At 36.0% G+C, this 72,089-nt stretch overlaps 1 protein-coding gene across 8 annotated transcripts; it reads right to left on the minus strand.

Annotated features, from left to right (window-relative positions):
* Positions 1 to 11,240: 11,240 nt before the first annotated feature.
* Positions 11,241 to 44,913, minus strand: LOC148846303 (uncharacterized). Of its 8 annotated transcripts, none has more exons than XM_088955242.1 (6): positions 44,616 to 44,913; positions 44,207 to 44,264; positions 32,793 to 33,045; positions 22,029 to 22,131; positions 17,820 to 18,009; positions 11,241 to 11,689 (listed from the first exon to the last, which is right to left on the minus strand). In XM_088955242.1, exons 3-6 carry the CDS (start codon positions 32,877 to 32,879, stop codon positions 11,635 to 11,637), a joined length of 435 nt encoding a protein of 144 aa, XP_088811368.1. In that variant the 5' UTR covers positions 32,880 to 33,045; positions 44,207 to 44,264; positions 44,616 to 44,913; the 3' UTR covers positions 11,241 to 11,634. The 8 variants fall into 8 exon arrangements, with proteins under 8 accessions (XP_088811368.1, XP_088811369.1, XP_088811370.1 ...); XM_088955243.1 differs by having other exon boundaries at positions 32,793 to 33,071; positions 44,616 to 44,817; XM_088955244.1 differs by having other exon boundaries at positions 32,793 to 33,232; positions 44,616 to 44,816.
* Positions 44,914 to 72,089: the final 27,176 nt, after the last annotated feature.

A 72,089-nucleotide genomic window follows, 5' to 3' on the forward strand; every position in this document is an offset into this window, starting at 1 on the left:
ACGAGAGTCTATTGAAAAGTAAATCAGAAGGGTATAATGAATGGGTACAAGAGAATGTCCAAATTATGACATCACTTTGGAATAGTATGAAGAATCACATTATTGGGACCATGCCAAGCAATTGTACTATGGACAAGACAATGTCACAAGAATTTACTAGTTGTACCAAGATTATTTTTCTCTTCAACATGTTAGACAGTTTTGTATGCCCTTAACTTCAATCAAAATGATGTACATTATGAGTTTATTTTAAATGAATAAAAGTACATATTTGACTCATTTTCCCTTGGTATGTTTCTGTGTAATACCCTTAAACTGGACACTTAATGAGACTCGTGTTAGTTTAGAATGTTCACAGCCAGTGGGTCGGTCTGGGGAGACATATCCTGATAAGGCTGACACTGATGTGCCACCAAGTCGGTTGGGTTGTTAGACAGTTTTGTATGCCCTTAGCTTCAATCAGAATGATGTACATTATGAGGTTATTGTAAATCAACAAAAGTACATATTTGATTCATGTTCTCTTGGTATGTTTTCGTGTAATACTCTTAAACAGGACACTTAATGAGACTCGTGTTCGTTTAGAATGTTCACAGCCAGTGGGTCGATCTGGGGAGACCTATCCTGATAAGGCTGACACTGATGTGCCACCAAGTCGGTTGGGGTGGCCTGTCTCAGCTGCCAGGGTGAGACCCTAGGCACATGCAGTGTAGGATCAATTGAACCTTTGAACCGGACCAGATTTCCAGTATTGCCTTGGACCTTGGAGATAAATGGGCAAAACTGGAATGTTACACCTGACCACTAGACTCGATTATGATGCTACACTAGGTGTCGGATTGGGCTGTCTTTGATGTACCAATCAGTGAGATACTTAGTGGGGGTCAAAACCTATGTATGTTGGGACAGTCTGAGAATTCATCTGAGTGGGTGATCATAGTGAGAGGATCAACCCCTTTGTCGGACAAAGGTAATGATCAGGGATGCACTCTCACTGATGGAAACCAAGACTGCCGACAACCGATTTCAATCGTTGAGATTTGTTTTGCGAAATATATTTTATATGAGATATAAAAGTATATATTATGGTTTCTAAAATGTTTGCAAAAAGGATTTAATTCCCGGTATCCATATAAGCAGAGTGCAACACTGTTCCTTGCAGCCGGGGGTGAGGTCCTCTCTTGTCGGGCAGTGTATGGTCATTATGAGCTGAGAGGTTGAGTGTAAGACCATTGAGGGCAATACCTGATGGGCTAGTCTTGCATCTGCCCACAGTCCCTAGGTGTTACAAGGTGGCTTGGCCCAGGGACCACTTAGGGTAAGTGTTGGGCCCATAGAGCCCATTTGATGGGTTTTAGGGGGTGCACTGTGCATAGCAGTGTATTCGGCCAGGCCTTGTAACAAAGGATGGGTCGAACCCATGTGGTTGATGTGTAGATCAATGTTTGGATCCCACGCCATACAAGGAATACCAACTGGGCAGCAGTTTGGAAGGCAAAGTGAGCACACAACATTAATGGGCCTGAAGCCCATTTCGAACTGGGCAGATTTGATCAGTTTAAATGAGGGGTGGAGCTGAGATTAAATCTGTTGATAGGATTGGACCTTGACCCTATCCACTCAGAGAGTCCAAGATCTGAATAAGATTTAGATATAGGAGCCTCCTAATAGGATTAGGAGAGGACTGATCTAATCTACAGATAGGCTAAGGGTTCATTCTTATCACCTAAAGGGAGGCCTGATGCTAATGTGATTTGGATAAGCAACTCCTAATTGAATTAGGAGCTGATCCTTTAGGGTTAAAAGAAAAAGAAGGGGCGACAGCTTTTAGAGAACAGAACAACACATCAAGATCTCTAGTCTTTAGAGCTGAAATCATAAAAGAAAGATTTCTGCAATCTCTGTAAATTCTTTCTTGTCGCTTCCTTCCTGCCACCGCCAGACCTCCAGTTCGATCTCCAACTTTGTAGGAGAGACCAAGATTCGATCTTGATATCAGCCCTTTGTGAAAGGACTGGTTGGAAGTAATGTTCACGTGCCATCCAGCTATTCTTGCGAAGGATCAGGTTCTTGGAGAACGTTGTTGATTCTGCTCCATCCTGCATTGTGCCATTTTCAGTGGGAGCAGTCTTTGGATCCTTCTTTGGGCGTGAACACCTAGATTGAGAGATAATATTTCTCTATATCAGGTATACCTCTCACCCATTCCTTTTGGTTCAGATCTGGATTAGTTTATGGTTCAAGATTGATCATTGAAAATATGATTTTCTAAATAGGGAATGCGATTCCCGGTTGAAGGGAGAGAAAATTTTTGAAATTCGCCCCCTTTATTCCGTAATTTTTGGGTGTCCATATGATGGATCTCTCATCCTTTCAATGGTATCAGGGCGGGGTTCAAATCTTGAACCATTTTGTTTCAAATCTGAACTTGCGCAAATGGGCAGAGGGCGTTCTACCCGATTTGTGCAGATAAAGTTTTTTGGGAAATTGTCCCAAAATTTATGGGCGAATATTCTGAAATTAATTTTACATAAATCTGATTAATGTTTAGAATTGTTCTTTATGATTTTCTTGATTTATGGGTTATTCGTACAAGAGGAGATCGAATTCTTGATTTGCGCAGGGAACCTGCGATTTTGTAGTTTATGGATTATTTTATTACATTTGGTCTGTAAAATAATTTTTTTTTTGTTTTTTTGGACTGAATGTATAGGTATTCGATCTGATGTAATTATTAATAGAAATTAGGATTTCTATTTATTTTATTTTGGATCGAAGAAGGCGGCGTAGAGAAGGAGATTCCGCAGAGAAGGAGATTTCGCAGATGGGAGAATTGCAATCTGCGATTTGTAGTTTATGAAATTGCAGACTGTGATCTAAGCTCTGTTTTGCAGGAAGGATTGTGCGAACAACCCTGTTAAACTGATTCTTGATTGTTTTTTTATCAGTATTTAATTTCATATTATTTTCTTGAATTAAAGATTTAATTAAAGATCACACCCTAGACCCATTCGAACCAAGACTGGTTCAAAATTGTTTGGGCCAAATTTAGGGTTCGATCAATGTTGAAAGTCAGCCCTAATTTTCCCACTAATGGGCCTGAGGCTTGATAATTAATTAAATGGTTAATTCGACCCAACCTGTAAAGGCCCAGTTTTAAATAGTCAAAACTGCTAAAAGCCCACTTAACACATAAATCTATATGGGCCGAATCAATCAACCCTAATTCAGCCCATATACCTAGATAATATTAATGGTTACTATTATAGATTCAAAATGGGCTTCAAATGGGCTTTCCAGATAATTAACTGATTTGATCAATTTATCCTTGCATGTGATGTATGGATGTGTGATGTGTTGCGTACATGGGCCATAAGTGTTTGGCCCATGCTGAATCGACAGTGACTCTTGCGCACCCCATGGATGAATGCACATCATTGCCATGGTGTCTCTTTTGGTCATTGGATGACCTCCCTCAATGGTGGGCCCCACACCTCATGGAGATGTTACATGCGAGACCCTAGCCGATTTGGGCCCATCGAAATCTGGTTTTATAAAAGTCAGTGGGAGCCACTTTGGTTTGACCTAGATCAAACTAGGGCATAATTTATTGTTCCCTCCAGCTAATATGAGTGCATGTGATAGGGAGATTCATATGATGAACTCTCTAAAGGCCTTTCATCATTAGCATGAGGATGGGTCCTTCAGTAATGAGAAAACACACCAAAAAATGGGCTATCCATTTGTTGTTGGGCTTGTCTGAGTGTTTCATAAGATGATAGGGGCTTCATAGACCGATGTGGGTAGGGCTTCATCAGAAAATGGGAACTCTCTCATGGTACCTTGTCATTCACAAATATGATGGGTAAGCACTCACTGGACAAAAAGGTTTACCTGAAAACGGCTCTGAACCTTATCTGACAGAGGCCAAAGGGAAAACTCATATGATGAGTGGATATGATCATTCACACAAGGCGATGGGGTTATGTAGCTGAAATAGTTGGCTCCATGCACCCTATGTGATTTCCCACATTTCTAGAGACAACTCGCATTCTCTATCACTAAGAAAGGAGGGAAATTTCAGAGATGAATAAATGGAAATGGAACGTAAATTAAAATCCATATCTATGTAATGAACATGAATTAAATTAGGTTGTGGACTGATGTTTGCTCTTTTATCAGAAAATGGCAAACAGACAATTTGCAAAGTTGCTTGATGACAACAAGTTGAAGGGCCCAAACTATGCCGACTGGTACAGGAACCTTATGTTGGTCTTAACCTCTGAGAAATTGGACAAGGTAGCCAAGAATCCTGCCCCAGATCGTCTTGGAGATAGGGCTTCTGAGGCCCGCAGAAGAGAATACCAAGAATGGGAGGGGAAAAACTCCCTTGCCCGCTGCTATATCATTGTCTCATTGGACAACCCAATTCAGAGGCAGTTCGATCAGATCGAATTTGCTAAGGACGTTTTGGACAGTCTCAAGACAATGTACAAAGAGCAGAATCATTCTACTCGACAGAAGGTCTTGAAACAGTTCATGACCACGCAGATGTCCAAGGGCCAACAAGTTCACGACCATTGTCTTCGGATGATGGGTTATATCAATGAACAGGAGGCTCTTGGGTCCGGGCTGGATCTGGTAATACAGGTCAATGCTATTCTCAACTCTCTACCTCCATCCTTTAATCCATTTATCATGAATTACAACATGAACAAGCTGAACGTCAGCTTGTAGGGACTCAACAATATGTTGCAGAGGGGCAAAGAATTGATTAAAAATGATGAGCCCATTGCCATGCTTGTTGAAACTGACAAATCGGGCAAGAAAAGGAAGGCAAAGAGAAAGCCCCAGAAGAAGGCTGCCAAACCCAAGAAACAAAAGATAGACAAAGCATCGGATGCCTATCACCTCTACAAGAAAAAAGAAGGGACGGCAACCTTTAGACAATAGAACAACACATCAAGATCTCTAGTCTTCAGAGCTGAAATCACAGAATAAAGATTTCTGCAATCTCTGCGAATTCTTTCTTGCCACCTCCTTCCTGTCGCCACCAGACGTCTAGTTCGATCTCCAACTTTGTAGGAGAGATCAAGATTCGATCTTGATATCAACCCTTTGTGAAAGGACTGATTGGAAGCAGTGCTCACATGCCATCCAAATATTCTTGCGAAGGATCAGGTTCTTGGAGAACGTTGTTGATTCTGCTCCATCCTACACTGCGCCATCTCTAGTGGGAGTAGTCTTTGGATCCTTCCTTGGGTGTGAACCCCTAGATTGAGAGATAATATTTCTCTGTATTAGGTATACCTCTCTCCCATTTCTTTTGGTTCAGATCTCATTTAGTTTATGGTTCAAGATTGATCCTTGAAAATATGATTTTCTAAATAGGGAATGTGATTCCCAGTTGAAGGGAGAGAAATTTTTTTGAAATTCACCCCCTTTATTCCGCAATTTTTGGGCGTCCATATAATGGATCTCTCATCCATTCAGGGGTGGTATGTCTCAGCTGCTAGGGTGAGACCCTAGGCACATGTAGTGTAGGATCAATTGAATCTTTGAACCAGACCAGATTTCCAGTATTGCCCTGGACCTTGGAAATTAATGGGCAAAACTGGAAAGTTACACCCATCCCCTAGACTCGATTATGATACTGCACTAGGTGTCGGATTGGGCTGTCTTTGATGTACCAATCAGTGAGATCCTTAGCGGCAGTCAAAACCTGGGTATGTTGGGATAGTTTGAGAATTCATCTAAGTGGGTGATCATAGTGATAGGATCAGCCCCTTTGTCGGACAAAGGTAATGATCGGGGATGCATTCTCTCTGATGGAAACCAAGACTACCAGCAACCAATTTCAATCGTTGATATTTGTTTTGCAAAATATATTTTATATGAGATATAAAAGTGTATATATATATATATATATATATATATATATATATATATATATATATTATGGTTTCTAAAATGTTTGCAAAAGGTTTTAATTCCCGGGGTCCATATAAGTAGAGAGTGCAACACTATACCTTGCAGCCGAGGGAGATGTCCTCTCTTGTCGGGCAGTGTTTGATCATTATGGGCTGAGAGGTTGAGTGTAAGACCATTGAGGGCAATACCTGATGTGCTAATCGTGCATCTGCCCACAGTCCCTAGGTGTTACAAGGTGGCTTGGCCCAGAGACCATTTAGGGTAAGTGTTGGGTCCATAGAGCCCATGTGATGGGTTTCAGGGGGTGCACCGTCCATAGCAGTGTATTCGGCCATGCCTTGTAACAAAGGCTTAGCCGAACCCATGTGGTTGTTGTGTAGATCAATGTTTGGGTCCCACGCTATACAAGGAATCCCAACTGGGCAATAGTTTGGAAGGCTAAGTAAACACACAACATTAATGGGCCTGAAGCCCATTTCGAACTGGGCTGATATGATCAGTTTAAATGAGAGGTGGATCTGAGATTAAATCAGTTGATAGAATTGGGCATTGACCCTATCCACTCAGAGAGTCCAAGATCTAAATAAGATTTAGATATAGGAGCCTCCTAATAGGATTAGGAGAGGACTGATCTAATCTACAGATAAGATAAGTGTTCATCCTTATCACCTAAAGGGAGGCCTGATCCAAATGTGATTTGGATCAGCAACTCCTAATTGGATTAGGAGCTGATCCTTTAGAGTTACAAGAAAAAGAAGGGGTGGCAGACTTTAGACAATAGAACAACACATCAAGATATCTAGTCTTCAGAGCTGAAATCACAGAGAAAGATTTCTGCAATCTCTGCGAAATACTTTCATGCCGCTTCCTTCCTTCCGCTGCCCGACCTCCAGTTCGATCTCCAACTTTGAAGGAGAAATCAAGATTCGATCTTGATATCACACGTGCCATCCAGCTATTCTTATGAAGGATCAGGTTCTTGGAGAACGCTGTTAATTCTGCTCCATCCTGCATTGCGCCATATTCAGTGGGAGCATTCTTTGGATCTATCCTTGGGCATGAACACCTCCATTGAGAGATAATATTTCTCTGTATCAGGTATACCTCTCTCCTACTCCTTTTGGTTCAGATCTGGTTCAGTTCATGGTTCAAGATTGATCATTGAAAATATGATTTTCTAAATAGGGAATGCGATTCCCAATTGAAGGGAGAGAAAAATTTTTAAATTCACCCTCTTATTCCACAAGTTTTTAGACACGACCAAGGAGATTTGGGACCATGCCAAGCAATTGTACTATGGACAAGACAATGTCATAAGAATTTACTAGTTGTACCAAGACTATTTTTCTCTTCAACAAAGGGATAAAAGTGTTGAAGAATATTATGCTTCTCTAAAAAGTTCAAGCAATGATCTCAATGTGTATCAACCCCTATCCACTGATTTGAAGACTCAACAAGAACAACGAGAACATTTAGATGTAGCAAGATTTTTATCTGGGTTGATGTCTGAATTTGAACCAATGTGTGCCCAAATCTTAGGGAGTAGTGATCTTCCATCATTGTTTGAAGTTTTCTTTCACATAAGGAGAGCCTCAATTTCACATAGTGATCATCCCCAACCTTCAAAAAAATCAGTCATGGTGGTTTTCAAAGGAGGTTTGACTAGTAGACATATGCGTGGTAGAGGTAGAGGAAATGTGAGGCGTTTTAGTAGATTGGAAGCTCAAACATTGTTTGATATATTAATAGTAAGTTATTCCATGATATTTATATGTTTTAGATCCTTGCCTTTGGTGACCAGTCCAAGACGGTTCAAACTTCATTAACAAAATGGTCTATTAGAACCATTGGCTTAGCACTATTAAAAGCAGTGTTTGACTACGACCTTAGATCTTGGCAATAATGGCCAACTTCTTTAGACAACAGTTTGAACCGCGCAGCTTTGGTCCTATATGACTGTTGTCTTATGTTTTGCCCAACATCACTTGTTACACAAGGCGGTAGTCTGAACTGTCGGCTTAGGTTTTATAAGGGTTTCCTAAATGTATTTAAGTATATTCATATTCTTTCAGTATGTTTATGTGTATCCAAAATATATCCGTAATTGTATCCATATCTAAGCTTCTCGGTATGATACATGATACTAATATTAATCTTGTTGGATAGTTAATTTGATAACATATCCTATAACAAAAGTATTACGCTGAATGTGGCATTTTTTGACCCCTCAAATTTAATCTACAAGCATGGTTTTAAAAAATGACCTAGAAACGAAACTGTTCTGGCCATCGATTTTTGGGTCGATAGTTTGATCATCCAGTTCAAATGGATGGCGCATTTTGACAACAAAAATAAAAAATAAAAAATAAAAAAATGGCCAAAATCTGTTGAACAGATCAATGGTTCAACCACCTGGGTCAACGAGTCATTGACCAATTCAACGGTTTTTGACCAGGGACCAGGTTTGGGGTAAATGAAACCGATTGCCTGGACAATTCCCAAGTCGAGTGGTTTGACCGTCCAGGTTAACGGCAGTTCGAAAACCATATCCACAAGTTGTATGGTGTTTCTTTTTTTTTTGTTAAAATGCAAAAAGTCATTTCAACTTATGGAGGGTATCACCCACTAGATGAGAACGAATCCAAGGGTGTTGAGAATGCAAGTACATGGGTGTTTGGCACCGTAGGCTTCATTTTACAAGTGTTTGGTTTCACCTTTTTTATCTTATTTTGAAAAACTTGATAGAGATCCAGGCTGATTGGACATTTAAAACATTTTGGCTTATTATTATAATATACACATAATAACAATATATGACATCTCAAAAAAAATGTCTGCTTTTTCAAATTTTAATGTGCCACATCATCTTAGTGTTTCAAGAAGGCGACCATTAACCATTCAAGGAACACCTCCTTTTGAAAAATGGATCGCTAAACACAGTTAATTAGCGTTTCTGTTTTTGTTTTTTTTTTATTTTTCTGAGTGGGGCAAGCTTGTAAAACAGAATGCTTGTAAACGCTCGGTGCCAAACGCCTACTGCATGGGTCACCGAGTTCACTGACCCCTTTGTGTGATTAAAATGGACCTGAGACAAGAATTCACAGCCCCCCATAAGGAGCACCCCACAAAGTCCCACAGCTCATCTCAGCCGTGTATTGAAAATATCTCCTGATAATAAATACAAAAAATGATAAAACATCACCAAAAGATTTCCTAATACACGGTTTGAATGTGCTGTGGGACGTTGATGGGCGACCCCTTACGGGGGGCTGATGTGAACTACTGAGTCAAGGTGTTGGAAGCTTGTTCAATGTTAGCCACGATATTGACCCCTTTGTCCTGAACGCACTCTATTGAGCCAGACTCAATTTCCACTATGATCCTATTATCCTGACAGGGCGCAACTTCAGTCCCCTTTCTGATAGCGATGGCTATAAACTCTGCTATTTTGACCGAATTACACCACCGTACGTGGATTTGGTTCTACGAACTAATAACTGGGCTCCAAAGCTATCTCGAAGAAGACAAACCAACCTCACTATATGCCTGGACACTGGCATCAGATTCACTAATTCACTTAAATCCATCAAAGCAGCATGATGGGCGGGCCTCAGAATTGTATCCAATGTTTTAAAAAATAAAACTGAATGGTCAGTGTTTTGACCATTCAGTCCACATAGAGAGTTCATTATAGTCTAAAAAATAAAAAATAAAAAGTATTTAAAATTTGTTGTTTAGGTCGAATGAATTGATGATTTGCCCTCCTGAGTTAATGGGTCATTGACCAAATCAATGGTTTTTGATAGAAGACAGAATCAGATGTGAAACAAAATCAGTTGTTTAAACGGTTTCCAGGCCAAAATGTCTGACCGTCTAGGTCAATGATGGTTTAGAAACCATGCTTATACGTGGGAGACTTCTTAAGAGGGGGAATTATTCGCAAAATAGAGATCCATACTTCAGCGAACAACAAAGCCAGTCATTCTTAGACTAAAGCCTGCATGACTTTTTTATCCCAAGCAATGTTCAAAGTATTGACACATACAGCCCGTATCAGCTGATACGTATCGTTCTAGGACCCCTCCAATATGTCCCTACAATGGGTGTATCAGGGGTCTAACCGGTTCAGAAATAGTATCAATATCGCCTGATACGCCCGGATGTATCGATATTTTGAACCTTGATCCCAAGATTTTATCTGCTCACCAAACAAAGGTAATTTACATCCCAAGATGTATCAATATTTTTTTGATAGGGCTGCGACTGGGGTAGGCTTGGGTTGAACATTTCTGATAAATAGTTCTGCTTGAACCATTTTGTTTTCAACGGATCTCACCCAGGGTCCTAATAGACTGAGGCTTAAATAACCCATAATTTATTTTGAATGTTACATTCTTTAAACCCCACATAATTCTCTGCTTAAATCTTTCTTGAGTCGAGGCGAGCTAAGATTTTCTGTGGAACAAATTTTGAACATTAAAATTTCAATAGTTCAATCTTCAATCTTCTACGCATAGTGATAAAATTGCAAAATGCAGAGTGACGTTGGATATTTTCCATACAAGGATACCGGAAATGGTCTCAACAATAAACCAAAAAGGAAAAAAAGAAAAATAAAAGTATTGGTTCTCAACAAAAATGACAATGAGCTTCATTGGATAGTTCAATATTAAGCTTCTCCAAACTCTTTCACAATCACAAATAATGAAAATATTAAGAAAAACAATTAGAGAACTCAGACCTAAAATTAAGGTCACGTTTGGTGTACATTTTTGCACAAATGACCTAAAGATAGAGAGAATCCTGTCACAAATTAGATGACTCTATAAATTGCAGAAAACTTTCCTAATTAATGTCCGAATAGCATAATCTTTGTCATGTTACATTGGTAATTGAATAACTTAACGACTAAGCTAATGACACCAAAATAAAGTGTAGTTCTCCTTGAATTTAGACCGCAAGTTAAGTGGTGATCCTGGGACAGCTTTCCATTTATTATGAATTGAGCCCCAAATAGCTCACAAAAACTTTGAATATTGACTCCTTTACATCCTGCATCAATGTGCTATCCAGTAGCTTTGTACTAAGGAAAGGAAAAACACAAGAAAGTAAGTTTATGGATAGGAAACGATAGAATCAGGATATTTTTCCCCTTATAGTGCTATTATTCATAAAGGAAAAAGAGCCTCTTTGTATCATTTCCTGTATATGCGCTACTTCATATATTAGGGTATCTGATAAATAAAGTAGAACACTAATTGAACAAAATAACAGTGTTCCATGTATCTCTGCATAGAAATTCAACTATGTAGCTAGTCAACAAAATTTAAATTTATAATTTATGATGATGTACATAAACATATATACGCCAAAATTCAATAATATGTCAAGAAATTATGAAGTTCTCATCTCTGTGTACATGTAATAATAATCTAAGAACAATACAACAAAGAAAACACCTAAGATGGTTAAAAGAGGTACATAAACAAGGAAGGAGAGGATATAATTAGAGATCCCAACTGGTTTCAATGACTAGAGGCTTCTCTATCTAGATCATGATGATGTTTCTGCTCCAAAAAATAAAGAACCAATGTAGGTCCAGTGCACATAAAAAGATGCTAACACACCAATCTGTCTTAAATAAAGGGATAACCATCCGGGCTTGCTACTCTGCTCTCTGTGAGTACTAAAGGATCAGATAGCTTATGAACTCTTAGTTTTCTTTCTTTTCTGACTACAAGCTTCCTCTTTATGTGATCTGCACACAAAATGGCCTAGCATTACTTCAACTTGTCTCAAACACTTTGAAACGGTAAAATGTTCTTTGAATGCAAAGACTACCAAAGATGATATACAAAAACCAGTTCTTGACTAAAAAGTATTACATTGTTAGTATAGAGTGCCTTTACCAGAAGATTTATATAAATAAGTGATAATGTAAATTACACGACCCTCCTAGGATTTGACAGTTAACTCCACTATATTTTTTCGACACATATCATGCTATACTTTCACAAATGATCACATGATCCCCTTCAGTACCCTTCTGCCAATGAATGATATATATGTGCCATGTGCACATCATGTGTCAGAGTTCATCATTATTTGTGTGTTGGGCATGTGAAAAGGGGTATTTATTTATTTTTTTTCATTTTATGTTGTGTAGTTATAGTCCTATTTCCTGCTTAATGTTGCTGTCCCATACTTATTAGGGGCAAAATAGCCTTTTGGTTTGTAGAGTTGGCCAGCTGGGGGAGGGGGGGCTGTTTCAATTCTGTCTACCCTTCTTTTTATTCCTTCTCCCTTTCTGTTTTCTCAATTGTGGGAGTGGGAAACAACCACTTCACAAAGTTGTCAAGGTGACACCTAGGCGACAAGGCACCCTTAGAGCTTCGTCCCACTTGATCGCCAAGTAGTTTTGCATATTGTGTTATAAAATACTTTTATCTTCTTTATTTTTTGAGGTTATAATTATAAAATAGATATTACTAAACTAAAATGTTCATTTCTTGTGCATATATCCTTGATTCTTTTTTTTTTTTTCTTATTTTTTGGGTTTAATCAACAGAAACATTCTGCTTTGAGCCCTCAAAGACTTCAAAACCTGAACCAAGAAGGAAGAACTTGAAATTTTGTCTAATCAACACATTTTCTTCTTCTTCTTCCACCTTTTCTTTTCTTCTTTTATTATAACAAGAGTAGGAGTTCGACCCCTATATTTTTTTTTGAATTTTCTTTTCTTTCTTCTTTTTCTTCTCATGAATATGTTGATTTCTATACTTTAACATGAAATTTATACTTTTCTTATGAAGATTATGGATAATTATTAAGAAAATATGATTATGAAACTTAGGGAACTATCTTAGTATGTATGTTTTTTACTTAAATCTATTGCCTAGGTGCCCCCTTGTCACCTCGCCTTGATACCTTGAAAACCATGCCTGTTCATTCTTGGATTTCTGCCATTGGTACCAGTGTACCACCTTTAAATAATAGTAGAAGTAACAAAGGAAGGAGGAGGAGGAGGTGTAGGAGCAGGAGTGGAAATGATAATGGAAGGAGAAGATGACCCACCAAGAGGAACTTCACATGTTGATTTTCTATACTTTAACATGAAGTTTATACTTTTCTTATGAAGATTATGGATAATTATCAAGGAAATATGGTTATGGAACCTAGGGAACTATCTTAGGATATATGTTTTTACTTAAATCTATTGCCATGTGCCCCCTGGTTGCCTAGCCTTGCCTTGATGCCTTGAAAATTATGCCTATTCATTCCTGGATTTCTACCATTGGCACCAGTGTACCACCTCTGAATAATAGTAGGAGTAACAAAGGAAGGAGGAGGAGGAGCAGGAGTGGAAATGGTAATAGGAGGAGAAGATGACCCACTAAGAGGAACTTCACATGTAGACAATCGGGACTGAAAGGGGGAGATCAACAACTCAACAGACTGCTCCACAGCAAAGAAATAATATAGAAAGGAATAGACTTGGTGAAAGTGACATCCATGGAGGAAAACAAGTGCCAGTAACGAAATCAAAACAACAATACCTCTTATGTGTGGAGGCATACCGCATCCCAGGGAATATGCATCTGTGTGCCTTCAAATCAGATTTGTGTCATTGAGAATTGGGAATATGGACATAACAAGTACAATGAAAGACACAGAGATGAAAGGAGAAAAGATGTGTTGAGGAACAGAAGGCTGAGAGGAGATTTCAAACCCAAGACTTTTTAATGAGATGAGATACATAGCTGTAATAATATCATCCATCCAAAATTTTATAAGGACATAAAAGCAAAAAATAAATTTTTTGCCACTTTGACAACATGGCAGTTTTTCTATTCAGCCACTCCATTTTGTTGAGAAGTACAAACATAGGAACCTTGGTGAATAACCCCAAAATTTGCAAGATAAGAAAAAAAGACCCTTCTCAAAATATTCCTTAACATTATCTAATCAAAATATTTTGATACAAGTATCAAATTGGGCGAGAACAAATCCATGAACCTGTTTCACAATCTTGGGGACTTCATCACAAAAGCGCATCAAATATATCCCAAGTGTATAGTGAAAAATCAACAAATAAAATGTAATATCAATAGCCACCCATAGAAGGTAGGTAAAACCTCCACACATCAAAGTGGACAATGTAAAAAGAAAAAGTAGATCTTTTATTGATCAATGGATAAGTGTTTCTACAATGCTTTGAGAACTCACAAGACTCACAATGAAGACTTGACACACTTATTCCTTTAAACAATTTAGGAATAAATAATTCAATGAAGAAAAAGACAAATGACCTAAACGAAAATAACATAACATAATGTGATTAATGGATTCTGAAGTAGACCCAAAACAATTTTCAAAGGTAGTCCTTGGCTTTGTTTAGGAGTATTCAGAAGGTAGATCCCATTTGATGGCCGCTCCCAATCACCTTCCATGATTATAGATCTTGAAAAATACAATAGGAAGGGAAAAAGATTATGTGACAACTTAGATATTTAATCATGCTACTAACAAACAAAAAGTTAATGTTTAGTTTAGGGACATGAAGAGCAAAGATGAGAATAAGGCAATTTGAGGTTTTGATGTCTCCCTTGCTAGAAATAGGGGAAAGATAGCCATTAACTAGGGTAATCTTACCCCGGCCAAAAGATAACTAGTAAGTAGTAAAAAGGTTAAAGACACTAGTCATATGATCAAAAACACCAAAATTAATAATCCAAGGAATCCTATGGTTACCTGAGACAATTACATGGTTGGTAGAGGCGCGAATATTTGAGTGTGCAAAAGTAGGGGAAGTTGATGTGCCTAAAGAGCTAATTGTTACAATTGTGTTTTAATCAACCTTCCATAATTTTCGATTTTGCCTTCATTGCTAGCTATAGTTTTCTCATCATTGGACCTCTTCTCACTATCTAGAGCTATGGCTGCATTAGCATTCCCACCCTTCCCATTCCCAATCTTACCATTATCTTGATTTCTAAATCAGGCTAGAAAAAGATGCATGTTTAACTTCCAACAAGTATCTTCAGTGTATTATGGCTTCTTACAATATTTAAACACAATCTCCTTTTTCTCCTCAACTGCCTTAGGTTTCATTCCAACATTAGAAAAGTGATCAATAGGTGTTGTCCCCTAATCTGTACCTTCCTCCTACTCTCTTCACTACTAACCATAGCATATGCATGCAGCAAAGTTAAATCATCCTTCGCTAGAATATTTTGCCAGTAATATCATACTCAAGGTTGAGTTGTATCAAGAACTCAAAAGCCCTATTTCTCTCCACTGGTTTCCTATATGTTTTAGAATCTTTTGTTCTTTCCCAAACCATTGTTATCCATTAGTAGGGTTGCTTTGATACCAAGAAGAAAAAAACAAGCAGGAGTTTATTCAAGAGAAATTACAGCAAGAAATAAAGAAAATAAAAGCATAAGGAAAGATGGGAAATCTCAAGTGTTTACATAAATGACCAAGATGCCCTTAATAGGGCGGCTGTACAAAAGAATGCAATAAAAGTGTTAACAGACCCACAAGTGAGAGGCCCATTAACATGAAAATAAATGATGTAACAGCTAAGTGACTAAGGCCAATCAGCCCAACATTCCTGCAAAACCTAAATCAGCATTAAACTCATGATACTAGACATTGATAAAGTCATTTGGGGGCATGCATAAGGTTGTTCGGTACAAGACACATAAAACCTAAAATTTCTATTAAAAAGAAAATAACACCTAAATCTAGACCATCACAAGGGGTGCAATGGACCGGAATACCACAGGAGTTGGCTGAAGAGCTTGACAAACCTTTCTCCATGGAGGAAATAAAGAGCAGTGATGGGAATAAATGGGGATAAGGCCCTTTGGTTGGATGCTTTCACTATGGCATTTTATCATGAGTGTTGGTAGATCATCAAAGAATTGGTTCATAAGTGTAATGGTGTTGCCTCCACAAATGAATTTGGGCTTACAAGTCTTTTACTACAAGTTTGTACAACATAGTGGCTAAGGTGTTGTCAATAAAGCTTAAAAAGTAATGTGGAGAATCACAAAAGCAGCTATCCTTTGGTCAATTTGGGAAGAAAGGAATAATAAAATTTTTCAAGGGATTGAAAGATCCAAGGAGCAGGTAATTGATTGCATAGCTATTAAGGTCAAACATTAGTTGAAATTGATTGAGTTATTCAAAGACTATTCAGTTGAGGACATTTTTAGAGGATGGTCTATAGTGACAAATTCTTCAATCATAAAGAATGTGATTCAATAACAATGGATCCCTTTAGAACAACAAATGGTGAAGTTGGGCTGAAAACTTAAGGGCAAGAGACCATTGAAGGGCTGAAATACCTAATGGGATTAATCTCACATGAGTTTATCATACTTGGGCCTCATAGGGTCGTGGAAACCAAGGATTACTTAGACACAAGTAATGGGCTCAAACTGAGCCCAATGTGTTTGGCTTAGGGGTCCATTGCCTTTGTGCAGTGTGTTCGGCCTATCTCTTTCTAGAGATGGGTTGAACCTATGTTGGCTAGTGTGAGACCTATGTGGTGCCCACACCATACAATGCTCACGCCTATGTGGCCTTGCAGCGCCTAAGTTAATGAGCTATTAAAGAAAATGGGCCTACTAGGCCCATTACTAATATAATTAGAAAAGTAATCACATGACAACTTAAGTTATCATGTGGTATGGATTTGGGCATAGAGCACCCATTCTCTTAAGAAGATAATGCGTATCTAATTAAGGATGAGTCTTGATCCAAATCTGATTTGGATCAGCTCCTAATAAGATTAGAAGAGGGCTCTACATAAGGGTGAGAGAGGAGGGACAATTCAGTCGATTCCCTCCACCTTCTTGTTCTCTTCTCTTCTCCCTTTGCAGCCAACAAACCCTAGCTTGAACCAACAGTGGCAGAGGCTGAAATTCATCAGTCCTCTGTTTATTTTTAGGAAAAACATGAAATACAATCAAGCTCACACTGCTACAACAAGTCCAAGCCAGATTGGAGATCAATTTTGCAACAAAGGCATTGCTGAATCGGCTTCACTCTTGACACTGCCATCTTCAATTGGAAGCCGATTTGGGTTTGACATTGGGCATGAACTACCACTCTGGGAGCTACATACTGTGGTCTCCATATCAGGTATGATTAATAATAATTTGAGTTTCAAATCTGGTCCAATTCAACGCAAGATCAATTCAAAAATTCCATATGTCAAAATACCGAGAAACCGGTTCTCGGGTTGGGTTGGATTTTTTTTTTTTATTTAGCCAGCAACTGTAACAGGTTTTGCCATATTTGAACAGATTTCCATCCCTCCAAACAGGAGACACATGAACAACTTCCATGGGAGTTCAGGCTATTGGTGAGCGAAATCCCTAGGTGCTACATTGAACATCTCATTTAAATGAGGCTCTAAAAGTGCATAATATGATGGCATATTCATTGGCAAGGGCTGGGGTAGGGAATGAGTCTCTTAATTGGGGTTGGCCAGGGCCGGTGTATCTTGTAAAAGTTGCTTATTGCTTATCTTTGTTATACTGAGGCTTTGTTGTGAAAAACTTTCATGTACTTAGGCCTGCTGCCATTTGTTGTGTGCAGCATGGTGTTTTATCTCTTCAATGAAATGCATAGAATTATTTTTCCAAAAAAAATAAGAATAAAGATAGATAACCCCAAAAAATAATCGAAAAGAGCCTAGTTTTAAGTGACGAAAACCAATAAAACCATCCCACAATCAAGGCTTGAAAAAAAGACATTACTAAACACCACCAAACAGTATAAAATGCATGAATACACGACCTCAGCAATGTAAGGGAGTGAGAGAGAGAAAGAGAAAAATCTTAGTGATCCAACTAAATACAGCTTGTACTTGCCTTTCTTTTGTTCTTTTCCTTGAAATGGCATTAACCAATCCTACTATTTCTTCTCTACTCATACAGCTGGGGCTGCCCTTGAGATCCCTTGATAAATTGCAATCATCTAAAAATGTTGGAGAGTCATTCATGGCTGAAACAACTGTTGATTTCTGAAATTCTCCTTTGAGATATTCCATTAAAATGAACCCTAAGCAAATGCCCAGAGAAAACAAAGGTAAATACTAGCTACTGCAATGCATAAAATCTAAATCCTACTCAAGCAACAACAAAGTTAGAATATTCAGCAGTACAAAAGTAGTTTTCTTTTTTAAAGCAACTAACAGCACCAATAATTAACTCAAATCAGAATTAATGTAGAAATATAGTCACCAATTTTTTTTTTTTTGGGGGGGGTGGGGGGGGGGTGGGGGGGGCTGAGAAGGGCAATTATCATCTCTCTATAGATTCTTCAACTATCCAAAAGTGAAGATACTTAGCAGTGCAGTACAAGGGAGATTTTTCTTTAAACAACTAATAGCACCAATAAATAACTAAATCTGAATTCATGTAGAAAATAATCACCAAATGTTTTCATAAAATAAGTATAAATCCATGTGGACTGAGAAGGGCAATAGTCATCTCTCTCTATAGATTCTTCAACTACCCATAAGATATTTAGGAGTACATGGGAGATTTTTCTTTAAAAAACCTTGACACCAATAAATAACTAAATCTGAATTCATGTAGAAAATAATCACTAGTTTTTTGGTAAAACATTTAAGTGTCAATCCATATCGACAGAGAATGGTATAGTCATATTTACCTTTGGATTCTTCAACTACCCAATAGTACACATGCACACATAATATGAATAAGGATGTAAGAAGGGATCTGTGTACAATATGGTAGAGCCTTACTGATTATTTTATATTACTCTAATGGAAGATATAATAGATGGCATAAATTCGAAGCCAACAGCAATGAACCTATCATTTTAAATGCTTGTTTAGACATCTGCTAAGCCAGTTATACAATAAGTAAGGCATCACCTAGGAGCCTACATACTGGCAGGAAAAACCAAAAAGGATAAAACCAATTTGACCTAAGACCCAAGTTTGCTTTTCTGATCATTTCAGTTCAATCAAATTAAATGCATGGTTTTAAAAGCCAGACTGGAAAGGGAACTGTTTTGGCCACCTGTTCCTGGGTCAAGCAGTCCGACCATCTGGTCCAAACCTGAGTTAGACGGTTTTGGGGTCCAAATCCGAACCAGGACCCATGACCAGTTCCTGGGTCAACCGGTCCAACAATCCAGTCAGGTCCGGTTTTCAAAACCATGATTAAATGTACCTTTTCATGTTTAGCCACATGTTTGATTCGACATAGAAAATTAAGTCTGAAAAATCTTCAAGCATTCACAATCCAGAGACCAATCAATCCCTAGTGAAAGTCACATTGCTCCCCATTTTTTAGTAAGCACGCTAATGCAACTCTTGCACTCAAAGTTAGGTCTACTGGGAACCTCCAAAGCTTGTATGATTATCTCTCCTAGAGCTGGTCGAACAACACATCTTGAGGGCTCTAAATTGTTATATAGAGAGCCTGTGATGCCAATAAAGGGGTGTGAAATCCGTTAGGGTTTTCATCTCCTAATGATTAGGGTTTGAGAAAGAGGGACCCTACCTCTTTGCTCCTATATTGGAATCACCATTCCATTCTCTCTAACCAGTGGTTGGGATCAGAAAGACGTCCTTAAATTGCAGAGAGGCCCAACAATACATTTATAGTTATATCCTTAAGGTCATGGAAATGATCACTAGGGCCCTTTCATGCAGAGTGAAAAGTTAGTTGTCCTCCTACACAATACTGTTAGAATCAGATTAGGATACCACTAGGAATTGTTATGTCTAAACTAATCACCATCCTATGGGATTTATCCAAGAGTTCTAAATCTACTGAGACCTCTAAAAATCAATTTTCAAAACATTTTCCAAAATAATTATCTATACATATGAATAAGTAACCTTTTAAAACTCTTTAAAAGCAAAATACTGCAAATGCCCACCCGAGTGTACTGAGATCCTAGTCTAATTAGGATACTCTAGGACAACCCTAGGAACTTGTCCAAGTGCAATTAGTATTCTTCATCAGGAGTCCCAGTTCAACCAAAAGTGTTCCAATACTCATCCTGATATTACCCAAGGACTTATACAATAATCCTAGTGTAACTATCCACAAAGATCTTAGTCCAACTAGGATTCCTACTGTCTTGAACATAGCAGTTTGACACACTCCTCTTGCTTGAGGGTGCATCTTTCTTGTTGGACATAACTAGTCTTAGATCATTTCCAATCACCCAACATACAGAATATGTAAATCACATAAATGAACTCACCCAACTGAATAATCGGGCTTGCACAATCTAGAGTCCCCTAACCAAAGGACTCATCAAGCTCAACTTTGATGGTAGCTGTAGGGGAATTCAAAATTAACCTTGGTGTATCAAAACAAACCCATATCCAAAATTAACCCAGGTGTTTCAATGCAGGTTTGGCCCAAGTTGGACAGATCTGGTTTGACTTTAGCCTTAGGTCAATTGCATAGGGTTTAGCTTGGGTTAAGCTTAAATTCATCCAACCTACTAGACTTGCACCATAATGGTTCAATCATTTGGGTAAATGGGTTAAACAATGATGCCATAATTAAATAATAAAAATTAAAAAATAGATATAAATGCAAAAAAAAATATAAGTTATAGAAAATTGACATATTTAAGACATTATAAACTTATCATATCAAACAAAAATAAGTGTGACAAACAAGAATAATTTTTAGAATTAATTATGTAAATGGAATAAAAATTTTAAAGTTAACCAAAAATGAGATTTTTTTTCAAGTCAAATAGGCCAGCATATGATGTCATAATTATATAATAAAAACTCAAAAAATATATAGAAATAAACATAGGAAAAACAAAAAAATGTCTATAAAATTTGTGTACATCTGTAATATTATATATTTGTCATATTAAATAAAAATAATATGATAAAAAAGAAGTACTTTATTAACATGGAAAATGAAACGTAAAAACTAAACCCACTAACGCACCATGCTTTGATTACTTATCCTTTTTTAAATGGAATAAGGATATTGAAATTATTAATGTTATCTGAAATTGCCACATGCAACACACATGCATATTTACTAGTATTATATAATATATTAATATATATGATATATATATCTATTATTCAATATATAATGAAACTTGGTTCAGTTGTTTTGGCATTACATAATTTGGTTTCAGTTTATTCAGTTCGGGTTTTATCCAAACAAACCAAATGGCCACCCCTATCTGTTCCTGCTCATTTTACATAATAAAGAAGTAGCTGCAAGAATTCTGGAGTTGGAAGGAAATCAGTCCAGATGCCTAGACACTGGTACCCTTTGGTGTGCTTGTTGAAGAAGATTCAGGGGCTGAGATTGCTGCAGATTAATATTGTCTATATTCCATATTTCCATTACATGCATGGTGTTTGCATATGCTTATCATGTTCTGATTGTTGTAAATGCATTTTGTTGTTGTCCTCTTGGAAGAAGGAAAGGCTGGAATGGGTTTTCTTTGGTCATTGCTTAGTTGTTTTTCCATGGGAATGGTTTGTTGTTAGGTATTTTGAGTTTTTGGTGATGTCTCATCACCAGAGTGTATTTTCCTTCTTTTTCTTTTTAATGATTTTTAAGATAAAAACCCATCTAAATCATATGGTGTAATCAGGAGAAATTTTGCAACTTAGATGATAATGTGAACTACAATGTCCATTTCATAGCCCATTTTGTCCGGTTCAAATAGTAAGTCGAGTGATACTGTGATAGATGCAGATCCATACTTGGTTGATACATGTCTGGCTTGGGTAATACCCAGTATCTTCTGATATTGACACAGTATCATGAACAACAAGTGCAACCTAAATTCAAACAAGAATAAGATTATTTTCAGAGCTGTTCTACAAAATTCAATATCTAGATAATGACCAATTCACCAAAGAAAAAATGTCTAGAGGATATACCATGCAAAAATCAACAAATCATATCATGCAGGAAAAGGGAAAAAGAAACTAGATTATATTGGAGAAATGAACAAGTAAAAAATAGTTTTACATGAAAAAAAGCATTTTAGGTTAAAAAATCATATAAATCTGCGATTAAGACAGAGAAAATAGAATATACCAATAACCCGAAGCATCTTCAGATCAAATTTACTGGCTAGGGCATCATGACCAATAACTTCCGCACGCTGAATAACCAGCTTCTTTAAGCTAACCAGCATATCCTGCAATATGTTTACCTTATTTTTAATGGTTGAATATGTGAATAATCATAAACTGATGTGTGGTCATTGTACAAATTTTCCTTAAAAATAGAACAAATATTTCTATAGAAACATAAGTTGTTTATAATTTATATGGAGTCCTATTACAACTAGGATCTATAAGAGATTATCAGGTAATTAATATGCCATACTGAGAACTTTTCCAGTTGAGCTCAAAAGGAAAGAGTTAGAGTTCTTCAGTTGAATCTGAGGATCTTTTTTCTTTTTTTAATTTAATCCATGATTGTTGCTGAAGCTTGAAATCCCAAATAGGAAAGTTAAAAGGCCCATCCGAAGCAACAAAAGGCACCACATAGGAAGACCAAGCTGACAATATAGTAAATCTACTTGCACCATCTTCTGCAAAAGCCCATTGTAGAATTGGCAGAATAATGAATATAAGCAAATCGTCGTCATCATCATCTAAGACTTGTCTCAACTATATGGAGCTGGCAACATGAATCCTATTCTGCCATACCTACTGCTAAACTATGGGCCCCAAATCATTTCTCGTTACTTCAATCCATTTCCTTTTTGGTCTGCCCCTAGCTCTAGTTCCTTCAACTTGTAACAGATCATTTCTTCTTACTGGCACTGTAGTGGATGGGTATTCTCTATACATTCCCAAATCATCTGTCTACTTTTTCCTCACTTTATCACCTATTGGGGTTACTCCTGACCTTCAAATAGGTTAATTTTTTATCCTATCCCTTTTAGTTATCCACCCCATCCATCTCAAAATTTGCACATCTGCCACACTGATATTTTGGGCACTTTTTGACTACCCAACATTCTACTCCATACAACATTGCTAGCCTTCTAACTATTTTATAAAATTTTCCGTTAACCCTAAGTTATAGTCTCCTATTATGTGATCACCCCACAATTGGCCCATTATGTGATTGGAAGAAACTGAATTTTGATGAGAGTTGCTTGGGTAACCCGGGTCCCTCAGAGGCATGGGAGAAAGGGGGGAGGGGGGGGGGATAATTAGGGATGAGGAAGGAAACATCACAGCCTTATACTCAGGGCTTGTTGAACAAAGTGATGTGTCAAGAGCAGAACTGTTAGCTGCAGTATACAGGGTCGAGAAGGCAAAGGAGTTAGCATTCAATAACCTAGTCATTGAGGGTGATTCGAGAACTGTTGTAAAATGGCTGAAGGAAGGAGAGGAGGTGACATGGCACCTAAGGAATGACTTCAGGTGTTTTAAATGGTTAGCAAAGGACTTCACTATCAGAGTTAAGTGGGTGAGAAAAACTGCCAATAGCTTGGCAGATGGTCTAGCTAAGCAAGAGGTACACGAGACTCAATTGTATTGGGCTCAATTGTAATATCAGGGTGGGATCAGCTTTTCCATAGCTGTGCTTTTCTTCTTTTTCCGCAACCTCTTGTTGTACTCATACCTATTTTTTATTAATGAAATCATTTCTGTGTTGTTGATAAAAAAAAAGTTATAGTCTCCTATTATGTAAGACTCTAGATGCGCCCCTCAGTTTCGCCCATCCTATGACATGGTAGACTTGGAGAAGGCCTATGACATGGTGTACTGGATTTTTCTGTTAGAAGTATTGAAGTGCTATGGTTATGGGATTTCTTCCCAGCTACTGGGGAATTAAGACAAGGGGATCCCCAGCCCCCTTCCTTTTTACACTAATAGTGGATGTGTTCAGTAGACTCCTAAGAGTAGATATGATCGATCTCTTTAAAGGGTGGAGAGTAGGCAGGCTTAATACAGTGGTGACACATTAACAGTTTGCGGACAATACAATTATCTTCTATAAGGGTGGGGATCCATTAAAGGCAAGGCAGTTGAAAGAGGTGATTAAGTTGTTCAAACCAATTTCTAAGTTGAAAATTAATTTTGAGAAGAGTTGTGTGGCAAGGTTAAATTTGGAGCAGGAGGAGCTAGTTCAGTAGCGAAGTCTTTAGGTTGCCTGGTAATTAGTTGGCCTATGAAATACCTTGGGATGCCACTAGGAGACAATATGAAAGAAAGCAGGTTTTGGAACCCAGTTGTGGAAAGGTGGTCTAAGAGATTGGCTGCTTGGAAGAGAAATTATATTTTGATGGGAGGTAGAATGACACTGATAAAGTCCACATTAGCAAATTTGTCAGTCTATTATCTATCGGTGTTTAGAATGCCACAAAGGGAAGTGATAAAGCTAGAAAAGTTGATGAGAGATTTCTTGTGGAAGCCAGGGGTAGGTAGAAAGGATCATTTGATCAAATGGGATGTAGTGTACAAAAGTAAAGATCAAGGGGGTTTAGGCATAGGAAACTTAAACAAGAAGAATTTCTCTTTACTAGGTAAATGGCTTTGGAGGTGGACTCTGAAGAAGGGGAGACTGTGGCAAGAGGTGATTGATAGTATCCATGGTTTTGCAGGCAATGGTTGGGATGTTGGGGTATCTTCGAGGGCTACTTTGGCTTCTCCTTGGAAATCCATTTGTGGAGGGCTTCCTTAGTTCCTAAGCCAAATCAGGTATGATGTTTGCTCTGGAGATAAGGTTCTTTCTTGGGAGGACTTTTGGCTTGGTAATTCAACCATTAAAGATTTTGTATTCTCTTTCTTGGTTTAAAAAGACTTGTTTCCCTCTCCAAGTTGACTGGATTAATCTGGAATTTAAGTTTTAGAAGAAATTTAAGGGATCTTGAATCAGAAAGGGCAACCTCATTGTCAAAAGTTCTTGACTCTGTTTTCCTAGATTTTTCTAAGTCTGATGGTTGGATTTGGATTCCGCACCCCAAAGATGTCTTTTCAAGTGCCACCTAGGTTTTCTTGTGTTTAGACCCAAATTCTCCTCTTTCCCTTGCTGATGAAACATGGGCTAAACCTATTCCTCCCAAGGATGGCGATTTCTGGTGGAAAGTTGTCCATGGAAAAATAAACTTGGGTGTTTTGCAAATAAGAAGACCTTTTATGTGTTTGTCGCCTAATTAGTGTACCCTGTGTAAAACAAGTGGAGAAAACTTTTACCATCTTTTGATATCCTACCCTTTTGTTGCTAGTCTTTGGGAAAAGCTTTTTGAACTTCTTGGTCACAGGTGGAGATTCCCTATTCAGATTGGAAGTCTCCTTGAAACAATGACTTTCAGTTGACCAAAGAGAAGGGGTAAAATTTTGTGGAGATGTATCAGGGCTGCATTGGTTTGGATGTTGTGGGAGGAAAGAAATGGTAGATTGTTGAACGATAAAGAAAGAAGTACTGGAATGCATATTATATAGAGCTATAATGTGGGACAAGTCTCTAAAATTTCTAATTTCTCCTTTGATGATATGTGGAGAAATTTGGAAGCTGCAGCTAAAAGTCTACTACAGGCGTCAAACCTGTTGTGGATTGGAAACCACTGGGTGAAGGATTCATCAAACTGAATTTTGATAGCAGCAGTCTAGGGAACCCATGCTGGCTGGTATAGGGGGAATTTTTAGAAACGCTGAAGGTCATGTTGTTGTTTTTTCAGGTCCAGTTAGAGTAGGGCATTCAGTTTTTGTAGAATTCCAAGCTGTCTTACAAGGAATACAGGTTGCTAGAGAATTAAATTATGACAGACTGTCAGTTGAAGGTGACTCTAAACTGGTATTAGGGTGGTTGAAGGAACCTGAAACTGTAATTTGGAAATACAAAGAATATATGAAAAGATTTAAGTGGCTGGTCAGAGATATGACAATTTCAGTCCAATGGGAAAGGCGCTCAGCTAACAGGATGGCTGATTTTTTTTTGCAAAATGGGGGGTAACATAAGTCTGAATTATTTTGGGCTCAGTTGTAATCTGTTTTCTGGGTGGGGCTTGCATCTCACCCATCCACTGGATGTACTTTGTAATAATGTTATATTTATCTCTTCTCTAATAAATTTATATCATTCATCAAAAAAAATATCTTCAATCTCTTCCTTGTGGATTACCAAATGAAGGTAACAGAAGCAGTAACATTTAGCATCAACTCGACAAAGGCCTGTAACTTCACAGGTTTTGAAGCTCCCGGAACTGAACTGCTCTTCATCGAAGATGCTGGTATGGAGGTTCTGGAGATACACGATTCGGGGGTTGGTAACTCTACTGCAGAAAGTGGGAGGCCTACAGGTGATTCTCAGAGAGAAGAAAATAGATATAAATCAAGAGCAAAGACAGGATAGCAGCTTTGTGGAGATGGGTATCCAATGCAAACCGACCATGGAATCACTTGAGGAACAGCTCCCCCAAGCTGCGTAGGTGGACACCGTACCTGAACCCGAACCATCAGGGTTTGTCTTTGGAGTAATCAATGAAAACCAGGTTCAAGATCAGGGAGTTTCTTCCCCCCCCCCCCTCTACTCCCAATCCAGTTCTTTCTTCGCCCCCACTTTACTATCAAAACTTATTTGATATTGATCCTTGTAGTAATCTTCAGCCTTTGGATTTTGTAGTTCCATCTGTTGAAACTCCACCGGTGGCGGATAATGACCCATGTGAGGTAGCAAAAGAAGGTGAGGGAGGAGAAAAAGACAAAGAGGAGGAACAACTTGTGAAATTGATTTATGTGATGGAGTTGGAGAAGAATGTTGGGGTAAATGAAGTTGTTGCAGGCACTCAAGAGAAGGAAAAGGAGTTTGCGGGTTAGATGAGGGAGAAGATGGCTGTAGGGAGACACCCAAAGTAAAAGAAAAGGAACAAAAAGAAGCCAAAAGGAAGTTCGCCAAAGGGAGGGTCTATCTTAGAAAGGAGGCAGAAGATGACAAAAAAAGAAAGAGGAGAATGAATGAGGTGAAAAGGCTAGCTTGTGGTGTGTCCTATGAGAAGTCTGTAAATAGGAAAAGGGAGAAGAAACGATGAGAATAGGATTTGGAAATGAGATTGGGTCGAGAAAAAAAAAAGAGTGGAATAAAGGTTCTTTGTCGGAATGTAAGAGGTTTAGGAAGTGCAAAGAAAAGGAGAATCATCAGGAATGTAATAAGAAAAGAGAGACCGGTTAAAGTCATGACACAGGAGACAGAGCTTTCGAATTTGGACAGAAGGTGGATAAGAATTATCTGGAGTAGCAAGGGTCTAAGTTGGTCCTTTGCCCCGTCATGGGGTGCCTTGGGTGGGATCCTTACAATGTGGAAGAAGCAAGAAGTTGACTATCAGGAGGAATTGATAAGACAATACTAAGTATCAATAAAATCCAAGAGGATGAGTGATGGAAGGGAGTGGGTGTTGACCAATGTGTATGGGTTGAATTCATATAGAGAGAGGAATACATTCTAGGAAGAACTAGTTGCAGTCAAGGGCATTGCGAGGGTCCGTGGTGTTTGGGTGGAGATTTCAATGTAATAAGATATACAAATGAAACAAACAACCCCAATCAGCCCCTAACAACTAGAATTAGACAATGAGTCCCTAGAACTAAAAGAACCTACCTTGTTACAAGCCTCTTTCACCTAGTCAAATCTTCAAGAAAATCAAGTGTGCTCAAAGCTCGACAGATTCCTTTTCTCCATTGATTGGGAAGAGTTGTGGGGAACATTGGCAGTAAAAGCCCTGCCTAGAGTGACATCTGATTATTGCCCATTAAGCCTCTACCAAGAAAATCTTATTGGGGGCTCCACACTTTTTAGATTTGAAAATATGTGGCTAGAAGTGCCAAATTTTTTGCAAAAGGTAAAAAAATGGTGGTCAGAAGGTGGGATAAGGGTTAGAGATAAAGTGGTGAGGTTCTCCAAGAAACTAAAAAGATCGAAGGAAAAGGTCAAGGAGTGGAACAAAGAGGAATTTGGAAAACTTGAGATCATAAAGGAGGAATTAGCCAGGAAAATAAAGAAAGTTGACCAAAAGGAGGCTTGGAAATAGTGTAGGCTAGAGGATAAAGTAAAAAGATGGAACTTAAAAGTGCAATTGGAAGAGATCTTAAGAAAAGAAGAGATTTCTTGTAGGCAAAAATCTAGATGTAAATGGCTTCTGGAGGGGGATGGTAATACCAGATTTTTCCACTCCTTAGCACACGGAAGAAGACAGAAAAACCAAATTTCCAGTATAAAGGTGGAAGGAAGAGTAGTAAATGCAAAAGAGGAAATTGAAAGGTGTTTCATGGATCATTTTAAGTCAACCCTTGGATCCTCTGATGAAAACATTGCAAAATTGGGAGATTTACAGTGGGACAGAGTGCCAAAATCTGAAGTTAACCTCTTAGAAAGAGCTTTAACTATTGAGGAGATACATGAAGCAATATTCTTGATTGATAGATCTAAAGCTCTAGGGCCGGATGGATTTTCAATGGCTTTCTATCAGGATTGTTGGGAAATCTTGAAAGATGAATTAATGGATGCATTTGTAGAGTTCTATCAAGAAGGGAAGTTATCACCTGGAGCAAATGCAACTTCTATTGCTTTAGTACCAAAAAAGGAGGCCAAAACCCTTAAGGATTACAGATCGACAAGTCTTGTGGGTAGCTTGTATAAAATCATTGCTAAAGCCCTGGCTGGTAGGTTGAAGACTGTATTGCCCTATGCTATCTCTCAAAACCAAGGAACTTTTGTAGAAGGGAGACAATATGTGGATCAAATCTTAGTGGCAAATGAGTGTGTGGCAGCTAAGAGAAAACAAGGTGGCAAAGGTTTGATATGTAAAGCGGACCTAGAAAAAGCTTATGATATGGTGGATTGGTCCTTCCCGTTGAATTTAATGGAAAAGATGGGGTTAGGTGAAAGATGGAGGATGTGGATTAAAGAATGTATTAGCTCAGCACATTTTTCTATTCTGATGAATGGGGTAGCAAAGGACTTCTTCTAAGCTAAAAGAGGACTAAGACAGGGTCATCCCTTATCCCCATTCTTATTCACCTTTGTGGCTGAGGTTTTGAGTAGACAAATCACCAAGGCTGACCAAGAAAACCAGTTTAAAGGTTGGAGGATGGGTAGATCAGAAGTGGTGGTGTCTCATTTTCAATTTGTTGACGATATAATCATTTTCTGTGAAAGTTGTGATGAATCCAGTTTAAGGAATTTGAAAAGATTGGTGGGTGAATTTCAACAGGCCTCCAAACTGAAAGCCAATTGGGGAAAAAGCTATGTAGTTGGAATCAACATCGAAGGGGGGAAGGACATCTAAGCCATGGAAAATCTGCTAGACTGTGAAGTGAAAAATTGGCCTCTGGAATACTGACGTATGCCCTTGGGTGGGAATCCGAAAGTTGAAAGCTTCTAGATATCGGTGGTAGAGAGGTTCACAAAGAAGTTAGCAATGTTGAAGAGAAATTATATATCCTTGGGGGGGAAGAATCACCTTGATAAAATCAACCCTAGCAAATCTACCCACTTATTTCCTCTCTACTTTTAAGGTCCTGGTGAAAATAGTTAGGAAGTTGGAGAAGATTATGAGGGACTTTTTGTGGGAACCATGTAATGTAAAGAAAGATCATTTAGTGAAGTGGGAGCAAGTTTGTTACCCTAAGGAGTAGGGTGGGTTAGGTATAGGGAACCTATTAAAGAAAAACAAGGCCCTTCTAGGGAAATGGTTGTGGAGATTTCCTTGTGAAGAAGAGAAATTGTGGCATAGGGTCATTAAAAGCATTCATGGTGAAGCAGTTAATGGCTAGGATGCAAAACTAGCCTCCAATGCAGCTTCATTTTCTCCGTAAAAGGCAATCTTTAAGGTATATCCAACCTTTCTTCAATTTATCAAGTTTGATGTTGGTTGTGGCAACAAAGTTTTATTTTGGGAGAACCTTTGGGTTGGGGATGTGCCTCTTATGGTCAAATTCCTAGACCTCCACTCCTTGTCAAACCATAAAAAAAACCTATTGCTAGGTTTGGTGTGCTTTTAGATTCAGGGATCTCTTGGGATTTTGGTTTCAGAAGAGAGTTAAGGGAAAATGAGTGTGAGTCTCTATTGCTTTTGATTTCAACACTTGAGAGGATCTTCATGGACCAATCTATAGTTGATTGTAGAGTTTGCTCCCCAACTTCTGATGGTTTATTTTCCTGTGCATCTTCCTTTGGTTTGCTCACTCACATTGATCCTATGGGGGTGAACTTCCCAGAGAAAGAAATATCGTCTAAACCGATCCCTCCAAGAGTACAAGCTTTCTGTTGGGAAGTGTTCCTAGGGAAGGTAAACACTTGTGATGTGCTACAGAAAAGGAGGCAAAACAATTGCCTCTCTCCTCATGCTTGTGTGTGTCCTTTGTTTGGGATGTGGTGAAACCCTAACCCACTTTCTTTTGTCCTGCTCTTTTGCTTCTGGTATTTGGAATGTTGTTTGTTCTTTCTTCGGATGTAGATTGAGTCCCCCACAGGACGTGGTAAGTCTATTCAGCCCCTCTTTCTTGTGTCAACAGAAGAAAAGAGGAAAGTGCTTATGAAAGGCAGGAAGAGCAGCTACAATATGGACTATATGGGAAGAAAGAAACCTAAGAATTTTTTCTGGAAAAAGATGTACCCAAAGTACTTGTAAGTATGGAATGGAAGCCACTAGCACTGAACAAACTAAAACTGAACTTTGATTGGAGTTCTCTTGGCAACCCAAGAAGGGCAAGCATAGGGGTGTGTTTAGAAATCATTTGGGTGTGGTGGTGGCACTCTACTCAAGACCAATAGGTTTTGGTGACTCAATACAGGTTGAATCTCTAGCCCTACTTCAAGGTCTAAAGATGGCTGAGAACATAGGAACAACAGACTTAGAAATAGAAGGAGACTCCTTATTGGTCATTTCTTGGGCGAAAAACATCACATCAGTACCTTGGAAGCTCAAATTTATCTTCAGAGAAACTGACACACTTGCAAGGAAGTTCAACTCTCAGTTTGGTTGGGTCAAACGGGATGCAAATGGGATGGTGGATACCCTAACAAAACAAGGGGCAAATAGATCTTCATTGTAATGGACAGAATTGTAACTAATTGCTAGAGATTGCAGCTTAGATGAATGTCCCACTGCAATCTTTATCTATTGTAACTGAACTTCTCTATTATTAATGAAAAATTTTGCTGATTAAAAAAAACAACATTTAGATATCTCTTGTTCTTCAATCCTAAGTATGCCCTGATTTCTGTTCCTATTATTATTAAATTTATGCTGCAGCATAATTTATTTTTGTCCCACTTTTAAATTTTATTTTTTAAGGTATTTGTCCATGACTCTAATTATACAATTCATCCTTAGAAGAAATTAAATAAAAAAAATAGATGAAAAGTGAACAGAGATGGTAAAACAAGAAAAAGAGAAGTTTGGGAGCCCAAAAGAAACCCATCCAAACAATATGTAAGAGAGATACAAAGACAAAAATGTGTCCATTAGTACATGTATAACACATTAATCTAAACCGTTCTTCCTACACTCCCCCCTCGAGCTTAGAGTAAATGTTGAACCAGGTAACCCCTTTGTGAGAATGTTTATGGACGCATTTCTCCACCACGTTGTAATGGTGTGTGAGTAATGTTTATGGTCGTGTGACTATCACAGTATAATCACACCACAAGCTGCTCAAATGCAACTCCCGAAACGTTTAATAGAACCTTCAACCACAGTAGTTTTGACACTCCAGGAACCATTGACCTATATTCTGCTTCAACGCTTAACCTAGCCACAAATAAATTCATCTTGTTTCCCCAAGAACCAAGATTGCCTCTGACAAATGTGCAATAGCCAAAAGTAGAATGCTTGTCATCTAGGATCCTGCCCAATCTACATCACTAAATGCTTTCAATTTCAAATGACTTATTTTTTTATCAGTATAAGTAGATTTTATTAATATCAACTTGAAGATTACATCAATGTGGGATTACTAATTTTGAATGACCATGATTAGTAAATAAGATTCCTTTTCCTAGAGCTCCCTTGAGATACAATTAAGGATCCTCTCAACCACTTCAAGATGGGATACTCTAGGCTGATGCATATATTAGCTAATCACAATAATTACATATGAAATATTTGGTCATGTATGGTGTACATAAATAAGTGCCCAACCAGCCTTTGATATTGCTCCTTATCCTTCAATAATGCACTATTGTCTGCACTTATCCTGTTATTTTGATCAATAGGCATGAAAATTGGTTTGACCCCTGTTTTGCTAATATCCTTCAAAGGGTCTAACACATGCTTGCATTATGAGGTGAAGGTACCCTTCTTCAATTGACTAACTTCTATGCCCAAGAAATATTTGAGATGGCCAAGATCCTTAATTTCAAATTCCCTTGCCATGAACTTCTTGAACTTATCAATCTCAATCGGATTGTTGTCGGTGAGATTGGACAAAGACAAAATGTTACACTACTCTTCCATGCTTATCAAACCAGGCCTTAGGCAACTACACCGATCCATAAATCAATTTTCTTAGTCAACAAACTTTACCCTAATTACCTAAATAACAGAATCTTGGAGGCAGTAACATATATACTTCATCGTGTACATCCCCTTTCGAGTATTTGGTTTGGTTCTACTTGGCAACTCATGAGCAGACTCATGTTGGGGAAAGTTCAGGTTCGTCATTCTCTAGGCAAGATAAATTAATTCGATCCTACCACCCTCAAGTGCATATTTAGAAAACTATAGGCCCAATTATTACATATGTTTCCAAGATAGAAACAACAGAGCAAAATTACAACAAAGAAAATGAATAATGTATTAATTAATTCAAAAAAGCAAGAAATAGAATTTTCACTTACAAGTTCAGAACCGGATAGGGAAAAAAGCCAGCTGACATCTTCACGCCGATTATTTCCAAGAGCTTTATCTCGATTCAACGAAGACATATCACAGTTTTAGAAATTCCTACCAAAGTCTACAATCCAAAGTGCAGAAGAAGAGAACACAGAATGTTGTTGCCACGACTCAAAAGTCATTAACCAATCCTCTCCTCCATGAATGCCAACGTCTGAAGGGCTTCCGTTGTATAGGGCTACCACAGGGACGGATCGTCTGCGTTTGAACACGAATGAATTTTCCTTCAAGCTCACACCAAATAGCGACAAGTCAAAACTAGCTTAGTGGTTACCCGTCTCTTCCCCAACCCCCATATCACCACCAATGTGTTGCCTGCTACTTATTCTACTTATTCTTGTAAATGGGCGTGTGGGAAAAGAATGCAAGTTAATGATATACTGCACTGAGTTTTTTAAGATAATTAATGCTTCGAGAGTTTGAGTTTGAGAAGAGGAATGAAACAAGAGATACAATTGATAACATTGGTGTAAAAATTAAAAGTGCGTGTTGAAAAGATAGAGTAATGCCAGTAGAAAAGTCTGTTAAAAAAATAAAAGATAGAATGGAAAATATGTAAGCCTAATCACATATATTTATATGGATGTTCATGTATGCTTGTGCATGTTATAAGCAAGTACCAGGTCAGCTTGACAAGATTAGGTAAGTTTGGCCAAGCCAACAAACCTTAAGTAAACTTAGTCAATTAACAATATTTCCCCCAACTTATTGTCACTTGGTGTATTTTGATTGGCAATTGATTTTGGTCATATCAATATTTAATTTTCTTAATATTTTTTATAATGTCTTAATAATGTGAACCACTAATAAAGAATATTATATTTATAATAATATAATATATAATAAATATTTTATATAATATTATATTTATTCATGAACATGCGTTAACTAATCAATTCATATAAAGGTTAATAGATCATTCTCTTTGAATAATGCTCCTTATATAGATAAAGGCAAAGCCTTTATTTTTATACTAAAGCGACTTAAGACCATGAATAGACAAGTTTGAATAATTATTGTCAAATGAACAAACACTATGAGAATAATTATCTTTTAGGTATTAGTCAACGGATTTCTATTTAATATTCATCAAAACCTCTTAATGACGATTTTTTTTACATTGTCTTCATGGTTTGAACCACCAACATATATCCAATTACATTGGTTGTCAAGGGTGAGCATTTCTAACTTGATCCACAATATATATATATATGTGTGTGTGTGTGTGTGTTTATAATGTGTTAGAATTGTTACGAGTGGTTAATAAGGGTAATATTGTTTTTTTCATGTTATTATTTATCTCTTATATCTACTGTAACTTCTCTCTCTCTCTCTCTCTCTCTCTCATATTCTCTTTATGTATCTCTCTATTAAAGTTTGGACATAGTGAATTCAATGTGAAATCTATTAAGTTGGCCAATACTTTATTAAAGTTTGAACATTGTGAAATGAATGTTATTAATTTGGGCAATGCTTTATTTAAGTTCCAAGTGATCTAAATTTTGGATATGGTCCTAACATTGCTAGATTTATTTGGCATTTGGTTTAGATGTCATGTACAATATACACCATCGACATACATCATATGGTGGGTTCTTTATGAATATGCCACCAATGATTTATACTGGTGGTGATGTATTTGTGAACCACAATGTTGATGGTGAACTCTTATCATTCATTGAGATACAACTATTGATAAAAGATCTTGGATACAGTAAAATATGTGACTTGTTATATAAGAAGTCCAATGCAAACTTGGATGATGGGCTAGTATGGTTGAAATATGTTGCTGATGTAGTGGAGATGTGCAAAGTGCATGAGAGGCACAGACACATCAATATTTATGTTACTGGATGTGAGAGTACAGAAACGAATATGTCACAGGCTAGGCTGTCACAAGCTATGGGGTCACATGATTTGCATTCAAATCATGACTTTCCACAACCATCATCAACATGTCATGATCCATCCCCAATTGAACTTGGTAATCTAGATGATCCGAATTATGGTGCTGATTTTGGCACTAAGTCTAAAGGTGATTATGGGTCTAATGTGGAAGAGGACCCTGATTATGAGCTGGAAAGTGATCATGAAGATAATGTTGAGAGCGAATGTAATGAGGCTAGTGGTGATGTCAGGAGATCTACAACCCGTTGATGATGTTGTTGGGTCAGACATACTATCTAACTATGAGCAGCCAGTTGACTTAGAGAGTTTGTATGGGTCTCATGAAGAAGGTAGGCCCAAATATGAATCTTTCTTGGAGAGACAGATAGATAACCCACAGTTGGTTGTGGGTATGGTATTCTCCAATCCAACAACCTTCTGAAAGGCACTAGTTAATTATGCTATTCTGAATGGCTTTGACTTTAAGTATGTCAAGAACGAGGGCACCAGGGTTACAACTTTGTAAGAATGAGAAGTGTGATTGGTGAGTTCATGCTTCTTGGTTGCAAAATATAGAGGCATTCCAAATAAAGTCTTATAGGGATGAGCATACATGTGCACATGTGTATGCAAATACAAGAGTGACTTCTACATGGTTGGCAGACAAGTACAAGGACCAATTTAGGGATGAACCTGATTGGAAGGCTAGTGCACTACAAAATGAAATCCTTTGAGAATTCAGGGTTGAAGTTTCAAGGTCAAGGGCTTATCATGCAAAGTAGAGGGCAGTTGTTGATATTGAAGGTGTTCATGCTGAACAATATGGTAGGTTGAGGGACTATTGTGAAGCCATCTTACAAACGAATCCTGACAGTGTGATAAAGATCGAGTTTTGTAAGAATTGTACAGGACAAAGTTGTACAAGAGAGTTTCAGAGACTTTTTGTTTGTTTAGCTGCTATGAGGAGTGGTTTCAGAGATGGATGTCAACCTATAATAGGGCTTGATGAGTGTCATTTGAAGGAACCCCATGCATGGATCTAGTTCTTAAGGTTGTTAAATGATTGCATTGGAAGTCTAGAAGAGTGATTGGACTTACATATCTGTTAGGTAAAAGGTAAATGGAATCTTACATATTTGCTACTTGTAGTGATTTGCATTTATTACATGCTATCAACTATTAACTTAATGCTCGTTTCCATGTAGGGGCTGGTGGAATGTTTTCAAACGTTAATGTCAAGGGTTGATCATGGGTTCTGTGTTAGGAATATGTATGCCAACTTCAAAGACCATTTCAAAGGAAAGGACCTAACGGACTATCTTTGGGGAACTGTAATGGCATACACTATCCCTAAATTCCGGTGGCATATGGACAAGTTGAAAAGCCTGAACAAGGATGCATATGAGTGGTTAAAGGCTATGCCTTCTAATCTATGGTCCAAGTATTCATTTGGTCCTAGGGCTAGAAGTGATGATATCTGCAATAATTTTTTAGAGTCATTCAACAAGTGGATTCTAGACCGCAAAGACAAGCCAATAATCATTCTAGCGGATACCATTCGAAGACAAATGATGAAAATGATTCAGACAAGACAAGAAAAGCTTAGAAGGGATAGGGGGCCAATATGTCCTAATGTCTAGAAGAAGTTGGATATTGCTCAAGGACAGGCCAGAAATTGCTTCTCTGTTTATGCTGGTAATGGGAATTTTGAAGTTGAGCATTCCTGAAGAAGGGCAGTGGTTAATTTGCATGCTAAGACTTGCTCTTGTAGGCCCTAGGCACTAACGAGGTACCATGTTGTCATGCAATCTCGTGCATTCAATCACAATAAGGCAACATATATGATTATGTTGATCCACTGTATGCCTAAAGGGATAGTCATTATGTGCTACTAGTGCTCGACGTATCACAATGGCCAAGAACATAACGTATTACTACCAAACCACCACCTCTTAGAAAGCAACTTGGTAGGCCAAAGAAGGCTAGGAGGAAGGGTCCCGATGAATTTACACATGAGGTACATGTGTCAAGGAACTGTAAGAAGATGAGATGAACACTTTGTGGGGCTGAAGATCACAATCGCAAGAGATGCAAGGGCCAGGGTAGAAGCACTCATCAACAAAATGTCACTACACCACAGGTAATCCATTTCATAGATAAATTAATACAACTAAAGTTAGTCCAAACTACAAACTACAAATAACTTTACACATGGTGGTTTAATCCTTTTAGGCAGTCAACTAAACTAGTTGATGTTGTTTATAATGCAAGTGGGGCACTCTAGAAACAACTTGCTAGCAATCAGTTATCAAATGGCATCTAAGACATTTCACCATGTGTCATATGGTGGAGATATTGGTTTGCATATGTGTCAGGCACAGCAATTTCCTTCACAAGCTTCTTCAGAACAAGTTTATCTAGGACCTTCTCAACAGTATTATCCTCCCTCACGGGTGAGTGAAAAAAATGTTATTGTTATGATTTGATAATTTCATTACCCAAACTAATTATCTATCCTCTCTTTTGCACAAGGTTGTCAAAATTTGCCCTGAAATGGGGAATATCATGGTGGACCGCAACAAGATGCAGCCCATTCAAGAGGAAGAGGCATGGGTAGTGGTGGAGGTCAACATTATGGAAGGGGAATGTGTATGGGGAGGGATGTGGCAATTGGTGGGGTAATATTACCACCCTCACCTCTATAGCAGAGAAGCCAGCCAAGCACCAATGATTGTTGGGCGAGTGGGGGTAGTACTTCAATGGAATCATCTGGACCACCAAATATCCCACATCAAGTATTATGTATAACACCATATAACACATTTTATTTGTTTGTTTGATACCCTGTAGCAACCCATTTTGTTTTTATGTTCATTGTAGGCAAATCGGGTACAGATGAAGATGGTTGCTAAGGGGAGGGGAATGGTTACCTCACCACCACAGGTATCCTATTTAGACTTAGATACATTTTTTTTTTTTTTGAAAACACCCACCCATTGAATTCACTCCATTGAAAACACTCAACCAGATAGTAGAATTGGGAGATGGATATGGATGGAGAGAGATGTGAGGAGAGGGACTAAAATAGTTGTCATTTGACAGTCATGTGTTTTAGTGAGAGAGAGAGGCCATTGACATCAATAACTTTGCTAATTTTTGGTCTTTCTTGTTCCAATTGTGCAGGGGAAGGGGGCATACTCTGGAGATGAAGATAGAATGAGGAGCCTTTGGCTTCAATAATTGCCGTTGTCAATGAGATTCTAATATTAACTTTATGAGTCTTCCTACTTATGGACTTGTTAATTTGTGTACATGTCTTATTGTTGAGCGTATTTTTTTGGGCTTATATATATTGAAAGGGCATCATGAGGGGACCATTATAAACAAATGTGGATTTTGGTAAGGGTACATCTCCTAAACTATCCCTACTGTTTAGCATAATGACACACGGTACCCCTACTGTTTAACTATTGTCTTGCAGTACCCTAGCGCAAAGACAACTTGCTTGATCTCCTCTTCCTCAAAATTTCTTTCTAGCCATCCCATATCTATTCCATTCAAACTTGGCCATTAGAGGTATGTTGGTTGATCTTGATATCCATGATCTTAGTGTTACTAGAATTAGAATTATGGGGGTGAATCCAAAAGACATCCCCAGATCCGTGAGTTGTAGGTGAATGGCCTTTGATACAGGGTATGGGTTGCGTTAGAAGCTGAAGTGATGCTATGGAGGAGCAACATAGAGTCTGAGGAAGATGATGACATTGTCGGGTTGGAAGCTAGGTGGAAGAAGAGAGGGAGTGGGAGGAGCTCGAGATAAGGGAAGAGAAATCAACTTAGAATGTGGGAAAACGATAAATGAGGTTGGGTGTTTCAAAGTTGTTATAACTTAAAAGGAAGATGAAGGGGTAGGGGCAATCAAGGACAATCTAGTAATTTTGGAAGGAGAGGGTACAAATGAAGGAGGTGTTAAAATTGATATATTAGGTGAGGCAAAGATGTTAATGGATGGGTAGTGTGGGCCTTGCTGCTTGGGCACCAGATTGGGCCAAATGGGGCACGTGCTCCAATAGGAGTCAAGCATAGCTCAACTAATGCAAATAACTCGTCTTATGATCACATGACTTCTAAGGAATTGTAGCTTATGGATGGTAACCCTTGTCCATCTTCTTCCGCTTTGATATCTGTTTAAAGGAAGGAAAACGGGGTTTAGTCGTTTAGAGGATGACTAGTGAAGACAGATGTGGCTAAGAAACTAAGGGCAGAAAAGGTAACAGGATTAAAACATAGCACCTCAAGCTCTCTTGACGTTTTAGGTAAGAGGATAGAGATTTGGCAATGGGTGACTACAAAGTTCACGTGCATTGATGACTTGAGTTACTCCAAGTGTCTAATGGTCAAATCAAGCTCAAAGAAGTTTGTTTCCCAAGCACTTTTATTGGCTACCGAAGAAGGTGATCCACAACGATGGGCTACTGTCAAGGACAAACCTTCGCACTATAAGAACGATTTTTCATTGCATCAAATGGGATAAAGGATTGTAGTAAAATTGTTCCAATTGAAGAGGTGATGGATCAACATCATATGAAAAGTAACAATGAGGAAAGGATGGAAAGAGCTGAGATGGAAGAAAATTCTAATAAGGAAGGTCATCCAAGGAGGAATGTGTATTTCACTACTTCAAAGAGTAAGGTCCTTTTCTATGAGTCTAGCAGTAAGGAGCTGGATCAAGACTTGGGAGAGTTGCAAGAGGCATGAACCTTAAGATGTTGTGCAAGGAAAAAGTCTTGATGACATCAGTCTTAATAGGAAAATTTTGGGGGATGGATTTAGGTAGGAAAAGAAGTGAAGACGTTTTGAAGATGCCTAATGCTGAGAATTTCACTATAGGTGAGTTAAGAAAATCAAGAGGATCTAGCAATGGGCAGCTTGTTCACATATGACATAACCAAAGCTTTTTCATTGTCTCAAGGAAGGACTTGTCGGAGACAGACCTTGTTGTAGATTTAAGAGAATCTACAAGAGGAAGGGGTCTAAAGCCAAAGCTAGAGGTCAGAATTTTTTGAAGGATAGAGGCAGAGCAATTTGTCTAGAAGTAGACTCAACCAAGAAGGCTCCGGGTTTAGACTCAATAAATCAAAATTGTGAAGTATCATCAGGGGAGAGGAAGTAAAGGAATAGGATAAAGTTCAATAAAAGGAATGAAGAGGAAGAGACTGAAGATGGAAAGGAGGATGCGGAGAAGATCGTTGATAAGGGAAGGGGGAAGATGAAAGGGAGGGATTTAAAAAAAAATTAATGGATGTTGAAGTTCAAGTTGAGGTTGAAGAGGAAAGGAGGGGGGAGGAAGATACTGGGGAATAGAGTTGAACAGCTCCCCAAGGAAAATATCACTGAGAAAGGAAAAGTGGGCATTGATCAACTAGTGAACATACATGTGGCAATTGGGAAGTCTCTTGGCCTTTTTTTTTTTTTTTTGTGGGGTGGGGGGCGGGGCGGGGAAGTGATGGTGAGGAAGGCAATTGAACATTTTGAACAAAACAAGAGGAAGGAAAGCAGTTGCAGAAGGGGGTGAGATTTGGGAGGAAGGTGAAGGGAGGGAAATAGAATTTGTTGATAATGAGTGAGAGGAGGTTGGCTGTAGTGGTGTGGGTGAGAGGGAGAGGGTTGAGAGCTTGGATGTAGTTTTTCTATGTTGGCAGCCTATTTTCTCCAAGAAGTTGTTTCAAGTTATGGTTTTTTGTTTCTTTTTGGTTTTTCAGGGGAGTTTAGGGTTGTAAGTTGTTTTCGGGTCAGCTTTGTTTGAGCTTTGGGCACCTAGTTTCTCCTTAGTTTTGATTGGAGGTGTTGCCTTAACACATGTCTAGGTTGTAATTGTTTTTTTTTTTTCATTTTAATGGATTTTTTAACTTTACGGAAAAAAAAAAACAGCCACTCAAGTGGTCATTGCATAATTGATTTAAAGTGAGCAACAAACCAACTAGCTATCTCCTCTTGAGAATTTATTTTACTCATATGTTGTTTTAATCTTATCAATAAAAAAATTGTGTTGCTGATCCAAAAGAAAAAATTATTTCAACTCCATCAACCTCAAGATTAGCTAGAAAATTCTTCTTCCTCCTCCCACTGGCCACACCATGAAAGTATTTTAGTGTTTCCATCCCATTCCTTGATCCATCAGACTTTTGTCTCCAAGAACACTCCTCCCGCAAAAGGACCTCTTCTTATTCCTTCTTCAATTTCCATCTTAATTCTCATTCCAATATACTCATTATCCTTTGAGATTCCTTTAAATCTAGATCCTCAATTTAGGTCATCAAGGTGGCTTTTAGTTAATCCAATAGGGTGTAAATGGATTGAATTCGAATCGAATCATGCAATATCCAAATTTGAATTAGATTTGGTATCCAATAGATATTAAAAATTAATATTCGAATTCAAATCTGATTAAATATTCAAATATTCTATCCGGATCCAACCAATTAATTATATTAGGTAATTAATAAATATATAAAATAAATATTTTATTTATATAAAGTATGAATATAAAAATTATTTATATAATTTAATTATTATATATATAAAAATTATATAAAACATTTAAATATTTTATATATTATATATGAGAATTAAATAATCAATCAAATTCAAATATTTATCGAATCGAATCAGGCCATATCCAAATCGAATCGAATTTGAATCCGATAAACTATTCAATATGAATAGGATATCCAAATTTGACCGATTAGATATTCGAATTTATCCAAATTCGATTCGATTATGTCGAATCTCAAATTCAAAATTGGATTTTCAAATTCTATTGAAACCCCTACCTCCAATCTTCCAAATTGATCCATGTTCGACTCTCTTATTTTGGATCTCAATCTTTTTAAATTTTTGTGGAGTCTAACTCCCTTCCATTTCACCCCCCCCCCCATTACTTTTTTTTATAAATGAGAGTAATTTTATTAAATCAAATAACAGCAATACAATCAGCCTAAGAGGAGGCACGAGATGCTACCCCCCTAGGACTGAACCATATACACCAAAATTGCCCAAGCCTGAGACACAATTACAAAGTAAACCAAAATAGATCTCCCCTTGACACCCCTACTTGGCCAGAGAATCAGCCATTGCATTTGCTGATCTTCTAACCCACTGAAACCTGACAGTCATATTCCTTGTCATCCATTTAACTTTCTTTAACAGATCCCTGTAGCCCCAACAAGCTGTTTTTGGGCTAATTAGCCAGCCTACTACCACCTTGGAATCCCCTTCTACTAGCAAATTTGTCACTCCACTTTGATAGTTTGACTAGCCATCTGTATGCCTTGTACCGCTGCTAGTAGCTTTGCCCTTATTGAATCACCTTCACCCACTGGTCCTGAAAATAGAGACAACATATTGCTGTCTTTGTCTCTCAGAATCCCACCAATTCCCGATGGCCCTGGGTTACCTTGGCAGATTCCATCAAAATTCAATTTTATCACACCATCCAATGGGGGAATCCATTCAGCTTGTGATTTGATCTTGGTGGAAATTGTAGCAGCCACTGCATCCCAATTTCTCCTCAAGTCATCAAAGTTGTAATCTGCCAACAAGTGTGAAGATTTTAACCATGAAATGGTCCTTGTCGATATGCATTCCTTGATTTTAGCAAGGCTTCTTTCGTCTTGAAATATTCTAGCATTTCTCTCCTCCCATACAGTCCACAACATAGCAGCTCTGATACATTTCCACATTAGCTTCCCTCTTTTTGTCAGTCTCCCAAAAGCAACCATAGTGAACAGCAACTTTACTTCAGAGGGCAAATTCCGCCTACACCCAAATAATAAAACAACCTAGTTCCAAATATTGGTAGAAAAGGAGCATGATATCAGCAAATGGTTACAGTCCTCACCCTTCACTTTACACAAAGAGCACCAATTAGGGGACAAACACATAAAAGGTTTCTTCTTTTGCAAGTTTTCCATAGTACTGATCTTACCATAATAGGCTTCCCAACAGAACACTGCTATTTGGGGAGGAATTGGTCTTGTCATCCCCCTCATTACTTCACTCCACCACTCCTCAACTTTATGCACAAAATCCAGGTGTTAAACACACATTCCCAAATCTGAATGGTCCAATTCCATTTCAAATAAAGAGGTTGTCCATTCATTTATTCATCTTAATAAAATATCTTCTTAAAAGGCAATTAAAATTATTAAATCATTTTTCTGGTGTAAAGATTAAGAATCTAAGACCCTAACATGGACTTGTTTAGGCTTGCCTCGAGGAGTTTGGTACATTAGCTATTTGAAATAATGCAATTAAGGAAAAAAAAAGAGATTGTGGGTTTTATATGCTTGAAAATGTTTTATATGCTTGATAATGTTTTATATGTTTGATTTTATTTTTAAATTTTCATTTGAATATGCTTTACACGTTATGTTTATATATTTTAATTTTTCATAATAGGTTTTAAAAGATTTATTTTAAAATTTAAGTTTATATTTTTCTTAATATTATGTTTAATATTCTTTTTCTGCATTTTTTTTGTTTTTTTTTTTGTGCCTTGCTTCGAAAAGGCAAGCACGACCTTAGGTGCAGATTGCCTCTTGCGCTTTTTTTGTGCCTTGTGGTTTTAAAACATTGTTTTTAAGCCACCCAACCCTCACCCCCATTTAGATAAGGAGAGTTGTGGTTTATCTCTAAACAAAAACAGGTATCTCTACTAGATGCCCCTTAAACAGGAGCATTGTTGCGGTTTATCAAACAAGAAGGGATTGAATGGCCATTTATTAATATGTTTTGTGTAAACCATATGTTATTAGTGTAAATAGCTGTTTTAGTAATAACCTAATAAGTTGAGAACCATATTTTATCTTATTGGCACTAACTAAATGATGTTTTCTTTTTTTTCATAGAGACAGAGAGAGAGAGAGAAAAGCATTGACAAAACAAAGAATATGCTCTAAGTGCACAAGTCACCCATTGGCATGCCTATCTATCTTGTGAACTGGTGTATTTGAGATGAACAACAAAGCAAAACTACTAATAACAGTTTACATAAAACCGACTTAGAGGTACAGTAGTCTCACTTTTAACAAGCATGCAAAATATATAAGTTGTAGTTAATTCAACTACAGATATTAAAATTAATATTTATTGTTAGAACTAATAATAATCCATCCAAATTATAAAAAATCCATAATTTATAGTTCAATTTGAATTTTATCAACCAAAATAGAAAAGGATAATGCATGAGATTTTTGGCAAAGATCATAAATTTCTTGATATCATTTCCCAAGTTATGAAAATATCATCATCATCCAAGTCTTATCCCAACTAATGAAAATAGAATACCTCGTCAATCTATTTTATTGTGCTGAGTTTGTTAAAAAAGAAAATAAGCTAAGAGAATGGATTACAAACAAATAAAAAATAATATAATAAACAGAAAGAGATTCAAGAAACAAAATAACCTTACCATCTTGGCAAATCAAGAATTGACAAGATTAAATGCCTGAATATCAACAGATGAGTATCTGCACAGGACGAATATGCACAAATAAGGACGCTAACAACAGTAAAACCAATATCTTTATCCAAAAAAGAGGAAAAGAAAAAAAAAATTGTTTATACTGGAACAAAGATCGATTTCCAGAACAGCATAGACAGTGGAAACAAAATAGGAGCAAATGACAACAACACTAATTTATCAAGTAAAGACAAGAAAGATTTATCTTCTTCACATAAACCCTAATTCAAAGAACCATAAAACCGAAACAGCTCGTCAAAATACCCAGAAACCCTAAACAAGATCGAAACTTGCAGCAACATAACAAGATAATCGACTCGAATAAACAAAATACGAAGTTACTCATGAGAAATTTCACCTTTCTTTTTTCTATTTTCCCGTGGAGGAAGATGAACACCTTTTTTTTCTTATGGTGGAAGACAAATGAACAATTTAATTCGCCAAAAAGCCCAGAGTCACTGGGAGATGTCCCAATACACGATTATGATGTGATGTGAGACATTTCTGCGACGCATTCTGTGGGGCTGATTTGAACTCTAGTCTTTGTCCAAGAAATCTAGAAAAGTTAGGGGTCGGCGTCTTCAGCTGTATACCGTATCGTGCTGGGTCGGCATGACATGGCCCATGGGCGGCCTGTGATTTTGGCGGGCCGAGCCGGGCCATGCTTCCCTCCCCGGAATATTTTGCCAACATGGTCCCCTAGTCTATGTGGGCCTGTGTTGTGTCATACCATGCCATATTACAAGTAGGGCTTGGGTTAGACTGGGTCATGAATCGGGTTAAGTTATGAGAGGTATATTTTTTAAATAAATAATAAAATAATAATAAATGAATAAAATACACAAAATTTAAAAAAATCTTAAAATTTTATTTTTTATGAATTTTGATATATACAATTGTTTATATATACAATAATAAAATAAAATAGTATAATAAAATTATATATATTAATATATAATGCACGGCTAATTAAAGGAAACAAATCAATAAAAAATAATGCATTGCTAATTCAAGTTAATAGGAAAAACTATGGAAACTCAAATTCTACCTCTACTTTCTATTTGGTAGTTTCTTACTTAGAGTTGTCGATGGACCAATTTTGGGTTGGACCCATCCAAATCAAAATCAATTTGGATGGATTGAATGAACTGATAAGATATATTGTATTGGACGAGTCCAGACTTAATGGCCCAAAATATTTATTGAGTTGGATTGGACCTGGCCCATCCGTAATGGATTTATATTGGATTGGATTGGATTGAACCAATTTTTGGTCCATTGATAGAAGAAAATAATATAGGTGTCAATGGACCACGTTTGGATTAGAACCAATCTCAATTAAAATCAATTTGAACATACCAGAGGTTCAAACATTGAATTGAACTGATGCAAAATAGTCCAAAATATTCATTAGATTGGATTGGACCTAGTCAACCTGTAATGGACTCATATTGAACAAGATCGAATTGGACCAAATCCAGTTCAATTGACACCAATAAACGTTGGTAGGACCAAACCAGTGTAATGCTTTTAAAGTCGATTAATATGAAGTAATAAATTGTTTACTATATTAGACAATAGAATTAAAAATTGTTCACCTTACCTTAGAGTTTAAAAAATATATGATGTCAAAAAGAAAAACTAGGTATTTTTGATAAATATTCAGGATGGAAAACTTATGGCCGATTTTTTCAAAATATGATCCATAATGACCCATCTTGATTGTCTTCTTCGCCCGCTTGTTAAAAATGGGTCACGGGGAATCGATGACATTTTTACTCTGTTTTTTTACCATTGATTTCCTATAAATGGTAGGGACCATCTAGAACCATCCTAGTATTGTATTCTTTCTTATTTCCTTTCAAAATTTCATGAAAAATGTTTACACCAAGTACAAAAGAGATGGATAGTTGAAACAACGTACCTGGGTTGCAGAGGTAGAGCCAGGGGGGACCCAAGGGAGTCACGGCCCCCCCTATGGTTTAGAAATTCCCCACCGAAAAACAATTTTTCATATAAATTTTCTCCTCTCCCTACTCCCCATCTCAATGGTTGGCCCTTCCTATGGGTCCATACATACTTCATTTATGTTTTGGCCCCCCTTCTAACAATTTCATGGCTCCGCCCCTGCTGGGTTGAGGATGTTCGTGACTTCCACTTACAGGCTCCAAACAAGTTATTTCTGCAACAAAAAAAAAAATTACGGGGGTTTGTAATGACTAACTTGAATCGGTAGTAACTTGCAATGACTAACTTGCAAGTTGTCAAGAAACTCGAACACTATTAGCTTCACGATGAGAAATGAAGCAGGGGACTGATGAGATACTCGGGAAGCTAAAACTTAATTGTATAGCCGCAGTGTTACGTTATTGCAACTTCACAAAACAGAATTATTAAAACTTTAAAACTAAAAAATTAAATTGAAACATAAAATGTCTCAATCACTTCTCTCAATGTGAAATGGTTTTTCCAATCATGTAGAAGTAGTTTAAGAAAAACGATTTGAAAACACAAAAACATTATGTTGAATGAAATGATTGGAAAATAAGAAAAATTGAAAAACAAAATTTTGGTAAGTAAAAATAAATGAGGTAAACTCCAATACTAATAGAGGTAATTAGGGATAAAAGGAAAAGTAAGCATCCTTGATTAGGGGAGACATAGAGTTGCCTATAATCAAGGGGATTAAATCTGTTTAAAAAGAGGAAATTAGATGCGGGGTCTTGGTTGGATGAGATAAATAAGGAATGGTTTGGGGAGTGATAATTTTTGGGCAAAAATAGGGAGGTTGCCATGTTGAGGCGGCAATTCCTTGGGCATTTATAAGGAATCTTGCACGCCTTCTAGAAATGCAAGATTGGGATAATGAAGCAAGGAAAGGCCATCTAACGTGGTTTGCTTTACTTTAATATATATACTAGTAGGGACCCGTGCAATGCACGGGCTTTGTTAAAACAATTTCAGGCAATAGAGGTAGGGGTGCAAGTTAAGAGTAACCAATTCAAGCCCAACCCAATTCAATCAAATTTTTTGCACCGGTTGGGTTAACGTTTTAGAAATTTAAAGTGGGCTTGAGCCAAAAATACTTAGGCTTTAACTAAACTTAGATATTGGGCTTACGTTGAGGCCTCGGGTACTAATCCAATGCAATTTAAGTTTACCCAACATTTTATGATATATATCTATATATATTACCAACCTATTCTAACTGGAAATTGAGGTACAAAGCTCAATATGCCCAAGCCTAAGCCTAGCCCGAGCAGAGATGGCAATAAGTGGGTTCAACGAGGGTTTTGTAAATTCTAGACTTGATTTTGAGAATCCAAACCCTCATTGCACATGAAAATGCAAAACCCTCCCCGTATACAAGGGTAGGGGAAGGGTAGGGTGGGTTTGGTTTAAAACCCACATCTAATTTCCTATTATTTCTTGTTATATAAAAGCAATAAATAAGTAAATTAACATAAATAAACAACAAAATTTCCAATTATTTGATTAAGATGTAAAAGAACACATAAACTATCAATTATCCTTTACATCTAATTCAAATTATTGGTCAAAGCTCTTCCAATACCATGTACTTCCAACATCATAGATTTTCTCACACGCACGCACACAATATGCATGTATCTATCTATGTATTTTTTGATGAATATATATGTATTTACACCAATTAACCAATTGATTTGGTTTGATTTCAGTTCAGAACTTTTCAAAAACCAAAGGAACCGAGTCAGTTTCAATCATGTATCCATGGTTTGATGCACATGAAAAGCCAAAGGATGCACTTGAATCCCAAGAATCTTCTAAACATTCTGTTGGGATAAATAGCTTCAAGAGCATATCAGAATAAAGACGACATCCACATATTCTTAGTTCAAATGCCATGAGCTTTAGACACACAAATGGTTTGGTTTAATCTCAGTTCAGAACTTTTCAAAAACCAAAGGGACCGAGTCGGTTTCAATTATGTGCCCATGGTTTGATGATGCACATTTGATGATGCACATGAAAAGCCAAAGGATGCACTTGAATCCCAAGAATCTTCTAAACATTCTGTTGGGATAAATAGCTTCAAGAGCATATCAGAATAAAGACGACATCCACATATTCTTAGTTCAGATGCCATGAGCTTTAGACCCACGAATGGTTTACCCGTTCAATGATAGGTTATGAATTCTTCCATGTAAGCAGTTAAAACACATAAGGTAAACACACTAAAAAGAAAGCAGCTAGACATAAATCTCTGAACTATCAGAAGAAATGCAAGCTATCAGGAAAAGATTAAAAATGTAGAAACAGGCAACCTACTGAAGAAGCATATCCAACGGTTCTTTGTTATATTCATTTCACATTTCATTCACCATTCACCAGAGCAAGACAAATAACCCAAAAGAATAAAAAAGAACACAAACACACATCCCATTTGCGACTATATTCTTCTCAACATGCTAATAAAATTTCGGCTCTTTTTAAGTTTAACTTTTTTAAATACGAATGTAGAGAAAAAATAAACCAACAAAAACCCTTGATATCATTTTCGATACCCCGACGAAGACCAATAGGCAAGCAGACAACGAAGAAGATACCCAAATGAAGTTTCACATCATTCAAAAATTTCCCTCCTAGAGATTTGAGGGGAAAAGAACATCTTAAACGATAAATAATTGAACTAATCAAAAAGTTTGCAGAGCAGTAGGAGAGAGATCCAAACAAAACGGCAACTGGATCAAAGTACATACCCGATTCTGATCAATTACGTCGACAATCACGACGAGCTTCCCATAATCTTTGCCACAGTTCACGAAGCTACCCTCCCGATCTCCATGTACCACTTGAAAGGCTACAGAGAAGCAGAAAAGAAAGAAGAAAAAAAGGGTCAATCACTATTGTGACGAGGGTTTTAGGTTTCTTTATTCCACGGATATATAGAGAGTTCCATATCTAAACAATTTCCAAAATAATTTTCAAAACAATTTCCAAAATAATTATCTAAACATATGAATAAATAACCTTTAAAACTCTTTAAAAGCAAAATACCCGAGTGTGAGATCCTAGTCTAATTAGGATACTCTACGACAACCCTAGGAGATTTGTCGAAGTGCAATTAGTATTCTTCATCAGGAGTCCCAGTTCAACCATGAGTGTTCCAACACACATCCTAATATTACCCAAGGACTTATACAAGAATCCTAGTCTAACTATCCACCAAGGTCCTAGTCAAACTAGGATTCCTACTGTCTTGAACATAGCGGTTTTGACACACTCCTCTTGCTTGAGGGTGTATCTTTCTTGTTGGACATTCCTAGTCTTAGATCATTTCCAATCACCCAAAATATATAAATCACATAAATGAACTCACCCAACTGAATAATCGGGCTCGTACAATCTAGGCTCCCCTAACCAAAGGACTCATCAAACTCAACTTTGACGGTAGCTGTAGGGAAATTCAAAATTAACCTTGGTGTATCAAAACAAGCCTTTATCGAAAATTAACCCAGGTGTAACAAATTTCAATGCAGGCTTAGCACAAGTTGGACTGGTCACGCTTGACTTTAGCCTTAGGTCCAAATGCATAGGATTAAGCTTAAATTCAGCCCAACCTACTTGACTTGCACCATAATGGTTCAATCATTTGGGTAAATGGGTTAAACAATGATGCCATAATTAAATAATAAAAATTAAACAATAGATATAAATGCAAACAAAAATAAAAGTTATAGAAAATTTTGACATATTTAAGACATTATAAACTTATCATATCAAACAAAAATAAGTGTGATAAACAAGAATCATTTTTAGAATTAATTATGTAAATGGAATAAAAATTTTAAAGTTACCCAAAATTGAGATTTTCTTTTCAAGTCAAATAGGCTAGCATATGATGTCATAATTATATAATAAAAACTCAAAAAATATATAGAAATAAAAAACATAGGAAACACAAAAAAAATGTCTATAAAATTTGTGTACATCTCTAATATTATATATTTGTCATATTAAATAAAAATAATATAATAAATAAGAAGTACTTTATTAACAATGAAAATGAAATGTAAAAACCAAATCCACTAGTAGACCTTGCTTTGATTACTTATCCTTTTTTAAATGGAATAAGGATATTGAAATTATTAATGTAATCTGAAATTGCCACATGCAACACACATGCATATTTACTAGTATTATATAATATATTAATACAAATGATATACATATATATATATATATATATCAATATATGATGAAATTTGGTTCAATTATTTTGGTATTCCCTAATTTGGTTTCAGTTTATTCAGTTCGTTTTTTATCCAAATAAAATAAATGCTCACCCCTATCTGTTCCTGCTCATTTTACATAATAAAGAAGTAGCTGCAAGAATTCTGGAGTTGGAAGGAAATCAGTCCAGATGCCCAGAGACCGGTACCCTTTGGTGTGCTTGTTGAAGAAAATTCAGATTGCTACAGATTAATATTGTCTATATTCCATATTTCCATTACATGCATGGTGTTTGCATATGCTTATCATGTTTTGATTGTGGTAAATGCATTTTGTTGTTGTCCTCTTGGAAGGAGGAAAGGCTGGAATGGGTTTTCTTTGGTCATTGCTTAGTTGTTTTTCCATGGGAATGGCCTGTTGTTAGGTATTTTGAGTTTTTGGTGGTGTTTCATCACCAGAGTGTATTTTCCTTCTTTTTCTTTTTAATGATTTTTTAAGATAAAAACCCATCTAAATCATATGTTGTAATCAGGACAAATTTTGCAACTTAGATGATAATGTGAACTACAATGTCCATTTCATAGCCCAATTTGTCCGTTTCAAATAGTAAGTCGAGTGATACTGTGATAGATGCAAATCCATACTTGGTTGATACATGTCTAGCTTGGGTAATACCCAGTATCTTCTGATATTGACATAGTATCATGAACAACAATCGAAACCTAAATTCAAACAAGAATAAGATTATTTTCAGAGCTGTTCTACATAATTCAATATCAATATCTTCACTTGATCACTTGGTAATGGATCATCCATCTAGATGATGACCAATTCACCAAAGAAAACATGTCTAGAGGATATACCATGCAAAAATCAACAAATCATATCATGCAGGAAAAGGGAAAAATAAACTAGATTATATTGGAGAAATGAACAAGTAAAAAATAGTTTTACATAAAAAAAGCATTTTAGGTTAAAAAATCATATAAATCTGCAATTAAGATAGAGAAAATAGAATGTACCAATAACCCGAAGCATCTTTAGATCAAATTTACTGGCTAGGGCATCATGACCAATAACTTCCGCACGCTGAATAACCAGCTTCTTTAAGCTAACCAGCATATCCTACAATATGTTTACCTTGTTTTCAATGGTGGAATATGTGAATAATCATAAACTGATGTGTGGTCATTGTACAGATCTTCCTTAAAAATAGAAAAAATATTTCTATAAAAACATAAGTTGTTTATAATTTATAGAGTCCTATACAACCAGGATCTATAAGAGATTATCAGGTAATTAATATGCCATACTGGGAACTTTTGTAGGAGTGTTATGTTGAGCTCAAAAGGAAAGAGTTAGAGTTCTTAAGTTGAACCTGAGGATCTTTTTTTCTTTTTTTTTTTAATTTAATCCATGATTGTTGTTGAAGCTTGAAATCCCAAATAGGAAGTTAAAAGGCCAATCCGAGGCAACAAAAGACACTACATAGGAAGACAATGCTGACAATATAGTAAATCTACTTACACCATATTCTGCAAAAGCCCATTGTAGAATTGGCAGAAAAATGAATATAAGCAAATCGTCATCATCATCATCTAAGCCTTGTCTCAACTATATGGAACTGGCAACATGAATCCTATTCTGCCATACCTATTGTTAAACTATGGGCCCTAAATCATTTCTCATTACTTCAACCCATTTCCTTTTTGGTCTGTCCCTAGCTCTAGTTCCTTCAATTTGTAACAAATCATTTCTTCTCACAAGCACCATAGTGGATGGGTCTTCTCTATACATTCCCAAATCATCTATCTACTTTTTCCTCACTTTATCATCTATTGGGTTTACTTCAGAGTTCCTTCAAATAGGTCAATTTTTTATCCTATCCCTTTTAGTTATCCACCCCATCCATATCAAAATTTGCACATTTGCCACACTGATATTTTGGGCACATCGTTTCTTGACTACCCAACATTCTACTCCATAAAACATTGCTAGCCTTCTAACTTTTTTTTTATAAAATTTTCCGTTTACCCTAAGTTATAGTATGTGGTCACCCCACAATTGGCCCATTATGCGGCTGGAAGAAACTGAATTTTGATGAGAGTTGCTTGGGTAACCTGGGTCCCTCAGAGGCATGGGAGAGGGGGGATAATTAGGGATGGGGAAGGAAACATCATAGCTTTATACTCAGGGCCTATTGAACAAAGTGATGTGGCAAGAGCAGAACTGTTAGCTGTAGTATACGGGGTCAAGAAGGCAAAGGAGTTAGAATTCAATAACCTAGTCATTGAGGGTGATTCGAGAACTGTTGTAAAATGGCTGAAGGAAGAAAAGGAGGTGACATGGCACCTAAGGAATGACTTCAAGTGTTTTAAATGGTTAGCAAAGGACTTCACTATCAGAGTTAAGCAGGTGAGAAAAACTGCCAATAGCCTGGCAGATGGTCTAGCTAAGCAAGGGGTACATGAGACTCAATTGTATTGAGCTCAATTGTAATATCTGGGTGGGATCATTTTTTCCATAGCTGTGCTTTTCTTCTTTTTCACAACCTCTTGTTGTACTAATACCTATTTTTAATTAATTAAATCATTTATGTGTTGTTGATCCAACAAAAAAGTTATAGTCTCCTATTATGTAAGACTCTAGATGCGTCCCTCAATTTTTCCCATCCTATGACATGGTAGACTGGATTTTTTTGTTAGAAGTATTGAAATGCTATGGTTTTGGGGAAAGATGGTGTGAATGGCTTAAAGGATGTTTGAAAACCTGTCATTACTTAGTCTTTGTGAGTGGTGTGGTATGGGTTTAGTAGACTCCTAAGAGTAGATATGATGGATCTCTTTAAAGGGTGGAGAGCTGGCAGGCTTAATACAGTGGTGACACATTAACTGTTTGCAGACAATACAATTATCTTATATAAGGGTGCAGATCCAGTAAAGGCAAGGCATTTGAAAGAGGTGATTAAGTTGTTCAAACCTATTTCTAAGTTGAAAATTAATTTTGAGATGATTTGTGTGGCAAGGTTAAATTTGGAGCAGGAGGATGCCATTAGGAGATTATCTGAAAGAAAGCAAGTTTTGGAACCCGGTTGTGGAAAGGTGATCTAAGAGATTGGCTGTTTGGAAGAGAAATTATATTTTGATGGGAGGTAGAATGACACTGATAAAATCCATATTAGAAAATTTGTCGGCCTATTATCTATTAGTGTTTAGAATGCTACAAAGGAAAGTGATAAAGCTAGAAAGGTTGATGAGAGATTTCTTGTGGGAGCCAGGGGAAGGTAGAAATGATCACTTGATCAAATGGGATGTAGTGTGCAAAAGTAAAGATCAAGGGGGTTTAGGAAAAGGAAACTTAAACAAGAAGAATTCCTCTTTACTAGGTAAATGGCTTAGGAGGTGGACTCTGAAGGGATCTTAAGAGTGCAATTGGAACTTAAGAGTGCGGAGTGTAGAATAAAGTAAAATGATGGAACTTAAAAGTGCAATTGGAAGGGATCTTAAGAAAAGAAGAGATTTTTGTAGGCAAAAATGTAGATGCAAATGGCTTCTAGAGGGGGATGGTAATACCAGATTTTTCCACTCCTTAGCACACGGAAGAAGACAGAAAAACAAAATTTCCAGTATAAAGGTGGAGGGAAGAGTAGTAAATGCAAAGGAGGAAATTGAAAGGTGTTTTGTGGATCATTTTAAGTCAATCTTTGGATCATCTCATGAAAACATTGCAAAATTGGGGGATTTATAGTGGGATAGAGTGCCGGAATATGAAATTAACCTCTTAGAAAGAACTTTAACTATTGAGGAGATACATGAAGCAATATTCTTGATTGATAGATCTAAAGCTCCAGGGTCGGATGGATTTTCAATGGCTTTCTATCAGGATTGTTGGAAAATCTTGAAAGATGAATTAATGGATGCATTTGTGGAGTTCTATCAAGAAGGGAAATTATTGCCTGAAGCAAATGCAACTTTTATTGCTTTAATTTAAACCTATCTTCCTACATTCCCCTCGAGCTTAGAGTAAATGTTGAACCAGGTAACCCCTTTGTGAGAACATCTGCTCATTGATCTTCAAATGACACAAAGGACACACAAACTTCACCAAATACCACCTTCTCACATATGAAATGTTAATTGACATCAATATGTTTTCTCCATCATGTTCTAATGGATTGTGAGTAATGTTTATGGCTGTGTGATTATCACAGTACAATCACACCATAAGCTGCTCAAATGCAACTCCCGAATCTTTTAATAAAACCTTCAACCAGAGTAGTTTTGACACTCCAAGAACCATTGACCTATATTCTGCTACAACGCTTAACCTAGCCACAAATAAATTCATCTTGTTTCCCCAAGAACCAAGATTGCATCTAACAAATGTGCAATAGCCAAAAGTAGAATACCTGTCATCTAGGATTCTGCCCAATCTACATCACTAATGCTTTCAATTTCAAATGACTGTTTTTTTTTTTTTATCAATATAAGTAGATTTTATTAATATCAACTTGAAGATTACATCAATGTGGGATTATTAATTTTGAATGACCATGGTTATTAAATAAGATTCCTTTTCCTAGAGTTCCTTTGAGATACAATTAAGGATCCTCTCAACCACTTCAAGATGGGATACTCTAGGCTGAAGCATATATTAGCAAATCACACTAGTTATATATGAAATATTTGGTCTTGTATGATGTACATAAATAAGTGCCCAACCAGCCTTTGATATTGCTCCTTATCCTTCGACAATGCACTATTGTCTGCACTTATCCTGTTATTTTGATCAATAGGCATGGAAACTGGTTTGACCCCTGTTTTGCTAATATCCTTCAAAGGGTCTAACACATGCTTGCATTGTGAGGTGAAGGTACCCTTCTTCACTTGACCAACTTCTATGCCCAAGAAATATTTGAGATGGCCAAGATCTTTAATTTCAAATTCTATTGCCATGAACTTCTTCAACTTATCAATCTCGTTTGGATTGTTGTCGGGGAGATTGGACAAAGACAAAATGTTGCACTGCTCTTCCATGCGTATCAAACCAGGCCCTAGGCAACTACACCGATCAATAAATCAATTTTCTTTGTCAACAAACTTTACCCTAATTATGTGAATAACATAATCTTGGAGGCAGTAACATATATACTTCATTATGTACATCCCTTTCGGGTATTCAGTTTGGTTCTACTTGGCAACTCATGAATAGACTCATATTGGGGAAAGTTCGGGTTCATCATTCTCTAGGCAAGCTAAATTAATTCGATCCTACCATCCTCAAGTGCATATTTAGAAAGTATTGGCCCAATTACTGCATCTGTTTTCTAGATAGAAACAATAGAGCGAAATTACAACAAAGAAAATGAATAATGTATTAATTAATTCAAAAAAGCAGGAAATAGAAATTTCACTTACAATTTTAGAACCGGATAGGGAAAAAATCCAGCTGACATCTTCACGTCGATTATTTCCAAGAGATTTATCTTGTCCCAACGAAGACATATCACGGTTTTAGAAATTCCTTCCAAAGTCTACAATCCAAAGTATAGAAGAAGAGAACACAGAATGTAGTTGCCACGACTCAAAAGTTATCAACCAATCCTCTCATCAATGAATGCCAACGTGATATTGGGAAACAAAATCTCCATGTTTCCTAGATGTATTTGGATAGTAGTTTCCCAACTTGTAATTAGTAGTTTCAATCTCCTAAATTTAGGCGTAGGAAATTGTATATATATATAGGTTGTACCTTGTATAACCAAGAAATTCCAGAGAGTTTTTCTTATGGTATCAGAGCCAGAAATGGGAACGAGAGGTCTGTGTTCTAAGACCTCTGGAGATCAGTAGCAGCAGCGACGTTGCTCTGCGTCGGCAAAGGATAGACTCTGCACTCCAGATCCAGAGAAACAGAGATCGAGAATCCTCCCAAGGTTGCAACCGACGGTTCCGATCTGAGTTCCGATTTTTGCAATTCAGACAAGAACTTTGCAGAGTTCTTCGGTCTTCTTCTTCTTCTACAATCTTCGGTTCTTCTTCCTCTACAGGCTCCTTCCGTTTCTCCCCCCATGATCGAACTACTGCATTATTCATCTCGTCATCGCTAATAGGAACGGAATCATGCACAATTTTCCAACAACTTCCAATCTCGAATACAAGGCCGCTCTGGTCTCCTAAACTTCGACTTCCTTCTTTGTCGTCAACCGCTTGTTTTCATTCGTATTTTTTATTATTTCACTTGCATCTTCACTAGCAATTTTGAGGTGCACAACTTCCTTATTAATCTTGTTTAAGTCTTTCCGCAGATTATCAAGCTCAAATTGACGTTGTCGCCATTCCTTGTCCAAGCTGATAATCTCGTCGATGATCTCGACATTGGTGTATCATCGGCACTACGATTCACGGATCCGTTTGGGATCATGGCCCTTGTCTTCTCGGAAGAGATTAATGTCTAGCATCTCTGTTAGTTAGTGTAAACACTGCAGAAAGTGGTAGCGAATAGTTAGAGTGACGGACCAATGCGCACCAACGATTTAGAAGGCGTCTCGACGGTTTTTTTCATTATGTCAGGTGGAGGAGAAATAGCAGAAAAGGTGTAGGGAGAGACACGACCGTCTTCTCACTGTACGATTTGCATCTGTCTGACAATCCTGGAATGATCGTTTCACATGTTCAGTTAAAAGGTGAGAACTATGAGGAATGGGCGAGATCCATGAGAAACGCCCTCAAAGCAAAGAGAAAGCTCGGGTTCATTGATGGAACATTGAGTAAACCGATAGATGATTTGGTTGATATCAAAGATTGGTGAATGGTGAATTTGATGCTGGTTGCATGGATTTTCAATACAATCGAACCAACCTTGTGATCTACTATATCATATACAGAGAGCGTGAAAGACTTGTGGGAGGATCTATGACAAAGATTTTCTATCGGGAATGGACCTCGAGTCCATCAATTGAAGGTAGATTTGGCTGCTTGTAAACAACAGGGACAAGTAGTGATGGCTTACTACGAGAAGCTGAAGGTCATGTGGGATGAACTGGTGGATTATGATCCGATACCCACGTGTCATTGTAGCGGTTGCAAATGAAAAATTGTGACCATACTTGAAAAGAAGCGAGAAGAAAGGGTACATCAGTTCTTGATGGGCCTTGACGACGCAACTGATGGCACCGTGCATTTGAATATTTTGAGCATAGAGCCATTGCTGAGTTTGAACCGTGTCTATGGAATTGTCATTCAAGAGGAAAGGCATCAAAGTATAGCCAAGAGAAAAGAAGAACGAAGTGATGCTGTGGGTTTTGCGGTGCATGTAGGTGCTAGTGCAAAAGCAGTTGCTGCACGTACAAAGGATAAAAATGTGAGATGTGCACATTGTAAAAAATCTGGACATGAAGCAAAGGATTGCTTTCAGGTAATTGAATATCCAGAATGGTGGGGAGATAGACCACGCTCAACCGGGAAAGGAGCAGGGCGCGAGCGAAGTTGTTCGAGCATGGGTGCTGGCGGACGAGGATGAAGAAACAAGGCAAGAGCAAACGCTGCCCAAGTAGTGGGAAGTGAGACTGGAGGACAAAAGGTTGGAACCATCAATGGTCATGACCGTAGCGGGTTTTCGGGGCTTAGTGGAGACCAATGGACAACACTTCTCAATATTCTGAATTCACACAAATCTGAAAGACTTTCTGGTAAGAAAATTCCTACCGATTGGATAATTGATTCAGGGGCGTTGCACCATATGACTGGAGAAATTAATTTATTGATTGATGTTCGGAATATTACACCATGTCCGGTGAAACTTCCCAATGGGAAGCAAACTACTGCAGTAAAGGAAGGGACTTTGCATTTGGGTGGAAATTTTTATTTAAATCATGTGCTTTTGTACCAACAATGAACTACACCCTTATTTATGTAGCTAAATTATTGCAAGAGATAAATAGTACTATCACCAGATTTCTTGGGAACTTGTAATTAGTAGTTTCAATCTCCTAAATTCAAGTGTAGGAAATTGTATATATATAGGTTGTACCTTGTATAACAAAGAACAAGAAATCCCACATAATTTTTCTTCTCAGAAAGGCTTCCATTGTATAGGGCTACCACGGGGATGGATCGTCTGCATTTGAACATGAATGAATTTTCCTTCAAGCTCTCACCAAATAGCAACAAGTCAAAACTAGCTTAGTGGTTACCCGTCTCTTCCCCCAACCCCCATATCACCACCAATGTGCTGTCTGCTACTTATTCTACTTATTCTTGTAAATGGGCGTATGAGAAAAGAATGCAAGTTAATGATATACTGCACTGAGTTTTTTAAGATAACTAATGCCTCGAGAGTTTGAGTTTGAGAAGAGGAATGAAACAAGAAATACAATTGATAACATTGGTGTAAAAATTAAAAGTGTGTGTTGAAAAGATAGAGTAATGCCGGTAGAAGTGTGTGTTAAAAAATAAAAGATAGAATGGAAAATATGTGTACAAGGCTAAGGTGGGCAAATTTAAAAGGAGAAAATGGAATTTAGATGAAGAAACTAATGGTACGTATAAAAAAGTAGGAAAATATATTTAGAAGAATATAAAAGAAAACGCCAATGATAAAGAAATTTGAGGGTGGAATGAAGATGATAAAAATATAACCAAAATATAACAAGTATTTTATAAAAATTGGAAAAAAAACAAAATGTAAAATATTTAGAAAAAAATATAGAATCATAAAAAAGGAAATTAAAAAGAAAGTCAGTGAAGCTAAATTTAAGGTATATGATGAACCAAGGTTTTTAAAACTGACACAGAAACAGAACCAGTCGAGACTCAGTTTTCTGGTTTGACGGTTCAACCGTCAGGTCTAACGGTTGACCTGTGACATCATAAATCAATTACAAATAAAAAATATTTATAAATAACAAAAAATAGCATAGAATTAAATAAAACACAGAAAAACAAAACTATCTAAATACAAAAATAATAAAGTACATAACACATAGAAAATACAAAAAATACAGAAAAAACACAAAAAATACGAAAAAAAACATAAATTAGGATGTGTAGAAAATACGAAAATTAATAATCAAGAAGCAATTAATTTAAGCAAATAAGTATCATTTGATTAATTAATTGAAAATAAAAAGAGATTTTATCATTCTTCATTTCTTTGACATCATCATTCTTTGACATAGCAAATAAGCAATGTAATCTTACTTCAATAAATCCATGCATGAATCAAGAAGAAAAAAAATAATAATAATACAAAAATCAAGAATAAGAATCAAGAAGCAATTAATTTATGCAAATAAGCATCATTTGATTAATTAATTAAAAATAAAAAAGGGATTTTATCATTCATAAACAATATCATTATCATCATTCTTTGGCATAGCAAATATTCAAGGAATTGAAAAAAAATAATGAAGCAAGATTAATTAAGCAAATGTGAATATGTGACTCTCTGTAACTAATTATGCAAATAATTAAGCAAAAAAAAAAATTAAGCAAAGATTACTAAAATAGAGAATATCTGTAAAATAGTATGGAATCCCAAAAATTTTAGATGAATGCATATGAATTCAAAAGAAAAAATGTTGGACTCACAAAAATATCAATAGGAATTCAAAAGGAAAAACAAAAAACATTAAAAAAAACATAAACCAAATTCCAGAAGCAAAAACATGAAAACAATAAAATGGTATGATGAAAACGGTGTTGGAATCACAAAAATCGCCATTGGTGGATTTTACTTTGGTCGTCGGTGAATGCAAATTCCAGTAGCCACTGCAATGTAGAAAGCAGAAACCGCCTAGTCACGAAACCGCCTAGTCACCTACTACTGCTGCAAAACCACCGTAGATGAACCCTCACCGCTGTCGCTGGTTGCCTTCAATCTCCGTCAGTCGTCGCCGATCGCTGTCGGTCGTGGCCGCTGCATGTCGTCAGGGTATGAGGGCTGAGAACGGGAAATGGTTGAGTTTTCGTTCTAAGCCTAGCTTACGAATGAATTGGGGTCGGGGACATTATAATTGGGCATTATTATGATATATCACTTGTGGGAGCTATTCTCTTATATTTTTACTCAATTGATATTATAATCGGATTAATGTATACTTTAGAAAATATTTTTAACATGAGCACAAAAAGACAAATCAGGATCTATGATCATGAAGATTTGGCAAAAGTTTATTGGTTATCAATATAATACAACTTTTATCCTTTATCATAAACTGAGATTAATGGTGTATAATGAATCTATAAAAATAAATTTTTATTTGACATATAATATATTCATAAAATATATAATATAAATTGCATAATATACAATAATATATAATATATAATATAATATTTATTGAAATAAATTATTATACAAAAGTACTGCCTTCCTTTAGTTATGTGTATATTACAAAAGTTAAATTCAAATATCATATATCATATAAGGTAATATAATATTGTGTTGCACGTATGTAGTATGTGCTCTTTTCTTAATAATATATAAATGATACATTTATTTAAGAATTAAGATGATATATAAACTTATAATTATATTTATGAAATTAAATTTTTTGATAATAGTATACAATTTTGGAAAAGAATAATTAAAAAAATGTTATGACCAAAACTCAAATACTTTGTATTGATATTTCAAATTGTAAGAATATAATAGAAATAAAAGACAAAATGCCATTAAAGACTTATAATAACAATCATAACTGTAATAAAAATTATAGAAATAATATAATCATCTTTAACAATTATTAATCATTGGTGGTTATGATAATTTAATTGCATTAGTGGTTAAAGGTGATCATTTTCGCCTAATTCATAATATTGTATAGGGCATGTTTTGTTTTTCTCACAAATTTTTATTAGTTTTTAAATAAAAAAATTATCATTTCTGATATAGTATTCATTTGTATTGAAATATATTCCTCCACCTATCACTGTTTTTTAACTATACAAATTTATAATATAAAATAATCTATAATATTGGTTGCATATTAAATCAAGATGTTAATCAATCACATTAAACTGTATTTATTTTTCATTTATTGACATTTTATAAAGTATAATTTTACGTTTAATAAGATGTACTTACTATCACCTTTAATAAGTTACATTTTTTATACACAATACAATGAATGCATTACAAATTTTGTCACATTAATATTTATATGATATATTTATAAATATAAAATATGTATATATAATATTATACTTATAACACAATATAGTACATATAATAAATATTTTAAAAAAATTATATTTATTTATTAACTATCATGTGTTAAGTAATCAATTTAAGAATTAATAATAAGTGAATCTCTTTGAATATATCTCTTTTAGGAAATGAATGTAAAATATTCTTGAAATAACAATTATTATAAAGATATGAGATAATTGAAATGATATAAGATAATGAATAAATAAATTTGAATAATGTATATTGCAAGAATAATCATTATAAAGATAAATACTATAAATGTTCTTTATTCCACATTTGTTAAACATAAAAATGAAAATTTGATTTTTTACACGTATAAAAATAGATACAAATTAATGTTGAGTAATAAGGAACACTTATTTTATTTGACGCATAATATATAAATAAAATATATGATGTCTTATAATACAAAATATAATATAGTGCATATTATGTATCGTATATAGTTAATATTTATATATACAGGTTATAGAAGTTTAATCTAAAACCATATATCATATATAGTTAATAGTTGTATATGTACATAGTATGTATTTTTTTTATTAATAATATATTATTGAACATTATGATTTCTTAATAAAAAATTAAGTTGATTTTTTAATAATCAAGGTCATATCAGACCTCTATGAATAATTCACAAAAATCAATTAAATTTACTATTTAGTTATCCAATTTTTGAGAAATAAAAAAAATTGTTATAACATTAAAAAATCATTGTTGAAATGTACTATTAAATAAATATTATAAATTAACTTATGTAGTGGCAATATAATTAAATAAAAAATATTATTAATTTATAAAAAAAATTATAATAGAAAAATTAGGTTTTATGCCAAATACACTTAAAATGAGAAATTGTGATTATTACTGTAAAATTAAATTCTTTAATTACATTATGACCAAGATTTAAAATATGAATATAATATGTCATATTGACATCTTAAAGTATAAACACATGACAATATATTATTGAAAATTTATAATGCTGATTATGAATATGAATAAAAATTATAATAATGGATATAATTGTCTTTAAGAATTTATGATTGATAAAATAAGTCGATAATTTTTTTTGCCTCTAATAATAGATTAGTGAATTCATATTCAAACTTATTAATAGTTTTTATAGCTTATATTGATTTTAAATATAATAAATGTATCTTATTTTATTAGTCATTAAGGGTGATGATCATTTCCAATCTAATATATAATATTATATAATCAAAATTTTCAATTCTCTCTACCTCATAAATTTTTATTGATTTATATAATAGCGTACAAAGACTTTTGAAAGAATTAATTAAAATATAAGGAATGTAATGTATCATGGGTAAGGGTTTTGGTAAATAAATAATAAAAGTTAATAAAAATTTATGAGATAGAATAAAGTAAAAATTTACTAATAATACATAGACAATGCATTATTAATTAAGGGGTGATTCGTTGGTATGTTAGTTCGTTTTGACATTGATACTGAATCTATTTTTATAACTATCAATTTGGAAAAATGGGGTTATTAGTGGTGTGTGACACTAAATTCCTCAAAAAAATATAGATAGTTTATCTATTTATAAATTAATACATGTATTAAATATTTAAATAATGTAAAAGTTAATAAGTCATTTTTTAAATAATATTCATTAAATGAATAAAGATAAATATTTTATTCTTATATTTAAATAATGTGAGAAATTAGAAACAAGTTTAAATAGTGAATATTAAACAAAAAAAATATTATAACAATAAATATTTTAAATATTTTTTATCACATTCCTCAAATATAAGAAAAAAAACTGTGTTGACCTATATACGGTATAAAACACACAGGTGTATATATATTATATGACATATAATATATGTATAAGATATATAATATAATTTATATAATATAAAATATTATATAAATAAATTATATATTATTATAAACATTAATTACTATATAAATTAATGTGGACATTTTTTTGGGTTTTGTGCATGCCATAAAAGTTAAATCCAAATTTCATATAGCATCTATGTGGTTAGTGAATATACTTGTATTTGATAATAATAATAAGAATAATATAAAATAAAATAATGTCTTTTCAAGAACTAAGATGATAAACAAAGTTGTAATAATCATTATCAAATTAAATTTTTGTACCCACTACAATTTGATAGTTTGGAAAATAATAGTTAAACAAAAGTTTTGATGAAGATTCAAATTATTGATATAATATGTCTTATTGGTATTCGAAAGCATTGATTTGTACTATGAGTGGAACGATAATATACTATTGAAAATTTATGGAGATTGCCGATAAAAATTATAATGGTGAATATAATTATTTTTAAAATTTCTAACTATTGACATAAGTCAATGAATATATTTGTTAATGTTGAAATTGCTACAAATTGAGGAAATGGAATGTTGTTGGAAACCTTGGTTAGTAGGGTGTTACTTTAAGTTTACGTCTTAGAAAATATGGAGATCTCTAACTAAAATAAACGTCAGAAGCCCCAAGGTGATATACCAGGTGTATGAACTCTAAAGGTTAAGTCAGTAACATTAAAAAAAGAGAAGATGAGTTGGAGAAACTTAATGAGACATGTTATGAAATTGGGTAATATGAGATGTGTGTCAAGGTATGTAGTTTGTATAATATCGAGTGTAATGTAATGTGTTTCCTCCTTTAAACAAATGAAAACTCATTACTTATAAGAGATGTAATCCATTCAAGAATTGATACATCATTCGCACTTGGTCGGATCTCTATTCATTTGTCACGCCATTAATTAGCACATTGTGTGCATGTGGTAGGTAATGGGCTTACATGGAATATGTTGGTATTGATGTTTTGATAAGTTTGACCATGTATATTTATATGGATGTTAATGTATGTTTATGCATATTATGAGCAGATACCAGGTCAGTTCGACAAGATTAAGTAAGTTTGGCCAAGCCCATGAACCTTAAGTAAACTTAGTCAATTAACAACTTTTCCCCCAACTTATTGTCACTTGGTGTATTTTGATTGGCAATTGATTTTGGTCGTATCAATATTTAATTTTCTTAATATTTTTTATAATGTCTTAATAATGTGGACCACTAATAAAGAATATTATATTTATAATAATATAATATATAATAAATATTTTATATAATATTATATTTATTCATGAATATGTGTTAACTAATCAATTCATATAAAGGTTAATGGATCATTCTCTTTGAATAATGCTCCTTATATAGATAAAGACAAAGCCTTTATTTTTATACTTGAGTGACTTAAGATCATGAATAGACAAGTTTGAATAATAATTGTCAAATGAACAAACATTATGAGAATAATGATTTTTCAGGTATTAATCAACGGATTTCTATGTAATATTAATCCAAACCTCTTAATGACAATTTTTTTACATTATTTTCATAGTTTAAACGACCAATATATATCCAATTACATTGGTTGTTAAGGGTGAGCATTTCTAACTTGATCCACAATATTATATATATATTATGTTTATAATGTGTTAGAATTATTAGGAGTGGTTAATAGGGGTAATGTTTTCTTTTTCATGTTATTGTTTATTTTTTATATCTATTGTAACTTTTCTAAGGGTATTGTAGTCATTTCAGCCTTAGTAGAATGCTAATACAACATAGGTCAACAGTAAGGAGATGAAAACATATTTTCGTGCCCTAGAAATAAAGAATATTTTCTATTTTTATTGGAAAGGAAAATGACTTATCGTTCATTTGGAAAAGAGGCTTTAATGCCTCAAGTTGTAGTGTAGTGTGAGTTGATAGTGTTTTTTTAAAAGCCATTTATTCAGTAGTTTGAAAATGATAGTTTTATGATGTTTCGAGTTGTGAGATAGGTGCTCCTCAATGGATGGTGATTTTGTAATGGCTTATGTTGTGGTGTCGTCTTGTGGTAAATATGCAATATTTCCCAAGTGTTTCTAAAGTAGAGGGCTGATGATTGTTAGTGTTTTTCTTAAAGAAAAATGTATGTTACAGTAGTTGCATACCAACTATTTGACAATTTGCGTAGGTGACAAATCAGTGATCTCTTCGCACTCATGGCTTCATTAAATGGTAATACTAAACCTACAATAGTTATGCAATCAGATTTCATGTCTTCTCAATTAACTACAATGAAATTCAATGGTACTAATTATATCCTATGGGCCAACTCGTTTGAGGTATATCTCATTGCAAGAGTAGGAATGGAAACGGGGCGGGTTCGGGGTGGTGATTACATTCCCCATCCCTGACCTCGACCCCCATCCTCGTCCCTGATCCCCAACAGAAAAAGGAATCCCTCCTCCATCCCCAACCCTGACAGGGATGAATTCTCCACTGGAGACCAGAATCCCCGAATTCCCCATCTATTGAGAGAAAGACTGAGAGTATGAAAGACTGAAACTAAGAGAGAGAGAGAGAGAGAGGGAGAGAGAGAGAGAGGACCGTTGTGAGAGTTTAGGTCAATGATGAGAGAGTCTGACGGGTGATGGCGATGGTGACAACGATGACGATCGGTGACAATGACGAAGGTTGAAGGAAGATCTTTGTTCTGAGTATCTTTTCTCTCAGTTCTCTGGCCTCTGTCGAGACTTAAGACTCGAGTATCTCTTCCTCTCCTCTATCCAATGTCTGACGGGTGAGTGGGTAATGGTGACAGTCAACAACGACTATCGGCGGTCGGTGAATCAGTGACGAAGACGAAGCTAGGGTTTACTGGTTTAGTCGCCTCTCTTGTCTCTTCTCTCTGTGACTTTGTCGAAGACTGGTTTAGTCGAAGGGTTTTCTTTAAATGTTTATGTTTTACTGTTTTATGAATAAATTAATAATTATTATAATTATATAATATATAATATATATTATATTATATAATTATATTATATATAATATATAATTTATAATTATAATATTAATCGGGGGCGGGTCAGGGTGGGTCGGGGCGGGGATTGTATTCCCCATCCCTGTCCCCGAACCCGATCGGAGACAAGGAAAATTGCCACCCCTATGCTAGAAGCAAGTTAAAGAACATCAAGGAGAATCTATTGGAAAGTAAATCAAAAGAGTATAATGAATGGGTACAAGAGAATGTCCAAATTATGACATCACTTTAGAATAGTATGGAGAATCACATTAGTGTAAACCTTATGCTTTTAGATACGACCAAGGAGATTTGGGACCATGCCAAACAATTATATTATGGACAAGACAATGTCACAAGAATTTACTAGTTCTTCCAAGACTAATTTTTATTCAACAAGGGGATAAAAGTGTTGAAGAATACTATGCTTCTCTAAAAAGTTCAAGGAATGATCTCAATGTTTATCAACCCCTATCCACTGATTTGAAGACTCAACAAGAACAACGAGAACATTTAGATGTAGCAAGATTTTTATCTGGGTTGTTGTCTGAATTTGAACCAATGCGGCCCAATTCTTAGGGAGTAGTGATCTTCCATCATTGTTTAAAGTTTTTTTTCACATAAGGAGAGCCTCAATTCCACATAGTAATCATCCCCAACCTTCAAAGAGATCAGTCATGGTGGTTTCCAAAGGAGGTTTTACTGGTAGACATATGTGTGGTAGAGGTAGAGGAAATGTGAGGGGTTTTAGCAGTGGGCCCATAAGTGCATGAGCTGGTATAGAGTTTGGTGGTGCATGGGGTGATGGTGGTCGTAGTGATAGTGGCCATGGTTTTGCCTGTTTATGCTCACATTATGAACGAGAAGGTCACATAGTCAACTTTTGTTATGATCTCCTTGGCCCTTCATCTTTTTGGGCTAACCAAGCAATGGTGGAAGGTGATTTTGGAGTCTTAGTGTGATTGAAGATGCTCCATTTCCAATGTTAGTAAGGATAAAGACAATCTCTATCTGGGAGTCTTAGTGTGATTGAAGATGCTCAATTTCCAATATTTGTAAGGATAAAGACAATCTCTATCTCACGTGAGGAGTATGAAAAGTTTTGCTAGTCTACCTCTTCTAGTTCTGCCACTACTACATTTGTGAAGTTAGGTACTGGTTATCTTGCTTTTAGTTCTTCACCTTCACCTTAGGTAATTGATTCTGGAGATTGAAACCACATGATTGGCTCCTTAGTCATGTGGACTTGAGGACTGATGTATAATATAAGAGTCAAAATAAGATTTGGAATTATTATGAAAGTATTTGTTGGCATTATCTAAATGAAATGCTTTGATGCATACACCAAATTCATTCCTTATCTCAACATGAAACGAAAGACAAGTAGAGAACAATTCTAAACGATTTTTCATTAAGTAAATTCATGTCATTCTTGAATAGTTATTAATAAATGTTACAAAATATCTAAATCCATTATAAGATGACACATTCCTCACCAAAATGGTGTGGTTGAGAGAAAAAATCACATGTAACTAAAATTGCTCAGGCCTTGTTGATTCAAATGTTAGTTCCTAAAATCTATTGAAGTGATGTAGTTCTCACATCTTGTTTTCTCATAAACCGCATGCCTTCTTCAGTCTTAATGGTGAGTCACCTTTCTCTATCTTGTTTCCTTCCACCTTGCCTTTCTCTCTTCCTCCTCATGTGTTTAGTTTGTGTGTGTTTTGTTTACAAATTGGGTTCAGGCCATGATAGATGTGTTTTTCTTAGTTACTCTTGTACTAAAAAAAGTTACAAATGCTATGATCCTATTTTACGAAACGCTTTTGTTGCTTTAAATGTTACATTTTTTGACAGTTTACCTTATTTCTCTGGACATGAACCTTCTTCTATTTCTCTTCCCTCTGAATCTAGTGATGTCTTTATTCCCTTGCTTATTACAGAAGAGCCTATTCGACCATCTAATCTTATAGGTTCAAATGTGGACCTTGCCAAGCCTAGCCTTGTATAGCCCTAGGGCTGAGATCATATTTTTGGTCTATAGTTGGGGCCTAGACTTTAATTCTTATCATAGGTGTGAAGCCCGGCCCAACCCATTATCACTCCTACCGGTGGTCCAAACTTGTTAGATCTATAGATTAAAAAAAAAAAACAATTGGAAATATTAAAAAAAAGCATATAAAAAATCAATTTTTATATGTTATAAATGATTTTCATTATTGGAAAGAACAATGATATGAATCCATCAATATTATACTCGATGATTAAAGAAAATTTTATGTCAAAATGAAAGTTTTCATAAATTTTTAGGAATAATCAAATATTAGAAAAATAATTTAATTTATTTATTCTAAATTGTTTTCATGGTAAGAGAGAATTATAAAATGGATTTATCAACGATCCATCAAACTCGTTGATTTAACAACATTTTCATGTATTTTGCATTAATGAATTTTTAGTAGATTGGAAGCTCAAACATTGTTTGATATATTAATAGTAAGTTGTTCCATGATATTTATATGTTTTAGATCCTTGCCTTTGGTGACCAGTCCAAGACGGTTCAAACTTCATTAACACAATGGTCTATTGGAACCATGGCTTAGCGCTATTAAAAGCGGTGTTTGAGTACGACCTTAGATCTTGGCAATAATGACCAACTTCTTTAGACAACAGTTTGAACCGCGCAACTTTGGTCCTATATGACTGTTGTCTTAATTTTTCCCAACATCACTTGTTACACAAGGCGGTAGTCTGAACTGTTGGCTTAGGATTTATAAGGGTTTCCCTAATGTATTTAAGTATATTCATATTTTTTTCAGTATGTTCATGTGTATCCAAAATATATCCGTAATTGTATCCATATCTAAGCTTCTCAATATGATACATGATACCAATATTAATCTTGTTGGATAGTTAATTTGATAACATGTCCTACAACATAAATATTAAGCCAAATGTGGCATGTTTTGACCCCTCAAATTTAATCTACAAGCATGATTTTAAAAAATGACCTAGAAATGAAACTGTTCTGGTCATCGGTTTTTGGGTCGATGATTTGATGGTCCGATTCGAATGGATGGTGCATTTTGACAACAAAAATTAAAAAAACTAAAAACAGAAAATGGCCAAAATCTGTTGAACATATCAACAGTTCGATCACATGGGTCAAAGGGTCATTGACCGATTCAACAGTTTTTTATCAGGGACCGGGTTTGGGGTAAACGGAACCGGTTGCCTGGACAGTTCCCAGGCCGAATGGTTCGACCGTCCAAGTCAACAACAGTTCGAAAACCAGATCCACAAGTTGTATGGTGTTTTTTTTTTGGTAAAATGCAAAAATTCATTTAAACTTATGGAGGGTATCACCCACGAGATGAGAACGAATCCAAGGGTGTTGAGAATGGAAGTACGTGGGTGTTTGGAATCGTAGGCTTCATTTTACAATTGTTTGGTTTCACCTTTCTTTCTTATTTTGAAAAACTTGATAGAGATCCAGGCTGATTGGACATTTAAAACATTTTGGCTTATTATTATAATATAATAATAACAATATATATCATTTCAAAAAAAAAGTGTCAGCTTTTTCAAATTTTAATATGCCACATCATCTTAGTGATTCAAGTAGGCGATCATTAACCATTCAAGGAACACCTCCTTTTGAAAAACGGATCACTAAACACAGTTAATTAGCGTTTCTGTTTTTGTTTTTTTATTTTTCTGAGTGGCACAAGTTTGTAAAAGATAATGCTTGTAAACGCTCGGTGCCAAATGCATACTGCATGGGTCACCAAGTTCACTGACCCCTTTGTGTGATTAAATTGGACCTGAGACAAGAATTCACATCAGTCCCCCATAAGGAGCACCCCACAAAGTCCCACAGCTTATCTCAGCCGTGTATTGAAAATATCTCTTGATAATAAATACAAAAAATGATAAAACATCACCAAAAGATTTTCCAATACATTGTTGGAATGTGCTGCGGGACGTTGTTGGGCGCCTCCTTATGGGGGACTGATGAGAACTACTGAGTCAAGGTGTTGGAAGCCCATAGCCAACACAAAGCTTTCCCGAGATGTTAATGTCCTGAAAGCACTCTGTTGAGCCTGACTCAATTTCCACTATGATCCTATTATCCTGATAGGACGCAACTTCAGTCTCCATTCTGAAGGCAATGGCCATAAACTCTGCTATTTTAACTGAATCACACCACCGTACGTGGATTTGGTTCCACGAACTAATAAGTGGGCTCCAAAGCTATCTCGAAGAAGACAAACCGACCTTACTATATGCCTGGACACTGGCATCACATTCACTGATTCACTTAAATCCATCAAAGGAGGGGGAAGGGTGCAACATGATGGGCGGGGCCTCAGTACTGTATCCAATGTTTTAAAAATCGACCCGGAACTGGAACAACTTTGGCCACTGGTTTTTCGGGTCAGTGTTTTGACCATTCAGTCCACATAGATGGTTCATTATAGTTTAAAAAATAAAAAATAAAAATAATGAAATTAAAAAGTATTTAAAATTTGTTGTTTAGGTCGAATGAATTGACGATTTGGCTTCTTGAGTTAATGGGTCATTGACCAAGTCAACTGTTTTTGACAAAAGACCGAATCAGAGGTGAAACAAAACCAATTGTTTGAACGGTTTCTAGGCCAAACGGTCTGACCGTCTAGGTCAATGACGGTTTAGAAACCATGCTTACACCTGGGGGACTTCTTAAGAGGGGGAATAATTCGTAGAATAGAGATCCATACTTCAGCGAACAACAGAGCAGGCATTCTTAGACTAAAGCCTGCATGACTTTGTTATCCCAAGCAAGGTTCAAAGTATTGACATGTACGGCCCATATCAGCCGATACGTATCGTTCCAGGACCCCTCCAATACATCCCAATAATGGGTGTATCCACACATAATTCTCCCCTTAAATCTTTCTTGAGTCGAGGCGAGCTAAGATTTTCTGTGTGGAACAAATTTTGAACTTTAAAATTTCAATAGTTCAATCTTCCATCGTCTACGCGTAGTGATAAAATTGCAAAATGCAGAGTGCCGTTGGATTTTTTCCATACAAGGGTACCGGAAATGGTCTCAACAATAAACCAAAAAGGAAAAAAAAGAAAAAGAAAAGTATTGGTTCTCAACAAAAATGACAAGGAGCTTCAGTGGATAGTTCAATATTAAGCTTCTCCAAACTCTTTCACAATCACAAATAATGAAAATATTAAAAAAACAATTAGATACCTCAGACCTAAAATCAATGTCACGTTTGGTGTACTTTTTTGCATTGGCTGTCGACTGTTTAGAAGCCCAATAATCTGTGATTGTCTTTTCCTGTTTTGTTGGGGGAAAATTTAGCCGCAGACTCCACCCCAAAAAAACAGGAGAAATTAAATTCAAACTTATTTCAGGAAATTAGAAAAGAAGCTTCTCACATTTTTTCTGTTTTGCCTTTGCACAATAAGACATGCTTTCAACCAAATGGTTCATGGGGTGCCAAGATCTTTATATAAAAGCCCACTACATCTTTTAACTGTCAGAT

Source organism: Nelumbo lutea, chromosome 7 (genome assembly GCF_056320005.1).
Source record: "Nelumbo lutea isolate HS-2025 chromosome 7, American lotus-T2T, whole genome shotgun sequence".
Classification (NCBI taxonomy): domain Eukaryota; kingdom Viridiplantae; phylum Streptophyta; class Magnoliopsida; order Proteales; family Nelumbonaceae; genus Nelumbo; species Nelumbo lutea.

Excerpts from the sequence above, each read along its gene's own strand:
- LOC148846303 (XM_088955238.1), bottom strand. The coding sequence starts at position 32,879 with ATGTCTTCGTTGAATCGAGATAAAGCTCTTGGAAATAATCGGCGTGAA. Across the intron at positions 22,132-32,792 it reads CCCTATCCGGTTCTGAACTT|GATATGCTGGTTAGCTTAAA; the intron begins GTAAGTGAAAAT and ends AACATATTGCAG. Across the intron at positions 14,392-17,819 it reads AGGAAAAGAACAAAAGAAAG|ATCTATAATCATGGAAGGTG; the intron begins GCAAGTACAAGC and ends GTATTTTTCAAG.